This window comes from Astyanax mexicanus, chromosome 13, assembly GCF_023375975.1.
Source record: "Astyanax mexicanus isolate ESR-SI-001 chromosome 13, AstMex3_surface, whole genome shotgun sequence".
Lineage (NCBI taxonomy): Eukaryota > Metazoa > Chordata > Actinopteri > Characiformes > Acestrorhamphidae > Astyanax > Astyanax mexicanus.
In genome coordinates this window covers 51,194,789-51,266,877 of record NC_064420.1, presented here as the reverse complement: position 1 = coordinate 51,266,877, position 72,089 = coordinate 51,194,789, and the positions used below count along the sequence as shown (strand labels likewise).

The 72,089-nt window shown below is 36.5% G+C and overlaps 1 protein-coding gene across 1 annotated transcript; it reads left to right on the top strand.

Moving 5' to 3' along the window:
- The first annotated feature begins 19,000 nt into the window (after positions 1-19,000).
- Positions 19,001-68,872, top strand: cdh26.1 (cadherin 26, tandem duplicate 1). The gene is made up of 19 exons (XM_049462878.1): positions 19,001-19,174; positions 31,237-31,299; positions 35,989-36,084; positions 37,289-37,444; positions 37,673-37,820; positions 42,531-42,715; positions 43,950-44,078; positions 45,863-46,048; positions 47,313-47,593; positions 50,719-50,861; positions 52,085-52,315; positions 54,932-55,153; positions 57,063-57,184; positions 59,466-59,516; positions 61,311-61,361; positions 62,023-62,076; positions 64,981-65,013; positions 65,466-65,537; positions 68,193-68,872. The coding sequence occupies exons 1-19, from the start codon at positions 19,142-19,144 to the stop codon at positions 68,409-68,411; spliced, it is 2,475 nt and encodes an 824-aa protein (XP_049318835.1). The 5' UTR covers positions 19,001-19,141; the 3' UTR covers positions 68,412-68,872.
- Positions 68,873-72,089: the final 3,217 nt, after the last annotated feature.

Sequence of the window (72,089 nt, the reverse complement as noted above, 5' to 3'; positions counted from 1 at the left end):
ACAAACCATCAAACCACCAAACTGAACTGCTTGAATTTTTACACCAGGAGTAAAGCAGCATAAAGTTATCCAAAAGCAGTGTGTAAGACTGGTGGAGGAGGAGAACATGATGCCAAGATGCATGAAAAAAAAACTGTGATTAAAAATCAACCAGGATTATTCCACCAAATATTGATTATTTCTGAACTCTTAAAACTTTATGAATATGAACTTGTTTTCTTTGCATTATTTGAGGTCTGAAAGCTCTGCATCTTTTTTGTTATTTCAGTCATTTCTCATTTTCTGTAAATAAATGCTCTAAATGAGAATATTTTTATTTGTAATTTGGGAGAAATGTTGTCTGTAGTTTATAGAATAAAACAACAATGTTCATTTTACTCAAACATAAACCTATAAATAGTAAAATCAGAGAAGCTGATTCAGAAACTGAAGAGCTCTCTTCATTTTTTACAGAGCTGTAGATATTAGGCAGCGAGTGAACAGTCAGTCAGTTCTCGAAGCTGATGATTGATTGGTGTTGAAGCAGGAAATATGAACGAGTGTATGATTGTGAGACTTTAAGTATGAAGTGGGCGGTTCCTAACAAAAGTTCTGCTCTAAGGGAAGGAGCTGATTGATGATCACTGAGGCTCCGCCCACCTCATAACTCACAGGCCTTAAACAACATAACCTGCTGTAATTTAGCTCGTGTCTCGCTAAAGATAAGACCGAGACGCCGCTCAGGTTCATACCAGAGTTCAGAGTAGTGAATCCTCGTGCAGAATAGTGCAGATATTTACCCAGAGTTCCCTCAGGCTGCCTCAGATAAACTTGTAGATCTCAGATTATGATTAAATGCCTGATTTTATGTTTTAGGCTGTAAAACTCCTTGTTATGCTGTACTGTTCGCTGTACTGTTTAATGTTCACACTAATTTCCTACGGGTTTTAAAATCTATATTTTACTTTAAAAAGTAGCCTAAATACAAATCAGTTTTACATACTTAAATAAAATTATTCTGCAAATTAACTAAGGTAATTTAAGCCTAATAAAAGGAGTAATCAGTCAGAAATGAGAAAAAGTGAGCAAAAGTGAGAAAATGCTACAGTGGTTCAATACCAAAACACCAGAGAAAGTTGTTTACTCCACTCGGGTTGCCAGGCTGAGGACGCTGAACCTACAAAAACGAGTGCAAGACGATATAGATCAATAACTTCTACCACAGCGAACAACGTTATAAACTAGCTCACATGTATTTTATATCACTTTCTCCACAGTTAGCTAGCTAGCTTTATGCACCGCTAGCTGTGTTAGCTTAAGTAAGCCATTGTACTAATAAATACACCCCGTAGATTTGGAGTTATGACTTTGCAGATCCTAGAAATTATAATAATTTACTGCTTAGTTTAGCAGATAACTCAATCAGTGAAAACTGAAAATAAACAGATAAATAGCTAATGCTAGAAACCTTTACCACTACTCACTTTAAATGCAAGAAATCACTTAAGATAAGATAAGATAATATAAGACAAGACATGATAAGATAAGATAAGATAGGACAAGATAAGATAAGACAAGACAAGACAGGACAAGATAAGACAAGGCAAGGCAAGACAAGACAAGACAAGACAAGACAAGATAAGATAAGATAAGATAAGATAGGACAAGACAAGACAAGACAAGATAAGACAAGATAAGATAGGACAAGATAAGATAAGACAAGACAAGAAAAGATAGGACAAGACAAGACAAGACAAGATAAGATAAGATAAGATAAGACAGGACAAGATAAGACAAGGCAAGACAAGGCAAGACAAGACAAGACAAGACAAGATAAGATAAGATAAGATAGGACAAGACAAGACAAGACAAGATAAGACAAGATAAGATAGGACAAGATAAGATAAGACAAGACAAGAAAAGATAGGACAAGACAAGACAAGACAAGATAAGATAAGATAAGATAAGATAATCCCACAATTGGAAAATTTACAATGTTACAGCAGTACAGAGGAAAACACAGAGAAACAGGTCAGGAAAAAATTTAAACAAATAATATTAAAACTATGTATACAAAAAACAATTACAGGAAATATCTAAAGATACTTAAAAAATTATATATAGAAAAGAAATAAAATATATAGATCTAGTGCATAGAGATATGAATTTCTTAACATAAAAAATGACATTCGTGGATAAATAAAATAAAAAATTAGCAGTTCGGCGACTGTCTTGTAGTCCTTCTGGGCTCGAAGTCTTCTCTCTTGTTTTATTCCGTCTCCAGTTATTTGAACTTATTAGGCTGTACAGCAGCTAAGATTTTGCCTAAACCAGCCCGTTGTTGTATTTTTAAACTTGGCAACCTTGAGGAAGGAGTTAGTGTGTGGGAATAATGTACTGCACAGTTCTAGTTAGAAAACACTGCCTTTAGCTCTGCTAACAAAACATTACAGTTCTTGAACTTTGCACATTTCCTTAATATCCGATGACAATGCTGATCATTTATCATTTATCATTTAAGTTATCAGTAAAAGAAATGCCTCAAATCATTTGAGTAAAATCAACTTATCCAGACTTGCAGTGTGGAAAATTCTTATTTTAATGAAATATCTATAAAATAAATTATTTCACCCCAGTATTGTGCATCATTACACACTAAAATCAATGTACTGATTAAAATTACACCTAAATGTTGCAATCCTCTCATTTTTATACCCGAGTGTTCTGAGTGTTTGTGTGTTTAAAACAGTGAACTGAATTTCTATGCATGAATTTAAAGCAAATAAAAGCAGTACTTCCTAAAATAATAAACAGTGTTAAATAGTTAAATAATGTCGCAACTAATTATTAAATGACATTATTAAGACGTTATTAAAAGTTACTACATTTTAATGTATCACTTATTAATTAATTTTACATTTAGTTTTAGTTTAATCCTCTATGCAACAAACCAAAATTATGGATATTGTACCATATCGTACCTTATTTTTTACGTATTTATTTGTTTATTTATTATCTTTAATATAATGTTACATGATATATCTATATCCAATGCAATGAGACGTACGTAAGTGGTTCATAAATAAAAATATGTATATGTGCAAGAATATGCAAAGAATATGATAAGAAGATGATTATATTATCAATAAATTCTTACACTCTTGTTGTAAACTTATTAAAATTGTGTTTTTTTATTTATTTGTAAGATTTTTGTTAATGTTATGTAAATTTTGAGAGTCCCCTTCCTCTAAAATATCTGATTGAAATGATCAGATTTATCAATGGTCTGAATTGAATTCCAAAGCTTTTAAAAAAGTTCCAGAAAAGTATAAAATTCCTGCAATAGAGGGTTAAAACAATTTTGTACTGGTTATTAATGCCTTATTTTGTAATAATGTTATAATTAACTGAGACAGTGGGGTCTATTTTATTAGTCTATAGCGCATTGGTCAATTGCACACTGTGCACTTGATTTAGGGCATAGTGTCAGTGTGTCTTTGCTATCGTAACGACAGGAAAAGTACACCTTAAACTTACAAAAGTCATTTATCATTTATTAATCATGGGTGTGGTTAATTTTGGGCATAATGTGAAATAAACCAATCAGAGAGTCACTATTGCTCATTATCTCCTTTTAGAGTAGAACCAGGTGAGCTCTGACTTTGGCGGATTGCTATTTTAACGGTGCAGCTACCTGGACGTGTCCAACAAACTCTTCTCAGCAGAGGAAACTGAGCTGCTGGTTGACGCTGTGAAGGAGCTCCAGCAGCTCATTTACGGGAACAGCAATGTTATTTTATTTACTATTCTGTTTATTGTTGATGTAAAAGCTAACAACTCTCCTGCACGGCTAAGATATGGTTGCACGGCTCACTGTTGACTGTTGTCAGGGTTTTAATAAGTCAGTGGCGCACCTGTATTTTCTGCCACCAAGCTAGAGAAACACCAAAGCCAGAAATTTACCTGAACACGCTTATCAGTGTAGACACATATATATATCTATATTTCTAAACTCTGACACTATTTTAACAGAACGGGGTGTAAGATAGCAATGATCATGACATTTCACCTTACGTATCATAAATACTGTTAATTAATGTAGTAAATTATTGTAAAGGGTTATTATTGTTTTTATATTATTATAATTATTGTAGGGTTTCTCTTTATCGGTGTTATAAATGTGAGAAATAAAAAAATGAAAGAAAATAAAGAAAATAAAGAGATTTTTTCTGATATGTTCGTGTCCGGACCTGCGCGGCTGTGTGACGGGGTTGAACTGTGAGTGCCCTCGGGGTGATGGATGATCCGGAGGGGGTTTTTTGTGTATCTTGTTGCTGCTTGTTAAACTAAGTGCTCTCTCAGCTCTTGTTTGGTTTGTGTTTCTATAAGTTACAGCTCTATAGTTTCAGCTCTAATCCTCTGAACATACAGAGCTCCACCTCCATCATCTCCACACAATAAACCACTGACGTCCCTCAGAACCCATCAGTCCAGATCTCAGCAGAACCGTAATCCCCAAAAACACAGCCGGTTACGCTTTAAAATAAAGAGAAAACACGCGAGAGCACTCAGAGTGATCACAGTAAATCACCTGCAGGAAGAAAAGAGCTGTGCTCTGGATTTCAGGCTTAGTTTTCTGTAAAGATTTAAAGAGAGATGGATTTATATTTGTGTAATTTGGTGTTTTTAGTGTTTGGACTCGTTCCACAAAATCTACAGCGGATAATCTCAGTCTTAAATCTATTTTTTATATATTATATATACAATTATTTCTAATTTTCCCAGAATTTAGCTAGGCTGATTGACCCACCAATTTATATCAACCATCAATTATTATTCCATTACAACACCAGGAGGGTTCTGATACATCAGCTCACAGATGCAGCATTGTGCTGATCCACATCACCCTAGGAGTGATGAGGGGAAAGAGAGAGCGCCATCTACTGTACTGTACCCACCCAGAGAGAAACGGCAGGGACAACTGTGCTGCTGATGGCAAGCTGCATGACCGGGATTCGGACCCGCGATCTCCCGATCATAGCGGCAGCACTTTAGACCGCTGGACCACTTGGCGCCCGCCTTTAATGTGTTTAATTACATATATTTTACATATATAATGGAACACATAAGGAATCATTTAGTAAATTAAAAGTGAAACAAACCAAAATATTTCTGGGGAGCTGTTTGTTAACTTGTGGTTTCTGAGGCTGGAAACTAGGATAATCTTATCCTGTACAACAGAGGAAACTCTCGCTCCTCCTTTCCTGAGGTGGTCCTGATGAGTGCCAGTTTCATCATCATAATGTTTTTTTTGGTCTTTGCGGTGACTGCACTTGAGTTCTTGCCATAATCTGGATTAGAACATTCCTCAAATATTCACTATTCACTGTATACCTGTAACTCTACCTCTTCACTACTTTACTTTAACTGATGCTCTCAAACACTTTATTAAGAGACAAGAAATTCAAGTAATTAACTCTTGATGAGTTCAGCACAGCTGTTAACTGAAAGCCTGAATTCCAGGAGACTCTACCTCATAAAACTGACTGAGAAAATCCAGCAGAGATGAGTAAAACTGTCTGACAGAATAAAATACTGTTTACTGTTATGTATGTGAACAAACATACAAATAAAGACAATAGACCATATTATTATCACATATTACTGAGGTCATCAACATTAATTGTCTGATAGACTGATAATATAATTATCGTGACAGACTCTATAGATATAAAATACATTAATTACTGTTTTTCATACTTTCAGATTTACTCTGTAAATGAGCTGTTTTTTACAGATATCTGCTATTATCTCTAAGTCTGCTAGTTGTGGATTCTGAGGTTATATCACTGTTCTGAGGGTCAGATTCATAAGTATATAAAGTAAATATATAAACCCTTCTTTGGGAATCTGTGGAAGAATAATAACAGCAGTGTCTGTCAGACTGGAGAGGGGCGGATCCTAATCCCCTGCTCTGAGTTTTACAGGCGTGAAATTCATTCCTAAAATTCTTCAAATAGTGAAGCAGATTACTGACTATACAGAAATGTAATGCGTAAAAATAAACTGAAGCTTCCGGAGGGAATTCCATGAATTTACAAAACATATATTGACATACAGATACCACAGCAACCCTTTGTATGTGCAGACGTCACCGCAGCAACCCCACGTATATGCAGACATCGCCACAGCATCCCCGCACAAGTGGACATTAGTGCAACCTCGTACAACGGACACCAGCGCAACCCTGTATACCACAACAGCATAGCTGCACACGTGCAACGCCACAGCAACCCTGCATACGCAGACAACAGCACAACCCCACACACGCAGATACCAGCACAGCCCTGTATACCACCACAGCAACCCTGTACTCGCAGACAACGCCACAGCAACCCCCAGACATGCTGACACTGACACAGCAACCCACATCCGACCCCGCCACAGCAACCCCGCGCATGTGGACACCAGCGCTACCCTGTATACCACCACAGCAACCCTGTACTCTGGGACAATGGTACAGCAACCCCCACACACGCCGACACTGCCCTGCAACCCCACATACACACCAACACTGCCACAGCAACGCTGCACATGTGAACACCAGTGCAACCTTGTACAACACCACAGCAACCCTGTACTCACAGACAGCGCATGCTGACACTGACACAGCAACCCACAGCCGACATCGTCTATGAACCGATGCCGCCACAGGAACCCATATACACATGTACGCCGCCACATAAACCCCACAGCAACCCTGTGTACATGCTGACACGTCACAGCAACCCTGCGTCCACACAAACACTTCCACAGCAACCCACACAGATGTTTTATCAATTGGTATTGCTAACAATGCTAACCTGGAACATAAACAGCGGTAAGTGTAGTGGTACATTTATATGGATTCACCATAAAACACTGTAATAAACTGCAATAAACTGTAATAAACTGTGGTGAACTGCTAGGAACTTGGTATGTATGGTTTATATATTTTTACAGCTTCCCCTTTGTATCAGTGTTACAGTGACGTCATAAATGACATTTCTGATCCATTACAACATAACTGTGACATCATAATCGTCCAAAAACGAGTCAATCGTCCAGAACAGCCCCAGCGTCTGATCGTACAGAGAGTAATCAGCACTGCGGGGAAGCAGAGTTCTGAGTGAAGCATCCAGGCTGAAGCTGAAGCTCTACCGGAGAAGAGGAGCTCTGAGCTGAGCTGAGCTGAGCTGAGGTTCGGCGGTTATGTGTGAAATGAGGAAACTCCCAGTTCAATTATTATTTATTCCCTCTCACCCTGTCACGCTATCGCCTGTCTCACCTCTTCATTACACCCACACGGCTCAGACACTCCGATTACACATTTAATTATTTAATTCCTTTATTTTTATACAAACATCAGAACCTTATTTTAAAAGACTGAAGCTCTTACTTTATAAAAAAACAAATTATTTTAGTGAAAAACGATGAAACACACCTATAGACTCGTCTGATACATCATTATAAAATCAATAAATCAATTAATGAAACTTTTTTTTCACTCGAGATTACACTGAGGGTGACCCTGCCAACGAGCATTTACAGCATTAAATTGATTGAAAATATTTAATAAGAAATTAATAAAATAATAATAATTAATAATAAGGAATTAAGTAAAAAATTAAAAATTAAAGAAATACTAATTTTAAATCAACATTTAATATATACAAAAAAAAAAAATATATATATATATATATATATATATATAAAACTGAAAGACCATAAAAACAAATTGACACACAAAAAGAATTTAAAAAAGAATTTATAAAACATAAAATTAACAAAAAGAAAATAACAAATTAGTAAAAGTAAAGTAAAATGATAAGAATGATAAAAAAAGATCAAATGAATAATAATAAACTAAGAACATAAGAATGAAAATATAAAACATTGGAACAAAAAAAATAAAAAGTCATAATAAATAAATAAATAAAAAAATAAAATATAAGAAAAAGAAACTCATAAAAAAGCTTATTTAAAACAGTTACAGGCTTACACACTTTGGTGGTTTTTAGAAACTAAAAGTTTAAAATACGATATGACGATACTTATTGTCAAATATGGATATTGTTATTGAATCACAGGAACGTTAAACTCCCTAAGCCCCGCCCCCCAATTAGACTGATTAAAGTAACTGCTTAATTTCTCCACATGGTGGCGCTATAATCAAATCAATAGGGATAATAAACCTGCGGGAAAGAAAATCGCTGGTTAAAACTAAAACAACAATATATTTTGTACTAATTCCTGTTATTTTATTATTTAGGAGTATTTTATATCTAACATAGATCCTGTAAAGTATCGTAGAGAATGTCTAATTGTGATATATTAATATTGTATAATCAAAGTATCGTGATATTATCATTACCTTGTGATTTACACCCCTAGTGAACACATTTTAACTCCTAAAAAAGAATGTACCTGACTGGCTTTAGGCTTGGATGCATCCATGGTAAATGTATAATATGTAGAGTTGTTTTAATCTATTAATCTTCATTAATCTTTATTAATCTTTATTAATCTTTATTTAATAACCAAAAAGTGGTTCTTGACTAAAGAGAGCCTATTGTGACTTGTTATATTTTTAAAAATGGCCTTGTTTTAATTATCTGTAGATGAGCAATCAACTGTGTGCAGCTTGATTTAGGGCAGTGTGTCAGTGTGTCTTTGCTATCGTAACAACGGGAAAAGTACACCTTGCTCAACTCGAAACGCAAAGCTAAAGTCATGTACTAATTCTCTTAATTAATCATGGGTGTAGCTTTAATTTTAATTGTTTTTAAACATGAAATAAACCAATCAGAGTGTCTCTTGCTCATCATTCTCTTTAAGAGTAGATCAGGTGAGCTCTGACTTTGGTGGATTGCTATTGTAACGGTGCAGCTACCTGGACGTGTTCAACAAACTCTTCTCAGCAGAGGAAACTGAGCTGCTGGTTGACGCTGTGAAGGAGCTCCAGCAGCTCATTTACGGGAACAGCAATGTTATTTTATTTACTATTCTGTTTATTGTTGATGTAAAAGTTGGGTTTGTGCTGCTGTGTGTTCATGTGTGTGTAATAAGTGGGGGCGTACGCTCGGCTCGGCACGGCGCCTGTGTTACAGAGATAGCGATGAACGTCTGACTGTTGGCGTCTGTCTAGGTTGTATTCAGTCAGTGGAGCTCCTGTGTTTTCTGTTACCAAGATAAACAAGATAAAACTCCAGAAATGTACCTGAACACACCTCATAACCAGAACACCACGCCCATCAGTGTAGATATATTCAGAAGCTCTGCTGCTGTTTAAACCAGGCAGGAGGAAGGAGTGAGAATAGACTGTTGGTGGGGTTTAAGATAGCGATGAGCATCGTCACCTTTAACCTGAAACTGCTGATGATGTTCTGAATGCCAGGCTGTCAGTTTAACAGTAACTGATACTGGGCCGGTCCCACGGCCACGCCCACTCGGCGCCGTTTCCCACAGTACAGAACATCTCAACCCGAATACACATACCATTCACATCACCCAAAATTATCTTTAATTTCAGGTAATTAAACTCATTACTCTACTCGTTACACAGGAGTGAGTCACACATTCTCCAATCCTACTGTACAGGGGTGGGTTTCCCGAAAGCTTCGTAACGCTAAGAACTTCGTTAACTCGTACTTAAGATTGATCGTTAATTAAAGAGTGTTTCCCAAACCCGTGCGTAACTAAAGTACTACGTAAACTCGCTCGCAGATTAACGAGTTCCCTCACCCAGTCGTTATTTTTAACGAGCTTCTTTAGGGGATCTCGACTTGCAGTTCAGCACCTTAAACACCAGGGACCGCCAATTTTAAGGAAGAAAAATGTTCATTTACGTGGTTGAAGCAATTATATTATATTACTATTAATTATATTATATTATATTATATTATATTACATTACATTACATTATAATATTCCCCGTGTCTGCGGGTGCTCCGGTTTCCTCCCACAGTCCAAAGACCTAATTGGATGTCGGATAAAAATTAAAAACTGACCCTTAGGTGTGAGTGTTTGAGTGAATGTGTCTGTGTGTCTGTCTGTGTCTGTCTGCCCTGCGACGGATTGGCGGCCTTTCCAGGGTGTATAGCCGGCTGGTATAGACTCCAGCCCCCCCGCGACCCTAAAAGGATAAAACGGTTGACGATGAGTGAGTAAGTGAGTGAATGAGTTATATTATATTATGTTATATTATATTATATTATATTGCCATATAATGCCATATATAATGCCAATTTGTCTGTGGCTTGTAGTCTAACTGGGCAAACCCATTATTAAAATCCAGATTCCTGCAGATGATGCTCACGGTCTAAGCAAAGCTGCAAAGTCACCATGTCCGTGTATTCTGTAATCAGGCTGTTACTGTGGCATACACGCAAATATACACAATTCCCACAAGACCGGGAATTACAGCACAACATTATATATTTCCATGCTATTGGGAAAATTCCTGGTACTGTAGGTCCGGTGCAGGGGACGCCTGTGGTGTCTTTAATCACACCTACACGTATTGTAAAGGGTATCGGTGAATGTGCAGGTAATATTTAATATTATTCCTTAATCAGGTGCTTCTAACCAACATTGTGGCCGTTCATCTGGGCAAACTCTGGGGTGTGTCAGCTCGCAAATATATAAATACCAGTCAAAAGTTGGACACGTCTCATTCAATGTTTTTTTTTTTTTTTTTTACATTGTGGATTAATATTAAAACCATGAAAACTATTAATTGACGCATATGGAATTATCTAGTAAACAAAAAGGTGGGCTTAACAATCCCCTGACCTAAACCCAACTGAGATGGTGATTTGGATGAGCATACTCATGTTGGTATAATATATATAACATACGTATATGTATTATTATATTATTTTTATATTTTTTATATATTATATTTTTATATTATTATTAATAATTATAATAATAAATTAATATTACTCGCCAAATTACTATTAATAATATTAGTATAATATATATTAATATAATATATATATATTAGGGGTGTCACGATTCTCTAAATCCTCGATTCGATTTCATTTTCGATTTGAGGGTCACGATTCGATTCGATTCTCGATTTTCTTGTTTTTTTTTTCTTGTTATTATTTTATGCCTCATAAAATTTAAATAATATATTTATTATTATTATTATTATAAATATTATAAATATTATTATTATTATTTATTAAGATATATATGGTAATGCCATCTAGTGACTTTTTTTGGTAGCAACAGTGTGCACTATTAAAACAAGCAGTTTATCAGAGCTGTGTGTGGATGGCTGGTGAAACTGCTCATTACATGAAGCTGCAGTTCTTCATCCAACCACTAGCAGCAGCAGCACAAGCCCCGCTCTCTTCACTCAGTCACTACTTCAGTACAGCCCAGCCACGGGCTACAGAGCTCAGCCAGTCCGTTTTTACTGTTTCTGTAAACAAATAAAGGTTTTAACCCCACTAACCGGATAATACAGCTCACTACAGTTCATCTTTCAGCCCAAGCAGCTAACAGCAGCAGGTTAGAACAGCCGACACGGAGGCACTGCTCGGATTACATTATAAACAGGTCAGTTAGCGCGCTGCTAACCTCAGGATGTTTATAACTACGGAGTTTAGTGGACACACCACGGCCGCCAGGTAAGTCTTTTAAAGGCTACTGAAGACTATTAAAGGCTATTAGAGGTTATTGAAAGCGTTATTGGGGGGCAGAAATCAGTACAGGCTGGTTAGATAAGTGATGTGGTGAAACTGTGGTTAGCGCTGTCACAGTGATGTTTATTAACGTCATTAAAACAGATTTTGTCAGGTATTGTCTTATAAATATTTACACATAACTTATATCTCTCCTGAAAAGCTTTTATTTTAGTCAGAAACACGCTTGTGTTTACTTTATCTGAGAGAAAGATGTTTTTTTAATTCAATGGAAAGCAACAGGTGTAGTCAATTATAAGTTTAAGATTTTTAATCCACCTCACTGTGATCTATAGTCAGTGTTCTCAAGTCACACTGACACACGCATTTCAGCGAGTTCACACGCTCTCACCTGCGCGCACCCACCCCTCCGTTAGATACAGATACAAAACCTGCGCGCCCAACCCCCGCCCCCCCTCCCCCGTTGGACAGATAAAAAACAGTGATCACACTCCCGCCGACACTCAAAACTTGAGAGCCCTGTCTATATTTCTATAAATCCGTTTTCAGTTTCTCCTCCGTGGTTGAAAGGCAGCTGTCTCTCACACAGCAGAACTGAGGGCGGGGCTGCGCTCATGCAGTGGCTATCTCTATTTAAATGAATAGGATGCGCTGTGTTGGTGCCGCGCCATTTGCGTAGCGCGCTGCGCTATTTGCGTAGCGCGCGCGGGAGGGATCGTCGATCCTCTTTTTGACTTCGATACTCGAGACCATGACCTCATTTCGATTCGATTTCGATAAAATATCGAGATCGTGACACCCCTAATATATATATATACATATTAGATTTTTTATTATTTATTTAGTCATATGTATCTTTAGGAGTATTTTATTAATGCCAAAGTAAATCCTTTTGTAATTTAAATTTCAGAATATGTATAATATTGATGATTACAACACATTTCTACGTTTTTAGGGTGTAATAGTGAATAAATACTGCATATTGGCAGTGTTGAATCGATATTTGTGGATCGATTGAGTGCGCTGTTTTGGGGGAGGAGTCAACAAAGACGCTCTTAAACCTCGTTCGTTAATTTCCGCTTTGCGAAGCTCTTTGGGAAACACTCGCAGAACTGGCTCGTTCTTTACTCACGTCATTCGTTAGTTCGTTCGTTATTCGCTAAGATTGATCGTTTTCGGGAAACCCACCCCAGATCAGTAAAATACATTCAATATATATAAAATACATTTCATTCATAGTAAATGAATAGTAAAGTGATCTTTCAGACTGTAATGGAACACATAAGGAATCATGTAGTAACTTAAAAACAGTGTTAAACAAACCAAAATACTCATCAAATATATCAGTTTCTGTGGCAGGTAACTCTGAATAACGTATCCTGTACAACAGAGGAAACTCTCGCTCTTTCTTTCCAATCCTGTGACGGTCCTGATGAGTGCCAGTTTCATCTTTATAATAATAATAATAATAATAATAATACATTTTATTTTTATAGCGCTTTTCAGGATACTCAAAGACGCTTTACATTGCATAAAAAAAAAATAAATAAATAAAACACAATATGAAAATACATAGTAAATAATCAACATCATCATCATCATCATCATCAACATCATCAATACCATACAATAATGTTTTTGATGGTCTTTGTGGCTTCTGCACTTGAGGAAACCTTTTCAAAGATCTTGAAATTCTTTTTTTTTCCAGATTGACTGACCTTCATTTCTATTCTTAAAGTATTTTTTCTTTATTTAGTTGAGTAAATATATATGCAATAATACTGAGCCTTTTCTCTTTGGATACTTGTATATTGTATTTTTTACCATCCGTTTCTTGTGTGTATTTCATGTGTATATTTCTTGTATGTATTTTGTCTGTGTATATTTTGTGTGTGTATATTTCGTGTGTATATTTTATCTATGTATTTCGTGTGTATATTTTGTCTACGTATTTCGTGTGTGTATATCTTGTGTATATTTTGTCTGTGTATTCTGTCTGTGTATTTTGTGTGTATATTTCGTGTGTATATTTTGTCTATGTATTTCATGTGTATATTTTGTCTACGTATTTCGTGTGTGTATATTTCGTGTGTATATTTTGTCTGTGTATTCTGTCTGTGTATTTTGTGTGTATATTTCGTGTGTGTATTTCTTTTGTTTATTTTGTGTGTGCATTTCTTGTGAGTATTTCTTGTACCCTGTTATGATCTATCTATCTAGTTGTTTCTTCTCATAACCTGGATTCGAACATTACTCAAATATTCACTATTCACTGTATACCTGTAACTCTACCTCTTCACTACTTTACTTTAACTGATGCTCTCAAACACTTTATTAAGAGACAAGAAATTCAAGTAATTAACTCTTGATGAGTTCAGCACAGCTGTTAACTGAAAGCCTGAATTCCAGGAGACTCTACCTCATAAAGCTGACTGAGAAAATCCAGCAGAGATGTTCAAAACTGATCATCTAAACAAGAGGAGATACTTTATAGAATCTAAAATATAATAAAACATATTCTGGTATGGTTTGGATGAGTTTAGTATTAATCTACAATACAGAACATTATAAAATAAAGTAAAAACACTGAACCACTCAGAATAAACCCCTCCGTCATTCTGCCCCGCCCAGAGCAGAGCTTTATTATAACAGAGGGAGGAGCTGATGGATTTACCCGGTAGGAGATATATATGTTATTTTATGTTGATTTTAGAGGAATAAAGATCTGTCTTCACCTGTTTTACAGCAGATCTGTGATCAGAACTGTGATCTGTGTGAACTGTCAGTTCAGTTTTTTTACTCGGACTGATGGTCTGATGTTTTCTTTGAGATGATCTCAGGAATAATGTAAAGATCAGAGTGATGAGAGAGGAGCTGCTGATGAAGCACTACTGAGATTAATGTTATTACAGTGATTAACCTCAATCACCACCGATATTCACTACTGTAGAAACAGAGAACAGGGGAAGAGTTTTTATACAAAGCAGAAGAAATCACTACTTTCTTTCACTCTCACTTTCACTCTATCATCACTCTTATCTTCCTCCTGCCTGGTTTAAATAGTAACAGAGCTTTAAACAGGAGTTTTGCTTGTTTATCTTGGTAACAGAAAACACAGGAGCTCCACTGACTGAATACAACCTAGACAGACGCCAACAGTCAGACGTTCATCGCTATCTTGGCAACACGCAGCAGTGCACAAATCTAACTTTTACATCAACAATAAACAGAATAGTAAATAAAATAACATTGCTGTTCCCGTAAATGAGCTGCTGGAGCTCCTTCACAGCATCAACCAGCAGCTCAGTTTCCTCTGCTGAGAAGAGTTTGTTGGACACATCCAGGTAGCTGCACCGTTACAATAGCAATCCGCCAAAGTCAGAGCTCACCTGATCTACTCTTAAAGAGAATGATGAACAAGAGACACTCTGATTGGTTTATTCTTTCACATTACGCCCAAAATTAATTAACCACACCCATCATTAATTAAGAGAATTAGTGACATGACTTTTGCTTTGCTTTTCAAGGCACGCAAGGTATACTTTTCCCGTCGTTACGATAGCAAAGACACACTGGCGTAATATGATGGAATTTATTTGAGGGGGCAATTTCTCATCTAAAATGTTTACACACTAAATTATAATATATTTATGGTTGTTTTTTTTTTAATTTGGTTGGTTAATATGTAGATGATTTAAGTGGATATTAAACCATCCAGGCGCTGTTTGGTTGATAAGCAGTTCAGTTTGGAAGTAAGAAGGCCGGCTATTTAGCTTCTCTTCTCCAGTTAGCGTTAGCTAGCTGGCTAGCGTTGGCTAGCTATCTTAACATGGCTAGGGTTAGCTCTTTAGCTAGCATTGGCTCTTAACGTTAGCTCTTATAAGTAAATAATGCTAGCTATGTTAAGATAGCTAGCTAAATAGCTAATGCTAGCTATGTTATCTTAACTAGCTATCTTAACATGGCTAGCATTAGCTCTTTAGCTAGCATTAGCTCTTAGCGTTAGTTCTTAGAAGTGAATAATGCTAGCTACGTTCAGATAGCTAGCTAAATAGCTAATGCTAGCTATGTTATCTTAACTAGCTATCTTAACATGGCTAGCGTTAGCTCTTTAGCTAGCTATTTTACACATCATGGGAAACACTTTAAAACAAGACTACCTTTATAAAGGGTTTATGAAGGGTTTATAAACAAGTTTAGTAATGGTTATTAAGTAGGTTGCAAATCCTTTAAAACCCATTGATAAGCAGTTAATTAATATATAAACACATAAATAGAAATGGCAACAGTGAGCTGAAAATTATAATAAAATAGCAAAATAATGATTCCACTCTCATTTATACTGTTAAAAATCATATCCTTCTAGATCAGGGGTGTCCAAACTACGGCCCGCGGGACATTTGTGGCCCGTTTCCTTTTTTGGAGCGGCCCACGAGGTATTTTAGAAATAGAATGAAAGTTGTCCCGCTGTTAAGCAGGTTTTATAATGTGAGATTCAAAGTTTGAACGCTAGGTGTCAGAAACGGGCCAAAGAGTCTAAAAGCGGAGAGGGTGCGCATTTCTAGCGCAGAAAAACGGGCCAAAGAATCTAAAAGCGGAGAGAGTGCGCATTTCTAGCGCAGAAAAACGGGCCAAAGAGTCTAAAAGTGGAGAGAGTGCGCATTTCTAGCGCAGAAAAACAGGCCAAAGAGTCTAAAAGCGGAGAGAGTGCGCATTTCTAGCGCAGAAAAACGGGCCAAAGAGTCTAAAAGTGGAGAGAGTGCGCATTTCTAGCGCAGAAAAACAGGCCAAAGAGTCTAAAAGTGGAGAGAGTGCGCATTTCTAGCGCAGAAAAACGGGCCAAAGAATCTAAAAGCGGAGAGAGTGCGCATTTCTAGCGCAGAAAAACAGGCCAAAGAGTCTAAAAGCGGAGAGAGTGCGCATTTCTAGCGCAGAAAAACGGGCCAAAGAGTCTAAAAGTGGAGAGAGTGCGCATTTCTAGCGCAGAAAAACGGGCCAAAGAGTCTAAAAGCGGAGAGAGTGCGCATTTCTAGCGCAAAAAAAACGGGCCAAAGAGTCTAAAAGCGGAGAGAGTGCGCATTTCTAGCGCAGAAAATTGGGGCAAAAGAGTCTAAAAGCGGAGAGAGTGCGCATTTCTAGCGCAGAAAATTGGGGCAAAAGAGTCTAAAAGCGGAAAGAGTGCACATTTCTTGCGCAGAAAAACGGGCCAAGGAATCTAAAAGCGGAGAGAGTGCGCATTTCTTGCGCAGAAAAACGGGCCAAAGAGTCTAAAAGCGGAGAGAGTGCGCATTTCTTGCGCAGAAAAACAGGGCAAAGAGTCTAAAAGTTGCCGTAATTAAGGAGTTAAATATTAAGAGACATCATGAAATGAAACATCAATTTGAAAAATCTTAGTTTACACAACACTGTCAAAGATAAAGATAGTAAATCAAGTAAAATGGTGTGTAAATGAAATAATCAGGAAAAAGTATTATTTAAAGTGGTATATTTCATTATTTGTTTTATTACAGAGTCTGTGGTCCGTGACTTCAAATATATTTCTCCTTCTGGCCCCCAACAAAAAAAGTTTGGACACCCCTATCCTAGATACTGATTTTACTTTGTGTTTTCCATCAATCAGCATTAAACCTGTAATATTAATATATTTATATGTATGTTTTACTATTTACTATAAATTAAATGAGTAAGTTGCCACTGTTGCTTTTTTAATTGATGTGTTTTAACTGATTATCAATGGTTTTTAAGGCATTTACAACCTAATCAATAATAAGTAATAATCTAATTTACAAACCATTTATAAACCATTTATAAACCCTTTATAAACCCTTTATAAAGGTGGTCTTATATTAAAGTGGTGCCGCCTCCTGCTCTGTTCTTCAGAGCTGTATGGAGGACGCTCACACCTGGTCACTGGTGAACGTTGGTGATGTGGTGAAGAACACAGGTCCACTTCCCCTTAAGCCTGATCACACTTCCTTCACAGGTGCTATCACTTTCTTATCCAATCACATACTTCCTCACTGGGGGTCCTTAGTAATCTCTTCTTTACACATTTTACAATGAGCCACAGGACATATATTTATGTTGTATGTTGGTATGTTTTTGTCGCAGGACTTTCTGCACAATCACAGATACAGAAACATTGTACTCTCCATACTCTCCACACCTTCAACCTCCAGCCAGAACACTGAAAAAACCATGAGTAAAATTTACTTAAAAAAATTTTTCACAACTTTCTGCATTTGCTTTTTTTAAGTAAATTTAATTTCAGATAAATTTAAGTAACTTCAACTCGGTTTCAAGACTTAAATAGAGTTACACAGAGTAAATAAGAGAACTGAACTTCAGTCAATCCTTTCTTTTAGTAAACTTTACTTCATTTATTTTTACTGATTCAATCCTTTCTTTTAGTAAACTTCATTTATTTTTACTAATCAATCCTTTCTTTTAGTAAACTTTACTTCATTTATTTTTACTGAATCAATCCTTTCTTTTAGTAAACTTCATTTATTTTTACTAATCAATCCTTTCTTTTAGTAAACTTTACTCATTTATTTTTACTGATTCAATCCTTTCTTTTAGTAAACTTAACTTCATTTATTTTACTGAATCAATCCTTTCTTTTATTAAACTTTACTTCATTTATTTTACTGAATCAATCCTTTCTTTTAGTAAACTTTACTTCATTTATTTTTACTGAATCAATCCTTTCTTTTAGTAAACTTTACTTCATTTATTTTTACTGAATCAATCCTTTCTTTTAGTAAACTTTACTTCATTTATTTTTATTGAATCAATCCTTTCTTTTAGTAAACTTTACTTAATTCACTTGTTTACCTTTTTTCAGAACTACAGTTTTTTACAGGTTTTACAGGTCTAGCGGAACCCATGTTCCTTACTAGTGTTGCATAATGTGTCTTAAAATCCAGTGTGAAAAATACACCATTCTCCATTGGCTCCTGGTACCATATATTTACATACTGTGTGTGTAATAGTGAACCTGGTGAAAATCTTCAGAAGCAGAATTAACGTTCAGTATTTCTGCCGTACCTCACCTGACCGTCCTGTTCCTGCTCACCTGAAACCTGACCCTTAATTAAAGAGAAGAGGAGAAGAGGAGGAGGAGGAGGAAGAGAAGGGGGTGGAGGAGAAGAACGATAGAAGAGGAGTATTTCTCTTTTCTCCAGTAGAGCATGTCAAACAGGCCACTCCCACACCTGTCCCCTCAGGTGTTCTCCACTCTCACATTTACATTACCAACAGAAAGAGAGAGAGAGAGAGAGATAGAGTGAGAGAGCGAGGGGGAGAAAGAGAGTGAGGGAGAGAGACAGCGATAGAGAGAGAGAGAGAGAGAGAGAGAGAGAGAGAGAAACAGAAAGAGGTCGAGAGAGCAGAGGTTGGAATTGATCTTTAAAGATCTGGTTCAGCTGAAGGTTGTGGATTATTGAGTCTCTCGGATCTTCAGGATGAGGATTACCTTCATTTTCCTCCTTCTGACAGTGAGTACAATATATTTACAATATATTTAAGATATATTTACAATTTATTTGTGATATATTTACAATATATTTATCATATATTTACAATATATTTATAATATATGTCCAATGTCTGAAGGATCAGCTCTTAACCACAGCGCTAAATAAAACATTAGAGCGAGTAAAATCCTGTTAAATACAGAGTAAATATATCAGACTGTAAGAAGCTCCACACAGCAAAAACTGATTCTGATTTTCTTAAATTCACTTAGCTGTAGTTTAAATATCACATTTCTCATAGATATTATTATATAAGACTTATTATATATTATTAATGATAAGCTTACTGTTTATTTACTTACTACTAAAAGTGCCTTATTCTATTTTCAGATCATTTTGCTTCTTTTTAAAATTTAACACTTTCAAAAAAATAATTTGTCATAAATAATACTACTATTATTACTGCTTCTCTCCAATAAAACTGCATTTAGATTAATTTATTGGGGTTTTATTTAGTTATTTTGTGATGATATACAGTATAAATAACTGGGTATATACTGTATTTTATATATTTTGTATAATCCTGCCTCCTGGGCAGGTGTATAAACCTGCAGCCGTTCCACTGACTGATAATGATTCATCCTCAGAGAATCTGTTAGATCTAATCAGAAAAACAGACACCAGGATGACACATCAAAGAGCAGAATAACAGATAAATGACAGATAATATCAGTAATACCTGCACACTGCAGGCCTGCACACATACACTTTAAATATATTTAACCAATTAGAGTCTAGACCCATTACTGAACACTGATACTATATACTTAATTGTACTTAAAACATATTAAGAAATGTCTAAGTATGCTGTAAATATACTAACAGGTTTATGTACTTTACGAAAAAATATATTAAAAGTACATTAATATTTTCAAATGTAACAACTGTTACAGCAGGTTACTTAAAATATAATGTATCATGTAACTTTTTAGAAAGTAAGTTAAATTACTACATTGATAAATTATAAAATATATATATTTAGGTATTACATTAATATAACAGTTAAAGTGTATTTGAATGCTCTGTAAATATAATTAGGAAAAGACAAGTACAATAAATTATAGGATACAGTGTTAAATAAAGTAAAGTAAATTTGTAACATGCTAAAAATTGTAATACAGTATATTAAAATATATTTTTACCTAACGAATACACATACACGTTAAATATATTTAACCCATTAGATCCCAGACCCATTACTGAACACTGATACTCTGCCCTGGTTTAAAAAAATATATATATACTTAATTGTAGTTAAAACATGTTTAGAAATGTCTAAGTATGCTGTAAATATACTAACATATTTATGTACTTTGTTAAATATATTAAAAGTACATTAATATTATGCTTTCATCAAATGTAACAACTGTTACAGTAGTTCACTTAAAGTACAATGTGTCATGTAAGTTTTTAGAAAGTAAATTAAATTACTACATTGGTACATTTTAAAAAATATATATTTAGATATTTAATTAATATAACAGTTAAAGTGTATTTCAATGATCTGTAATTATAATTAGAAAAATATAAGTATAAGTATAACTAGAGGATACAGTGTAATTTGTAAGACGCTAAAAATTGTAGTACAGTATATTAAAATATATTTTTATACAAAATGAAGTATACTAGAAGTGTGATTCTTACAAAAGACAGAAACAAGAAGCATGTATATTTGTACTCTAATGTAAATATATCACATGTATTTAACATTAATTCTTAGTACATGTCTAATCTAATATACCTGGTTTATAATAAAGAGTGATACAGTTGTAATACTCTAATAATTAAATGTATTATAATTTTACTGTAAGCATATTTAAAATATGGGGTTACATCATACCTGTCAAGTCTCCCGTTTTGGCCGGGAAACTACCGTATTTTACTCCTCTTTCCCGCCGTCCTCCCGTATTAGTATTTTCCCGTAAATTTCCCGTATTATATTACAATAAAAATATATATATTATTAAGGAGACAGGGCACTGACCGCTCTGTGTCTCTTAACCAATCGTGGAGCCGGTTCAAGGAGAAAGTCCCGCCTTTCAGGAGAAACAGCCAATCAGCTTGCAAGGAGGGTCAGTGTGGGGAAGCCCCGCCCTCCTCGCTGTGAGTTCAGGCAGCTAGTTGGAGCAGCTGATGTTAAAACATACATGCAGCGATTTTTCTAAAAGAAAGGTAACGGTAGTCTAATCATGGAAACTGTGATGAGATTTTTCTGATAGCTGCTTAAAAATACTCCGAAATAAAACACACAGATTAAACCTTTTAAAATAAAAAAAATTACAGCTTGTGACTCAGTTTAACTAGAAATGTGGAGAGAACCGACATTAACTGAACTGATCAGGGGTGGAGTGATCAAAAGGAAGAAGTATTAATTAAAAATTATTAATTGTGTAGGCCCCTTAGGACTAATTTTTACTGATGGAATATATCTGGTCCATGTCCTTTTAGTAAAAGCTCATAATACCATTTTTAGGTCACCAACAGTCATTTTGCAGAATGTTTTAAATCCATTTTAAATCCATTAAATAAATAAAACATATATCATATAAAAGAGTGCATTTATTACAAAAAAGACATGAAATCTTAAATAAAAAAAAAATATATAGAAAAGGGTTTTTAATTTGGCTGTATTAAAAGAATGACATATGTAGGAATGTCCACAACATGTTCAGATTCTGATTATCTAATTGTTGTGTGTAAGTGGTTCACATGTGTTTATTTTAGATTTTTTGTAAACCTGTTTTAAAATGTAAGGGATACTGAACCTTCGTTGGGCTGGTGGGACGACTTTAAGCGGACAGAGGAAAATATCCCTTATTTTTAAATCTAAAACTTGACAGGTATGGGTTACATACATGACGTAGTTTAAATATTACTTAACTATATGTAAAATACTGTAGTTCCATTTTAGTACAGTTAAGTACACTTAGCACAATTTAAGTAAGACTTTTGTTTTATTTTTATACTGTAATTAAATTATAATATGTACTAAAAAAGCTGTTTCATTTTAGCACTCTTTAAATATACTGATTAAAAATTATGTGTCTACACGAACACTTTAGTTCACCATAGCATAATAATGCTTAGTATATTTTAACCTACTTTTATTTCACTAGGGCGAGCCCAATTTAATGCCTGACCGTTAATCCCACCACCTTTCTCGGGTCGAGAAAATAATCTGTGATGTAGGCCGTCTGTTTTAATGCTATTTTTAGTTTATATAAAACTATGGTGTAATAATCACAATATAGTAAAGTAACAAATCAAACTGTGTTTTAAATAAAAGTTGCAGAAGTTAAGAAAATCACACAGCTCTCTCTGCGCAGTGTGTTTTCACACTTAGGATATATGCTTAAAATAAAACATTTGCTTGTGTAGAAAGTATTTTATATTTTTAAACCTTGTTAAATTATATTAGCTTAGAGTTAATGATTGTGCAGTGTAAAGATATTTTGCTGTTTTTTTGTGTTTTTGCACTTTAAGGCTTTATAAAGCTTAATATAAAAAAGTTAGTTTGTTTAGAAGGTATTTTAGATTCTTAAACCATGTAAAAATATATTGGATTAAATTTATTCAGACATCACTCCGGTAGTTTAATTCTAATTTACTGATGTTTAGGCCCGTGGATTATTGTTTGCATAGTTTGTGTTTTAATCTTTTTAAGAGATCTGTTCTTAATAAACATTTTTATGAAATAATAACAGGTCTACGCTTCTTCAGTGTTGCAATGTTAATTTACATCATTCTGTTCACCTAAAAATGATTTTAAAAGCTCAGTTTTAGCGCTTTACTTACTTAAAAAAATGTGGGGTTTAATTCAGCCTCGGGCTCATTATCTCAGCAGTTGATTCACATTTTGTTCTTACTGCGATACTACAGGTCACTTTACTAAATATTTTAATATTAAAATCCTGATATAACATTAATTAAGAGTAACAACTATATAACTTTGAATTTGAACATTTATATGGTTATATGGAAGGTAAAATAATTGTGAAAAGAAAAGTAAAATGAACCCTGTGACCTTTCAAATTTACACCCATGACAATGTTTTTTTTTTGGCATGAAATCCTCAAACCTGGCAACTCGGACTGAGAGAGGAGAAGGTATCTGATTACAGATGCAATACAGGAGCGCAGTACAAAGCAAAATATTAATCATAAAATAAGTGAATAATATTAATAAAATAAACTAAAGTACTATAAATAAAAATGTTGATGTATGTATGAATTCTATCAGTCAGGTATTAAAGAGCAGTAAAGACACTCCACTGAAGTACAGAGTTACACAGGAGTTTCAGTTTAGTTCTCCAGCACCAAGGATCGAGCAACGTTAGCATTAGCCGCTAACCACAGCGCTAAGCACTAGCTCTTTCACCATTCAGAGGTGAATCTATCAGACTGTAGTTTGCATGTTTACCATGTTAAAACAAACAAACCGCCAGCTAATATCACCCTGGCTTACGAAACACTCATGTAATGCTAATGCTGCTGCTCCTAGCCTTAGTGCTGGAGAAACTTCACTGAAACTCACCCTTATATATAAAACATTAGAAATCTAAGCTTACTGTAAATAAACGGTGGTTTACTCACCCAGGAGAGAAATCTGTGTAGATTAACATCCAGCACTCAATTAACTTAAATATAGGAAATATATATATATATATATATATATATATATATATATATATATATATATATATATATATATATATATATATTTTAAAGAATTACAGTTTTGTTTACTTAGGCGCTTCCCCCAGCTTCCCCATTAGAAGAGAAACATGGCGACACCCTTGTTCACTTCAATTTAGAATCCTTACTAATGCCGCTTAATATCGCTTTATAATCCTATGCGCCTTATTTATGAAAACAGACCAGAAAATAGACATTCACTGACTATAATTTGAAAAACAGTAAAATTATTACAGTAATAAAAAAGTAATAAATAAATAAATATGGTAACACTTTATTTTAAGGAACACAAATCAGGCACTTATTAATGTCTTATTATTTGCTTAATAAAGCCTTAATTAGACATTTGTAAATTATTTATTCACTACTTATTAGGCTTTATTCTGTGTTATTAAGTGTTATTGGTGCTTTATTAGTGGTCGGTTATGTGGAAATGATTAATAATGGCTGTATTAGGTCTCATACTTCACAATAAACGGCATGTATTATTGGGAATAATTAGATATATTAATAATTTTATATATTTAGGAATAATTTAGTATATTTGGGAATATTTAGATATATTTTGAACAATTTGGTATATTTAGGAATAATTTTGACAGACTTTGTAGTTCTTTGTAACTAATATCCTTTACAAACAATAATATATGGCAATATATTGGAAAATATATTGCAATATACTAAATAACACAATTTCAGTTAATTAAGTGTAATAAAATGTCCTAAAAAATAACAATATCCAGCCTGTGTGAATGATTCTTATTATACACTTTGTAATTTTATATACTATTTTATATATAACTATTAAAATGTTCTACAGAATCTATTTAGAACCATTAAAGTTTAGCTGTGAAGGTAAAAACAGTGGTTGTAGTGATTGGCAGGCAGTGGTGTTATCCACTGCACCACAACAGTGAGCGATAACATCATGTGGGGGACTGGGGTTCAATTCCCGGTCTGGGTGACTGAATGCTGCTCTACACCAATAAGAGTCCTTGGGCTGGACTCCTAACTACACTACATTAACCCAAATCTGTAATAAAAATAACCTGCAGCTGTAATTAATTGATTACTTTCTTTATTAGTGATTAATCGTAAATATAATTGTCTGATTATTTAGTCGAATACTAAAATAGTGATATGCTGCAGCTGTAGTGTGTACGCTGGTGTAAGTGTATAATACGTGGTTATAGATGGTTAAATGTGGTGATTTGTGTGATGTTGGTGTTTTGATGATGAGGGTTTGGAGTAGCCAGTATGAATTTGACTACAGTTTCCTTTAGTTTTGCATAGAAGCTCAGGTTTATTTCAGATAGAGCTTTAGAAGCTGCTGCACATATACACACACATTACACACACATTACACACACTACTGACGATCACAACTAATAGTTACAGATAAGAAAAATACACAGCAAAAACAGGAGAGTTGAAATTTCAGAGTTAAACAGCTGAGAGTGTAATTTTAACTCTTTCAGTGTTAAATGGTGTTCAGTGTTGGAGTTATTTGTCAGAGTTGAATATTTCAGTGTTAATCCCACTAAACCCAATAAATACTGGCCAACTCCACAGAGATTTAATTAAACTCCGCCCAGTTAAACACGTTATTTGCATAATGGGTGTGTCCCCCAGATCTTAACTTACCATCAGTGTGAAATCTTGCCCACCAGGGCTCCTTCCATTGGGTATTGTGTTATATTTTGTTTAATGGTTGTTTGTCTAGCTAATATGTTGTAGGCTATAAGAGCAAGTTACCATCGTTTGTACAGTAAATTGTGATAAAGTGTTGGTAATGCACTAAGAAATACAATGGAAAATTACACGCTAACCTGTCCTGAATAATAATTCAATAATAAAAAGTCATATTAATATACTAATCTTCTTCTCATTTATCATTTTTTTAACTCTTTTCAGTGTTAGTGTAACAATTTAGGAAGTTAAAGAAATACAAATGTGAGTTAAAAAGGAACTCTGGCAAGGTGTTAAATGTTTAACTATTTTGAAAGTGTTGATTTAACTCCCTGAAAAAGAGTTAAAATTAACTCTGTGGGAGTTAATTTAACACTTGCCTTTTTGCTGTGTACCTGTTTAAAAACTGGTTCATTGTAGATTCAGGAGAGATTAAATTTGTGATAAACAGTTTAACTTAAAATAATAAATAAACACCCACACACATTGTCAGTCCTGATGCTGTTAGTCTGTCTGCTCTGGACTCTGAACTACACAACAAAACTCCACTTCCCAGCATGCACTCACACCAGACTTCCCAGACTCTGCTGATCATGTGACGCTATGGCGTTCTCGCTCCCCCAGTTACTGATTGTTTGCACCTGGTCTGTCAAATACCCCTCAGTTTGCTCTGTTCTCTCACAGAGTATTGAATCTAGTTATCTAGCTCTTCTACAATAAGTTTCCTTTGTTTATTGCTTTTTGTTACCGACTTGTTTTAGTTTCAGACTAGGCCATTTTTTGCTGGATTTATCGCGTATGACCCTGTTTTTGCCTGACTATGCTCTGGTATATTGTTTATATTTGCTGCCATACTGTTACTGACCCTGCCTGTCCCTCACTCCTCCTGTAAGTCTAGCTTCTTTATTAATTAACTGTATGAATCGCAGTCTCCCACACAATGTGGTGGTTAGCTCACCTGCAGTTTAATTCCCGGCCTGGGTAACTGAATGTTGTGCTACACCATTAATACTCCAAACAGAGGACTGGCGCTAAAAGGACTAGCGCTAAATTAATAGCGCTATATTACCATACTTTAATGTGTAGTTTCAGTGCTTTATGGTCAGTTTCTTAATAACAAGCAGAAAATCATATCATATCATACTCAATAATATCGCCAAAATGTTTTAATGTGGTGAAGGATATTATACCCTGAAATATGGTGCCAAATATTACCCATCCTTAATTATTCCATCAGGGTTCTATTTTTTTTTTACTGTTTCTATCAAAAAGAAAAATTCACACTGTTCTCATTATTTCCTATTATATATCTACTAGACTGTACAGTATCATTTATTTTACTTTAATCCTGGATATATGGAGATATTTGGAGTGCATTATTATTATTAGTATCATTGACTTCTGTTACAAATCTGATAAAATTCTTGTATTTTTTAATATCTCAGTTAGGGCCATGGGCGGATCTACCAGGGTGGCATAGGGTGGCAACTGCCACTCTAAAAGAATGCCTTGCCCCTGCTGCCCCCCCCAACAATTAAAAGAAAAGTTATTATGGCCAATCACCGAGCCAATCACCGAGCCAATCACCGAGCGAAACACCGAGCGAATCATCAATGCCAGACTGCAGTAAATATATATAACGAAATAAATTATAATGAAAGCATGGTGCTAGTATAATTGCGTTGCTGATTTTAAGCTTAGATAAATCTTATATATAACTATAACATGTATTGTTTGCTGGGTCCAGTGATGTCAGATCAATAAATATTACCGTAAATATCAGCCTAAATTTATAATCATTTATTGTTGTTTTATCTTCACTCTGGGGGAAGTATTTTTTTAATGCTAAGGGTAATTAAAGTTTAGAACCCTTTTTAGAAAGTTTAGAACACTGCTTCATCATTTTTTAATGTATTTTTAGGTATTTTATGTTTATGTACTGCATTGTTTCTGCTGGATGTTTAAAACATCTGTTCTGATGTTTACAGGCGACGATTTTAGAGTAAACATTTTTAACCTGTTCTGGAGACGCATTCCTCCGTCTGTTTTCGAGTCTGAACAGTTTTTATGAAGGTTAAAGATCACCTGCTCTACGCAAAAACCCCGTAACGCCCACGCCTGAGGGGCTGAGCCCTGTGTTCAGCTGAATGAAGGGATTATTTACTGATGAGCTTCAGCCAATGAATGAACAGCAAATAGGAGGACCTATTAAAACCATTTAAATTACATATAAAATCAGTTAAGCAGCTTTCTGAGAACTTTTGCTTGATGTCTGAGACTGTGCCTACCTGTAATTAACTCTATATAACATTAGAATACTAAACCCAAATAAACATAAAGAATGAAGTCAGTGATCAGTGAGAGTGTCTACCTGTAATTAACTCTATATAACATTAGAATACTAAACCCAAATAAACATAAAGAATAAAGTCAGTGATCAGTGAGAGTGTCTACCTGCAATTATTAACTCTATATAACATTAGAATACTAAACCCAAATAAACATTAATAAAAAGTGAGTGATCGGAGAAAGTGTCTACCTGCAATTAACTCTATATAACCTTAGAATACTAAACCCAAATAAACATAAAGAATAAAGTTATTGATCAGTGAGAGTGTCTACCTGTAATTAACTCTATATAACATTAGACTACTAAACCCAAATAAACATAAAGAATAAAGTTATTGATCAGTGAGAGTGTCTACCTGTAATTAACTCTATATAACATTAGACTACTAAACCCAAATAAACATAAAGAATAAAGTTATTGATCAGTGAGAGTGTCTACCTGTAATTAACTCTATATAACATTAGAATACTAAACCCAAATAAACATAAAGAATAAAGTTATTGATCAGTGAGAGTGTCTACCTGTAATTAACTCTATATAACATTAGAATACTAAACCCAAATAAACATAAAGAATAAAGTTATTGATCAGTGAGAGTGTCTACCTGTAATTAACTCTATATAACATTAGAATACTAAACCCAAATAAACATAAAGAATAAAGTTATTGATCAGTGAGAGTGTCTACCTGTAATTAACTCTATATAACATTAGAATACTAAACTTAACTAAAAAAAACTCTCTCACTGATCAATGACTTTATTAATGTTTATTTGAGTTTAGTATTCTGATGTTATATAAAGTAAATTAAAACTGTAAAACTCTATATACCTGGGGATACTTCCACCTGGAGAGATAAATAAAATTACAGATCATTTTATACAGTCCTGCAGTTCAGTACTACAAACTTTAACACTATAAATCAATCAATTATAGTTTCTATCTTTATTCTTCTAAAGAAACAGGGCAGCAACAGATCTTTACCTGGAAGTACAGGTGTGGAGAATAATGGGGCAGGGTGTGTGAGTGTATACCTGGAGATTTCTGGTATGTAGATAATGACAGGTTTATAGAAAATGTCTGTGAGACTAATTACTGTTAACACCCCCTGCAAACACTCAGACTCTAACCCTGTAGACTGTATATAAACACTAAGATCATCCAGAAAAACACTGCACTGACTTTAGACTTGATAATAAAACACAGTGGATCAACACCAGCAGATGACAGACATGACTCTCCAAACCATCACTGATCATCAGTAAATTTTACATTTCATTTAAAGTAAATCAAGGGATCAGAGTCTGGAGGAAGAGTGGAGAGACACACAGTCCAAACTGCTCGAGGTCTAGTGTGAAGTTTCCACCAATCAGAGATGGTTTGGTAAGACATGTCATCTGCTGGTGTTGATCCACTGTGTTAAAACTTTTATAGAGATGTGGATTTCATTTTCCAGCAGGCTTCTGGCACACTGCCCACACTGCCAAAAGAACCAATTGGTCTTATTATATAATATTCTAATTTTCTGACACTGAAGCTTCATAATCATCAACAATAAAATAAATAAACACTTAAAAAATATCAATCGGTGTTTAATACTTACGCAATAGAGCACAAAATAAACAAAAAAAGTTGTATAAAAGCGAAAGAACACAAGAATAACATCAGGTCTGTGATATCTAATCTAATCTACGACCAAATCACAGCCGTGATGTTATTCATGATAACACACTCCCTCTCGTGTTCTTTTGCTTTTATACAGCAGTTTTTGTTTTTTCTTTACAAAATGAATAACGAAAATAAAAAGAATCTCAAAAATTGATCATGAATATGACTTAACCCCGTCTGTTCTCTTTGTGGTCAATTTGACCCCTTTAAATGTTTAAAGTCTCTAAAAAAAATGGTTTCAATTTCAACGTCTGTTTTATAAAGGCTGTTTTAAATGCATAAAACATGATAAATATAAATATTTTACACACATTTGTGTGTTTTTTATGTTGAGGTCACTATATATACATTCAGTTTCATAATCTTACTCTAATTGTTCCTCCACTTTAGACCCTAACTTAAAAACACAACACGTATAATACTTGTATAATACTAATATAACATGATAATAATGACATAACCACTAATAATTTATCAAATAAACATACAGTTACTGGCAAATAAACTTTTCTAACATGTTTATTTAAACATAATTATAATAATTTTCTGGAGATTTAAATTGCTGGGATTATGTTGACCCAGAGAATAAAGGTAATAGTAAATTTGAGTATAGCAGAGCCTTCCGCCAAAAAGTAGTTCCACAACAAGTGAACGGTAGCTATAAAACGGCGTATGATTTATACGTTACCTTGAAATCAAAAATTAGGAATAAGCAAAGAACTCTGAAATTTAAGGGGTTAATAAACGTGAAATAACACTAAAGCTTTTCATGTGTCTTTATGTTAAAGCTGTGCGTTTGTGAGCATTTCTGCCTGTTTTGCTGGATAGTGCTGGCTAGCTAGCTGTGCCTGGTCAGGTTAGCATACCTTGCTTTAGTTTAGCATTAGCATTAGCTTAGCCTAGCATGGCTGGTTACCGTTCCGGATTTCAGATTGCGGCCGAGGTGACTGATAGATTGTTGAGCCAGCACAGCAGGCTTTGGGCAAGCATACCTTGGCTGGGCGCTAGCCTGTGCTAAGCTAATGCTAATACTACGGATTTAATGTGAGAGGGCCGTGCTGTTATCACAAATTGTGATTGTGACAAACAATCAGATTGTGACTTTGGAACTAACTGTTGTATATATCTACTGTATATAATATATGAGTTTCACATTTTCAACTGAATTACTGAAATAAAATAACATTTTAATGATGTTCTAATTTATGAAATGCACTAATATATATGTATTTGGGTTCTTGAAGGGTTTCCCAATTATTAAGGGGAGATTTCAATCTTTCCACTTTTAACTCGAAAATCATGGGGTAGGGTACATAAGAGAAATGGGATTGGCCCTTAAACTGGTGGGAGAAAAGGGGAGGGTCTATGAAATAGGTAGATGAGTCTGGATGGTCCCTATTGAGCAGAAATTGGTTGCAAATTTGACAAAATAATGGACAATTTTGGCTTAATTTCTATAAAAAGGAAGGGACCTGATCTGCAACGTCTATGTTTTCTTCTCAGTCATTGTTTTAATCCTTTAAATACAGACATATAATTTACAGACTAATCATACAACTATAAATATAAACTATATTATGCATTAAAATCATTTTTATACTGTTTATTCTGTATATTTTACAGCTCTGGTCTGAAAGTGCCCACAGTGAACTAAAGAACCAGGAGACCAACCTCAACCAGGAGCATGTAAGTATTTACTCAAACCCCCACTCAAAACGAGTTAATCTCTCAAACCCCCACTCTATACAAGTTAATCATCTCAAACCCCCACTCTAAACAAGTTAATCATCTCTTAAACCCCCACTCTAAACAAGTTAATCATCTCTTAAACCCCCACTCAAAACGAGTTTATCTCTCAAACCCCCACTCTAAACGAGTTTATCTCTCAAACCCCCACTCTAAACGAGTTAATCATCTCAAACCCCCACTCTAAACAAGTTAATCATCTCTTAAACCCCCACTCTAAACGAGTTTATCTCTCAAACCCCCACTCTAAACGAGTTAATCATCTCAAACCCCCACTCAAAACGAGTTATTCTCTCAAACCCCCACTCTATACAAGTTAATCATCTCAAACCCCCACTCTAAACAAGTTAATCATCTCTTAAACCCCCACTCAAAATGAGTTTATCTCTCAAACCCCCACTCTAAACGAGTTAATCATCTCAAACCCCCACTCTAAACGAGTTAATCATCTCAAACCCCCACTCTAAACGAGTTAATCATCTCTTAAATCCCCACTCTAAACGAGTTAATCATCTCAAACCCCCACTCTAAACAAGTTAATCATCTCTTAAACCCCCACTCTAAACGAGTTTATCTCTCAAACCCCCACTCTAAACGAGTTAATCATCTCAAACCCCCACTCAAAACGAGTTTATCTCTCAAACCCCCACTCTAAACGAGTTAATCATCTCAAACCCCCACTCTAAACAAGTTAATCATCTCTTAAACCCCCACTCTAAACGAGTTAATCATCTCAAACCCCCACTCTAAACGAGTTAATCATCTCAAACCCCCACTCTAAACGAGTTAATCATCTCTTAAATCCCCACTCTAAACGAGTTAATCATCTCAAACCCCCACTCTAAACAAGTTAATCATCTCAAACCCCCACTCAAAACGAGTTTATCTCTCAAACCCCCACTCTAAACGAGTTAATCATCTCAAACCCCCACTCTAAACGAGTTAATCATCTCAAACCCCCACTCTAAACGAGTTAATCATCTCAAACCCCCACTCTAAACAAGTTAATCATCTCAAACCCCCACTCAAAACGAGTTTATCTCTCAAACCCCCACTCTAAACAAGTTAATCATCTCAAACCCCCACTCTAAACGAGTTAATCATCTCAAACCCCCACTCTAAACAAGTTAATCATCTCTTAAACCCCCACTCAAAACGAGTTTATCTCTCAAACCCCCACTCTAAACGAGTTAATCATCTCAAACCCCCACTCTAAACAAGTTAATCATCTCTTAAACCCCCACTCTAAACGAGTTAATCATCTCAAACCCCCACTCTAAACGAGTTAATCATCTCAAACCCCCACTCTAAACGAGTTAATCATCTCTTAAATCCCCACTCTAAACGAGTTAATCATCTCAAACCCCCACTCTAAACAAGTTAATCATCTCAAACCCCCACTCAAAACGAGTTTATCTCTCAAACCCCCACTCTAAACGAGTTAATCATCTCTTAAATCCCCACTCTAAACGAGTTAATCATCTCAAACCCCCACTCTAAACAAGTTAATCATCTCAAACCCCCACTCAAAACGAGTTTATCTCTCAAACCCCCACTCTAAACAAGTTAATCATCTCAAACCCCCACTCTAAACGAGTTAATCATCTCAAACCCCCACTCTAAACAAGTTAATCATCTCTTAAACCCCCACTCTAAACGAGTTAATCATCTCTTAAATCCCCACTCTAAACGAGTTAATCATCTCAAACCCCCACTCTAAACGAGTTAATCATCTCTTAAATCCCCACTCTAAACGAATTAATCTCTCAAACCCCCACTCAAAACGAGTTAATCATCTCAAACCCCCACTCTAAACGAGTTAATCATCTCTCAAACCCCCACTCTAAACGAGTTAATCATCTCTCAAACCCCCACTCTAAACAAGTTAATCATCTCAAACCCCCCACTCTAAACGAGTTAATCATCTCAAACCCCCACTCTAAACGAGTTAATCATCTCTCAAACCCCCACTCTAAACGAGTTAATCATCTCTCAAACCCCCACTCTAAACGAGTTAATCATCTCTCAAACCCCCACTCTAAACAAGTTAATCATCTCAAACCCCCCACTCTAAACGAGTTAATCATCTCAAACCCCCACTCTAAACAAGTTAATCATCTCTCAAACCCCCCACTCTAAACGAGTTAATCATCTCTCAAACCCCCACTCTAAACGAGTTAATCATCTCTCAAACCCCCACTCTAAACGAGTTAATCATCTCTCAAACCCCCCACTCTAAACGAGTTAATCATCTCTCAAACCCCCACTCTAAACGAGTTAATCATCTCTCAAACCCCCACTCTAAACGAGTTAATCATCTCTCAAACCCCCACTCTAAACGAGTTAATCATCTCTCAAACCCCCCACTCTAAACAAGTTAATCATCTCAAACCCCCCACTCTAAACGAGTTAATCATCTCAAACCCCCACTCTAAACGAGTTAATCATCTCTCAAACCCCACTCTAAACAAGTTAATCATCTCTCAAACCCCCCACTCTAAACGAGTTAATCATCTCAAACCCCCCACTCTAAACGAGTTAATCATCTCAAACCCCCACTCTAAACGAGTTAATCATCTCTCAAACCCCCACTCTAAACAAGTTAATCATCTCAAACCCCCCACTCTAAACGAGTTAATCATCTCTCAAACCCCCACTCTAAACGAGTTAATCATCTCAAACCCCCACTCTAAACGAGTTAATCTCTCAAACCCCCCACTCTAAACAAGTTAATCATCTCAAACCCCCACTCTAAACGAGTTAATCATCTCTCAAACCCCCACTCTAAACGAGTTAATCATCTCTCAAACCCCCACTCTAAACGAGTTAATCATCTCTCAAACCCCCACTCTAAACGAGTTAATCATCTCTCAACCCCCCACTCTAAACAAGTTAATCATCTCTCAAACCCCCCACTCTAAACGAGTTAATCATCTCTCAAACCCCCACTCTAAACGAGTTAATCATCTCTCAACCCCCCACTCTAAACGAGTTAATCATCTCTCAAACCCCCACTCTAAACGAGTTAATCATCTCTCAAACCCCCACTCTAAACGAGTTAATCATCTCTCAAACCCCCCACTCTAAACAAGTTAATCATCTCAAACCCCCCACTCTAAACGAGTTAATCATCTCAAACCCCCACTCTAAACGAGTTAATCATCTCTCAAACCCCCACTCTAAACAAGTTAATCATCTCTCAAACCCCCCACTCTAAACGAGTTAATCATCTCTCAAACCCCCACTCTAAACAAGTTAATCATCTCAAACCCCCCACTCTAAACAAGTTAATCATCTCAAACCCCCCACTCTAAACGAGTTAATCATCTCAAACCCCCACTCTAAACGAGTTAATCATCTCTCAAACCCCCACTCTAAACAAGTTAATCATCTCTCAAACCCCCCACTCTAAACGAGTTAATCATCTCTCAAACCCCCACTCTAAACAAGTTAATCATCTCAAACCCCCCACTCTAAACGAGTTAATCATCTCTCAAACCCCCACTCTAAACGAGTTAATCATCTCAAACCCCCACTCAAAACGAGTTCATCATCTCAAACCCCCACTCTAAACAAGTGAATCATCTCAAACCCCCCACTCTAAACGAGTTAATCATCTCTCAAACCCCCACTCTAAACGAGTTAATCATCTCTCAACCCCCCACTCTAAACGAGTTAATCATCTCAAACCCCCCACTCTAAACGAGTTAATCATCTCTCAAACCCCCACTCTAAACGAGTTAATCATCTCTCAAACCCCCACTCTAAACGAGTTAATCATCTCAAACCCCCCACTCTAAACGAGTTAATCATCTCAAACCCCCACTCTAAACGAGTTAATCATCTCTCAAACCCCCACTCTAAACAAGTTAATCATCTCTCAAACCCCCCACTCTAAACGAGTTAATCATCTCTCAAACCCCCACTCTAAACAAGTTAATCATCTCTCAAACCCCCCACTCTAAACGAGTTAATCATCTCTCAAACCCCCACTCTAAACAAGTTAATCATCTCTCAAACCCCCCACTCTAAACGAGTTAATCATCTCAAACCCCCACTCTAAACGAGTTAATCATCTCTCAAACCCCCACTCTAAACAAGTTAATCATCTCTCAAACACCCCACTCTAAACGAGTTAATCATCTCAAACCCCCACTCTAAACGAGTTAATCATCTCTCAAACCCCCACTCTAAACAAGTTAATCATCTCTCAAACCCCCCACTCTAAACAAGTTAATCATCTCAAACCCCCCACTCTAAACGAGTTAATCATCTCTCAAACCCCCACTCTAAACAAGTTAATCATCTCTCAAACCCCCACTCTAAACGAGTTAATCATCTCAAACCCCCACTCAAAACGAGTTCATCATCTCAAACCCCCACTCTAAACAAGTGAATCATCTCAAACCCCCCACTCTAAACGAGTTAATCATCTCTCAACCCCCCACTCTAAACGAGTTAATCATCTCAAACCCCCCACTCTAAACGAGTTAATCATCTCTCAAACCCCCACTCTAAACGAGTTAATCATCTCTCAAACCCCCACTCTAAACGAGTTAATCATCTCTTAAACCCCCACTCTATACGAGTTAAATTTAAACCCCCACTCTGCTGTGTTTGTGTGGTAAGGAGCGAGTGCTGATAAGGACTAAGAGGAGATGGGTTCTGTCTACAATAGAACTGGAGGAGGAGGATCCGGGACCTTTCCCTAAAGAGGCAACAAAGGTACCGAACATCTTTACGGATTAATAACTACAACATCTGAAATACATGTCCGGATTAGAGGAAACTGACTCTATAATCAAGTGGAGAAGTCTCACTCTGTCTTGATATACCTCACTCCACTTTGCTGTACCGCACTCTGCCTCACTTTGCTTGGCTTTACCTCCCTCTACCTCACTATAACTTGCTGAATCTCACTCTGCCTTATTCTTCCTATCTTGCTGTGCCTCACTCTGCCTCACTCTTGCTCACTCTGCCTCACTAACTCACTCTACCTTGCTGTATCTCATTCTGCCTCTCTACTTTGCTCTGCCTCACTTTGCTTGGCTCACTTTGCCTCACTCTAGGTCACTCTGTCTCACTATACCTCGCTCTGCCTCATTCTACTTCACTACGCCTCCTTGTATCTTGATGCCTCGTTCTGCCTCGCTTTATCTCATTATACCTTGCTCTACCTTACTGTACCTTGCTGTGCCTCACTTTGTCTTGCTGGGTCTCACTCTGCCTCACTATAATTTGCTCTGCCTCATTTTGCTTGGCTTTATCTCACTCGCTTTATCTCGCTCCACCTCGCTGTAACTCTTTCTGCCTCTACTTCGCTCTACCCCACTTTGCCTCATTCTACCCTGCTCTACCTTGCTGTATCTCACTCTGCCTCTCTTTGCTTTGCTCTACTTCATTCTACCTCACTGTACCTCACTCTCGCTTACTCTGCCTTCCTTTATCTAGCTGGGTCTCACTCTGCCTCACTTTATTTGGCTTTACGTCACTCTACCTTGCGCTGCCTCATTCTACCTCACCATACCTTGCTGTGCCTCATTCTGCTTAACTCGACCTTGCTCTACCTTACTGTACCAAACTCAATCTCACTCTACCTTGCTCTGCCTCACTTTCGTTGCTCATTCTACCTCACTATACCTTGATCGGCCTCGCTGAATCTCACTCTAGCTTGCTCTGCCTCACTTTGCTTTAATTAGCTTTGCCCCACTCTACATTGCGCTGCCTCACTCTACCTTACTCTAACTTGCTGTGCCTCGTTCTGCTTCACTCTACACTGCTCTGCCTCCCTGTACCTCACTGCCTCACTCTGCAGCATGAAGAGATCTCTATTATTGCAGCCCTCAAATCACGATAATTAAAATATGATTTATTGTATGACTCTATTATTGAGTATTGATTGATTTATTATTGTGTTTATTGTGTTTAGTTGTATAATGATAAGTCAGCAAACTACAAGCTGAAGTTCAGTATCAAAGGTCAGGGTGTGGATGAGGATCCTGTGGGCGTTTTCACCATAAACGACCAGACCGGAGTCGTCTACGTTCACAAACCTATAGACCGCGAGATGTACCCCGTCTTCATGGTGAGCCTGAAACTGATCTCATATTAACCTAAAAAATTATAAAGTATTTATAGAATTACTCATTATTATAAACGTGAAATACAAAGATATTGGATTTCCATTTTTATTTTTTTTCTTAATGTAAATATGTTTGTGATGAATGGACCAATGAAAATGCTTTTAGATAAGTATATATAGTTATAGATATTGCTGGTGATATTTATCGTGTCTCTGTCTCTGTTAATAAAGGTGGAGTTTGATGTGTGGGATCGAGCATCTGACACACTTGTGGATAAAACCTTATCGTTTAATGTGGCGATAAAAGATAAAAACGATAACATTCCTGAGTTCCTCCCTCCATTACTCCAGACCACAGTTCCAGAGAACATTAAAGAAGGTCAGTGATTTAATACAGTATTAATCAAACTGATAAAAATAACCAAAAAATGATCAAAAGTGCAACAGAGATGGTATCAGCGTAGCTGTGATGCTAAGGGAAGTGTTGTACTGATGCTGTGGTAGTGATGCTGAGGGTTCAGTACTGATGCTGAGGGTTCAGTACTGATGCTGTGGTAGTGATGCTGAGGGTTCAGTAGTGATGCTGAGGGTTCAGTATTGATGCTGTGGTAGTGATGCTGACGGTTCAGTAGTGATGCTGAGGGTTCAGTAGGGATGCTGAGGGTTCAGTATTGATGCTGTGGTAGTGATGCTGACGGTTCAGTAGTGATGCTGAGGGTTCAGTAGTGATGCTGAGGGTTCAGTATTGATGCTGTGGTAGTGATGCTGACGGTTCAGTAGTGATGCTGAGGGTTCAGTAGTGATGCTGAGGGTTCAGTAATGATGCTGAGGGTTCAGTACTGATGCTGTGGTAGTGATGCTGAGGGTTCAGTAGTGATGCTGAGGGTTCAGTACTGATGCTGAGGGTTCAGTACTGATGCTGTGGTAGTGATGCTGAGGGTTCAGTAGTGATGCTGAGGCTCAGTAGTGATGCTGAGGGTTCAGTAGTGATGCTGAGGGTTCAGTAGTGATGCTGAGGCTCAGTAGTGATGCTGAGGGTTCAGTAGTGATGCTGAGGGTTCAGTAGTGATGCTGAGGCTCAGTACTGATGCTGAGGGTTCAGTAGTGATGCTGAGGGTTCAGTAGTGATGCTGAGGGTTCAGTAGTGATGCTGAGGATGTGGTATTGTAGTGATGCTGAGGGTTCAGTAGTGATGCTGAGGGTTCAGTAGTGATGCTGAGGGTTCAGTAGTGATAATGCTGAGGGTTCAGTAGGGTTGCTGAGGGTTCAGTAGGGATGCTGAGGGTTCAGTAGTGATGCTGAGGGTTCAGTAGTGATGCTGAGGGTTCAGTAGTGATGCTGCGGGTTCGGTAGTGATGCTGAGGGTTCAGTATTGATAATGCTGAGGGTTCAGTAGTGATGCTGAGGGTTCAGTAGTGATGCTGAGGGTTCAGTAGTGATGCTACGGGTTCGGTAGTGATGCTGAGGGTTCAGTAGTGATGCTGAGGGTTCAGTATTGATAATGCTGAGGGTTCAGTAGTGATGCTGAGGGTTCAGTAGTGATGCTGAGGGTTCAGTAGTGATGCTGAGGGTTCAGTACTGATGCTGTGGTAGTGATGCTGAGGGTTCGGTACTGATGCTGTGGTAGTGATGCTGAGGGTTCAGTAGTGATGCTGAGGCTCAGTAGTGATGCTGAGGGTTCAGTAGTGATGCTGAGGGTTCAGTAGTGATGCTGAGGGTTCAGTAGTGATACTGAGAATGTGGTATTGTAGTGATGCTGAGGATTCAGTAGTGATGCTGAGGGTTCAGTAGTGATGCTGAGGGTTCAGTAGTGATAATGCTGATGGTTCAGTAGTAACGCTGAGGGTTCAGTAGGGATGCTGAGGGTTCAGTAGGGATGCTGAGGGTTCAGTAGTGATGTTGAGGGTGTGGTAGTGATGCTGAGGGTGTGGTAGTGATGCTGAGGGTTCGGTAGTGATGCTGAGGGTTCAGTAGTGATGCTGAGGGTTCAGTAGTGATAATGCTGAGGGTTCAATAGTGATAATGCTGATGGTTCAGTAGTGATGCTGAGGGTTCAGTAGTGATGCTGTGGGTTCAATAGGGATGCTGAGGGTTCAGTAGTGATGCTGTGGTAGTGATGCTGAGGGTTCAGTAGTGATGCTGAGGGTTCAGTACTGATGCTGAGGGTTCAGTACTGATGCTGTGGTAGTGATGCTGAGGGTTCAGTAGTGATGCTGAGGGTTCAGTAGTGATGCTGAAGGATCAGTAGTGATGCTGAGGATGTGGTATTGTAGTGATGCTGAGGGTTCAGTAGTGATGCTGAGGGTTCAGTAGTGATGCTGAGGGTTCAGTACTGATGCTGTGGTAGTGATGCTGAGGGTTCAGTAGTGATGCTGAGGCTCAGTAGTGATGCTGAGGCTCAGTAGTGATGCTGAGGGTTCAGTAGTGATGCTGAGGGTTCAGTAGTGATGCTGAGGGTTCAGTAGTGATGCTGAGGATGTGGTATTGTAGTGATGCTGAGGGTTCAGTAGTGATGCTGAGGGTTCAGTAGTGATAATGCTGAGGGTTCAGTAGGGATGCTGAGGGTTCCGTAGGGATGCTGAGGGTTCAGTAGTGATGCTGAGGGTGTGGTGGTGATGCTGAGGGTGTGGTAGTGATGCTGAGGGTTCAGTAGTGATGCTGAGGGTTCAGTAGTGATAATGCTGAGGGTTCAGTAGTGATAATGCTGATGGTTCAGTAGTGATGCTGATGGTTCAGTAGTGATGCTGAGGGTTCAGTAGTGATGCTGAGGGTTCAGTAGTGATGCTGTGGGTTCAGTAGGGATGCTGAGGGTTCAGTAGGGATGCTGAGGGTTCAGTAGTGATGCTGAGGGTTCAGTACTGATGCTGTGGTAGTGATGCTGAGGGTTCAGTACTGATGCTGAGGGTTCAGTACTGATGCTGAGGGTTCAGTACTGATTCTGTGGTAGTAATGCTGAGGGTTCAGTACTGATGCTGAGGGTTCAGTACTGATGCTGTGGTAGTGATGCTGAGGGTTCAGTACTGATGCTGAGGGTTCAGTAGTGATGCTGAGGGTTCAGTACTGATGCTGTGGTAGTGTTGCTGAGGGTTCAGTAGTGATGCTGAGGCTCAGTAGTGATGCTGAGGGTTCAGTAGTGATGCTGAGGCTCAGTAGTGATGCTGAGGGTTCAGTAGTGATGCTGACGGTTCAGTAGTGATGCTGAAGGATCAGTAGTGATGCTGAGGGTTCAGTACTGATGCTGTGGTAGTGATGCTGAGGGTTCAGTAGTGATGCTGAGGCTCAGTAGTGATGCTGAGGGTTCAGTAGTGATGCTGAGGGTTCAGTAGTGAAGCTGAGGGTTCAGTAGTGATGCTGAGGGTTCAGTAGTGATGCTGAGGCTCAGTAGTGATGCTGAGGGTTCAGTAGTGATGCTGAGGGTTCAGTAGTGAAGCTGAGGGTTCAGTAGTGATGCTGAGGGTTCAGTAGTGATGCTGAGGGTTCAGTAGTGATAATGCTGAGGGTTCAGTAGGGATGCTGAGGGTTCAGTAGGGATGCTGAGGGTTCAGTAGTGATGCTGAGGGTTCAGTAGTGATGCTGAGGGTTCAGTAGTGATCATGCTGAGGGTTCAGTAGTGATGCTGAGGGTTCAGTAGGGATGCTGAGGGTTCAGTAGTGATGCTGAGGGTTCAGTACTGATGCTGTGGTAGTGATGCTGAGGGTTCAGTACTGATGCTGAGGGTTCAGTACTGATGCTGAGGGTTCAGTACTGATTCTGTGGTAGTAATGCTGAGGGTTCAGTACTGATGCTGAGGGTTCAGTACTGATGCTGTGGTAGTGATGCTGAGGGTTCAGTACTGATGCTGAGGGTTCAGTAGTGATGCTGAGGGTTCAGTACTGATGCTGTGGTAGTGTTGCTGAGGGTTCAGTAGTGATGCTGAGGCTCAGTAGTGATGCTGAGGGTTCAGTAGTGATGCTGAGGCTCAGTAGTGATGCTGAGGGTTCAGTAGTGATGCTGACGGTTCAGTAGTGATGCTGAAGGATCAGTAGTGATGCTGAGGGTTCAGTACTGATGCTGTGGTAGTGATGCTGAGGGTTCAGTAGTGATGCTGAGGCTCAGTAGTGATGCTGAGGGTTCAGTAGTGATGCTGAGGGTTCAGTAGTGATGCTGAGGATGTGGTATTGTAGTGAAGCTGAGGGTTCAGTAGTGATGCTGAGGGTTCAGTAGTGATGCTGAGGGTTCAGTAGTGATAATGCTGAGGGTTCAGTAGGGATGCTGAGGGTTCAGTAGGGATGCTGAGGGTTCAGTAGTGATGCTGAGGGTTCAGTAGTGATGCTGAGGGTTCAGTAGTGATGCTGAGGGTTAAGTAGTGATCATGCTGAGGGTTCAGTAGTGATAATGCTGATGGTTCAGTAGGGATGCTGAGGGTTCAGCAGTGATGCTGAGGGTTCAGTAGTGATAATGCTGAGGGTTCAGTAGTGATAATGCTGATGGTTCAGTAGTGATGCTGAAGGTTCAGTAGTGATGCTGAGGGTTCAGTAGTGATGCTCAAGGTTCAGTAGTGATGCTGAGGGTTCAGTAGTGATGCTGAGGGTTTGGAAGTGATGCTGAGGGTTCAGTAGGGATGCTGAGGGTTTGGAAGTGATGCTGAGGGTTCAGTAGGGATGCTGAGGGTTTGGAAGTGATGCTGAGGGTTCCGTAGGGATGCTGAGGGTTCAGTAGGGATGCTGAGGGTTCAGTTGTGAAGCTGAGGGTACAGTAGGCATGCTGAGGGTTCAGTAGTGATGCTGAAGGTTCAGTAGTGATGCTGAGGGTTCAGTAGTGATGCTGAGGGTTCAGTAGTGATGCTGAGGGTTTGGAAGTGATGCTGAGGGTTCAGTAGTGATGCTGAGGGTTCAGTAGTGATGCTGAGGGTTCAGTAGTGATGCTGAAGGTTCGGTAGAGATGCAAGAGAATATTTATGTAACCACTGTGATGAAATAATTGTTTTTTTTTTACTATTGTTAGTGGTATAATGTATTTTATTAATTTAAAGATTATTGACACTTTTAATTCTAGTAATTTAAGAACTGTTTTAGAGCTTTCTCTCTCTTTTTGTGTGTAATTGTAACAGGAGTGCTGCCGATCTCGCTCCAGGCGAAGGATAAAGATGAGAAAGGGAACGATAACTCACGCCTCACCATGAGAATTATCTCCCAGGAGCCCAAAACTCCGATTTTCTCCCTCAAATCCATCTCCCGCAGCACCGACGACAGCATGGTCTCCCAGCTCGTCCTCTCCGGCTGCTTCGACTACAGCGTGAGCAGCATTTACTTACTGTAACCTGTAGAAAACTGTAAATATCTCTTTAATCTAATCTAAATATATCTTAAATATTGTATAAACAGTACAGTACATCCTGATGAGTGCCAGTTCCATCATCATAACATTTCTGATGTTTTTTTGTTTTTTTTTTGCGACAGCCTGTCACAAGAATTACATTACATCTACTTGCCGTACAATAAATGGATACTACCTCGATAATATTTGATAATCCAGATATCAGATGTCTATTTTTTTATGTTTTTATTTGTGTTTGTTCTTATAATATTAAAAATATATTTTCCAATCGATGATTTAATTAATTTAATTTATATTTTAGTTGTCTTTAAAAGAGTATAATCTCTTTGTTATGCTATTCAGTTATCATTATGCCAGTAAGACTAAAGTTTTGACCCTAAAACGCTAGTTTCGATCATCAGATACAAGTACCAATGTTGGTACTGTATCGATAATATTTACAGCTGCGTTGTGAGTAACCAGAGCTGCAAAGGATACATCAGCTGCGTCCTTCAATTCAGAATGAATGTCAGCTGGGTTTATAAATGCTTTACGCTGTTCTTTTCTCATTATGTCAGTATGTTGCAATTAATGGTCTTAACATGACAGTAATATTGTTTATCACAATAATTTCTGGGACAATATATCGTCCACAATAAATTAATATCATGACAGGCCTACTTGAGGATACTTTCTCAAAGTTCTTGGAATTCTTTTTTTTTTCAGATTGACTGACAATTTCTTTTACTTAGTTGACTTACCTCAACTTACTTTACTCAAATATTCACTATTCACTGTATACCTGTAACTCTACCTCTTCACTACTTTACTTTAACTGATGCTCTCAAACACTTTATTAAGAGACAAGAAATTCAAGTAATTAACTCTTGATGAGTTCAGCACAGCTGTTAACTGAAAGCCTGAATTCCAGGAGACTCTACCTCATAAAACTGACTGAGAAAATCCAGCAGAGATGTTTTTTCTTCATACTTTGGATGAGTTTAGTATTAATCTACAATACAGAACATTTTAAAATAATTAAAAAACACTGCATTACATTTTTTCCCCAACGTCTGACTGATACTGTATATATGTCTATATATTTCTACTACATAAATCTGAGTGTAAATGAACAGTACTCTGTGTATTAGTGTAAATACAGCTGATAAACTGTGTGTAACTGTGTTAACCCTGTATCTCCTGTGTGTTTCAGAAAGCTAATATGTATAAACTGCTGGTTGAAGCTCAGGATCAGGGAACTCCATCACTTTCCTCCACCTGCACCGTCCTCATCAACATCACCGACTCCAACACACACCCGCCCCAGTTCACCGCTGCTAAAGTACGTCTAATTAACCCCCTCACTAACGAGCAGCAACTAATTTACATACTAATTACTGACTGGTTACTGTTAGATCGTAAGTCATGTTGGATTGGAAATGATAAGACATGAACTCTTGCATGGCATGAACTTTTATTTCTCTTTGCTATTTGGGCTACTTGGCACCTGATTAGAGAGAAAAAAAATAGAGATTTTTACATGATGTAGTTTCTGAGAAAAATTATGTCCACAAATGAGGACTTTAGTTTTATATTTCCATAGAACACAATGAAGTCGTAATTAATAATAAGATCTATTTTTTGCCTAAATGCAAAACAAAAGTAGAAACAATAACTGTGCCACTTTAAGCAATACGGCTCAAACATTTCCTGTATTTATTTTTCATTTAAATTTCTGAACCAAAACAAAACACTAACATGTTAAACTCTTCTGCCACCACTAGGGGACAGTATAATGGTTTCATAAGAGGACACCAGGCCCTTGTAGAGTGAAATTTATTGTTGTGGTCTCTAACACGCTAGTATAGATCAGATACAAGTACCAAAGTTGGTACTGTATCGATAATATCTATAGCTGCGTTGTGAGTAACCAGAGCTGCAAAGGATACATCAGCTGCGGCCTTCAATTCAGATTGAATGTCAGCTGGGTTTTTTGTCTTTAAATGAGTACAACTGCTTTACGCTGTTCTATTATCAGTATGTCAGTTGCAATTAATGGTCTTCCAGGAGTATAATGGAATATAATGGCCTCATAAGGGGACACCAGGCCCTTATAGAGCAAAATTTAGTGTTGTGATCTAAACAACCCAAAATGTGACGTCCACGTACATAAATATGTATTGAAATATTTTGTATATAATTCAGCAAACAACGCATTAAATATGCATGTTTATCAATGTTGATTTATGGCCGGTTAGCACAGACTACCTATAGATCCATCTGTACCTTTCATCCATCACACTTCATTTTCCTCCAAATTGTCGAAACAGAGTTACTGTGCTGAAGACTCTCAGATGCTCTCACACCCAACACACACACACACCCAACACACACACCCAACCACACACAACATACAGTAGGGGTGGGCGATATGACCCTGAAATAATATCACTATATTTTATGGTATTTTTGCGATAACGATTCTCTTGGCGATGTGACAAAACACGGAATTACAAAAAAAAAAAAAAAAAAAATCAAGAATACACAACTGCAACCAAATGAAATTAAATTGTTATACATTAAATTATTGATTTGGCACAAAAATACAAAAGTTTTATCTGAGTTGCAACAGCAGTCAATGATCCAGAATGTCATGATCCTAAAGATGCACTCCAAATGTCTCCATATATCCAGAATTAAAGTAAAATCTACTTTATATAGTAGATATATAATGGGAAATGAGAACAGCGTGATTTTTTCTTTTGCTAAAAACAGAAAAAAAATTAATTCTGGTGTGATAATTAGGGTGGGTAATATGGCACCATATTTCAGGATAAAATATCGCTCACGATATAAAAAAAAATGTTGGCGATATTATCGCTACACATATTTTCTCCAACACACAACCACACACACACACACCCAACACAATCAAACATATCCCCAACACATAACCACACACACAGTGTAAATGCATTTATGAATTCTGTAATATATGTAATAAATAACAGATGTCCCATCACTGAGCCCTGCAGTACTCCCATTCTCCATTATTACATTATTACATTGTTACCAATACTAATTACCTGATTAACTACATTAATCACCATTCTCTCCACCCCTCAGTTCAACACTCAGGTTCTGGAGATGGAGACGAATAAAGAGATTTTACGTCTGCCAGTAACAGACGGAGACACGCCCAACACTCCCGCCTCCAGAGCCCGATACACCATCCTGAAGGGCAACGAGGACGACAACTACAAGATCGAGACCGACCCCAAGACCAACGAGGGGGTTTTAACAGTCATTAAGGTATGATTCAGCTGAGTTTAATTAACTCATTAGCATTGTTGCTAAAGCTACGTGCTTTATTACGAATAATTTAACCTCCTGTGCAACATGGATATGATATAAACTCATATAAACTCATATAAACTTGTATACACTTAAGCAGCTTCTTCCTGAAGTTAGTGTGGGATTGTAATTATAGTATTTTTTTATATTTTAGTAGCCGACTAATTTGCTATTTATTTTTTCGATTAGTCGATCAGTCAAAATTATTTTTTGCTTCCCCTTTATTACATATAAAATGAGTACGGCTTTTGCCTTGTCCCTTACCTGGTGTGTTTATACATCGTATACTGCACTAAATCACAAATTAGCACTGGATATATGGAGATAAATGGTGTGCATTATTAGTATTGTGCAGTAGTGTATTCTTAGAAAAAAACAAATCAGTGTTTTGCCATATCGGCAAGAGTATCGTTATCGGAAAAATATCATGAAATATCGTGATATTTTAGAACCATATCACCTACCCCTATTGACAAATTTCCATAGTCTGCGTTGACGATCACATCTATTAATCATTTAAATAAAACATGTTTGCTCGGTTAAAGAGCAACTATAAAAACAGAAGAGAATAAAATAGTTTTATTTATTTTAGTCAAATTGTGCATGTTTACAAACTAAAAAAGAGTGATGTCACAACACCAAAATTATGACTTTCTATATGATACCTGTCTAAAAACAATAGAAAATCGATTTCATAAAAGCATTTTAGGAAAAGCATAATAATCTTATGGATTTCCTTTGATAGTTAACTTTGATGGCTGAAAATCTCTGAAAACATAGAAAAAAAGTCAGTGATGTCATCAGCCCCGCCCCCATGTGTGCTCCTGTTTGCAATCAAAGTTCATTGTTTGGTGTTTTGATTCACTCGATCACTAAAAAGCAGAAGAAACCAGAAAATAAGTCATTTAAAAGCTGTGAGACATTTAAACTGTAACAAATGTTATTTTGTGATTTATCATGTGATCTTGGAACTTGGGAACACGATGGGTTGAGTGTAAAGTGCAGAGTTGACTCATTTATTGAATCGGATCAGGAATCGAGTGCATATTCGAATTAATGATTCAAAACTCGTGTGATAGTGGGTTGATATCAGGCTGGATGCAGCTGTGTTGTTTAATAAGATGTGTGTAGAGTATAATATAGTTTAGTTATTTTTTAAAAATAAAAACCCTTTGAACTGATGTTCTGTTCTCTGTATATTTGGTTTTATATTTTTTCTCAGGGGAAGGACTTTGAGAGAACGACGCTGACGGAGTTGGAGATCGAGGTGGAGAATGAGGAACCTCTGTTTTTATGTATTAATGGAAAACCGGCGACTCCAGATCAGCTGACCGCCTTCAAACCCAACACCACTAAAGTCGCTGTTAAAGTGATCGACGTGAACGACGCACCGACGTTCGTAACCAGGCTGCAGACGGTGTACAGAAAAGAAGAAACCAACCCGGGAGACCTGCTGTACGAACCGGTCGTCAAAGACGTGGATTCAGACGTTAATAAAATCAGGTGCGTATTAAATACCTGGATTACACCTGTATGAGGAAAAATACAGCTCAACTCACCGGTGGGTAATGCTGGGAGGTATGAAAAGCCAAAAATGTATATCACAGTATTTTTCAAGATTCTAAAGGTTTCATAGTATTTTATTTTACTTTATTTAAGTTTTTTTATTTAATTTTTTTATTTATTGCATGACTGGGCTTTAATATAGGTGTGTGAGTTTCTGTACTGTTAGTTGTACATGTAGTATAAAACACTAAGATTTTAAATTAAGGCTTTGATTACTAGTGGGTTTACTTTATCCCACAAAATATATACACAATATATGAATTTATAATATTTTTATCATGAAAACAGCTGAAGAACATAAATAACAGACCTTAAGACGAGATACGCTAACAACTTTAACACGACTTCCTTTACTAAACGAAATATTTTATTAAATAGTTCCATAAAAACAGTATAAACAAACCTAAAATACTCAACGTTTAAGTATTTAAAGAGATATTTCTCGAAAGCTTGATTGCACAAGTTTAATATCAATTTAAAATATGTTATAATTGAAACCATTAGAGGAATTAACGTACTAAAATAATGTACAGCCACAAAATACAGACAGAATTCCCTTCTTTCTCCAGTTAACAAATACATTCAATTTAAGCTACAGTATTAATATATTTAAACAGGTCTATAGTTACTGAAGCTCTTAACGTTTATTTGCACCTCGTATCCATAGTTTTAGGAAATTTTATCTCTTGTGCTGAATAAATGATTCTGTACTCATACAGTGCGGAACAGCAGCAGGAGCTTCTCAGATAAAGTGCTGTTATTATTTTTCTCCAGGCAGGACAGATCTGAGTTACCGTGACTCCAGTATGTTAGCTTGTTATGCTAACTGCTTAGCGTTAGCTGTATCTGTAGCTATGGCTGTGACCGAAATGGCTCCCTACTCCCTCATTAGTGTTGCGCTATGTAGGGAGATACTAATAAGTTCACTAATTAGTGGTAAAACTGGAGTGAATTCGGACACTAACTCATCATTATCATGCGCCAGCACCGGTCACATAAACACACACAGGTGAGAGAGGGGCTGAGCCGTGTTTAAAACTCCATAAACACACTGAACTCTGAACTCTGAATTAAAGATAGTGAAGCTCTGAGCTGATCATTAAGTTATTTATCTGTTAGTAATATTTACACTGTTTAAAAAATGATCCTCACATTACTGAACTACATGAAGAAAACCTTAAAAATAGCAGCGTACACCGGCTCGCACTGTTGCCAGATTGGGTGGTTTCATGCCAAATGTCGAGTTGTATCGGAAATTGTCTGGAGGAAACGCTGTGATTGACAGGTGAACAAAACTACCAAGTGTAAAGAGTTTTACTCGGCGGTGTTATAGTTAGACATCTAACCCTGCAGAGACAGAGCTTTTAGCCCTGATGATGGAAAGGGTACTCATCAGTGTTATAGTTAGATATCTAACCCTGCAGAGACAGAGCTTTTAGTCCTGCTGATGGAAAGGGTATTCATCAGTGTTATAGTTAGATATCTAACCCTGCAGAGACAGAGCTTTTAGTCCTGCTGATGGAAAGGGTACTCATCAGTGTTATAGTTAGATATCTAACCCTGCAGAGACAGAGCTTTTAGTCCTGCTGATGGAAAGGGTACTCATCAGTGTTATAGTTAGATATCTAACCCTGCAGAGACAGAGCTTTTAGTCCTGCTGATGGAAAGGGTACTCATCAGTGTTATAGTTAGATATCTAACCCTGCAGAGAGAGAGTTTTAGTCCTGATGATGGAAAGGGTACTCATCAGTGTTATAGTTAGATATCTAACCCTGCAGAGACCGAGCTTTTAGTCCTGCTGATGGAAAGGGTACTCATCAGTGTTATAGTTAGATATCTAACCCTGCAGAGACAGAGCTTTTAGTCCTGCTGATGGAAATTTGAAGCTGTGTTTATGTTCGTTATTATATGTGAGTAAGTTATTTCTGTCTTTCATTGCTTGCGAGGTTGTTTTTATGTACTGTATTTACGTTTTTGTTTTGTGTGTCCAATAATACAAGGCACAAAACACAATAAAAATATGCAGATAAACAAACAAACAATTTTTGTAATCAGTGATATTTAAGATATTTATTATATTTTAGTTTAATTTAATTATCATGTTGAAATAAACCCTGTAATATTGTTAATATGATGAACATCAGCTGTTTGGGTGGTTTTCTCAGTAATTTTGTGGATTTGAAACACGTTTTACCCAGTGAATTGGTTTTATCTGAATCCCACTGTAACAATCTGGCAACCCTGGTGGCTCGCTGTCCGCTTCGTTTCTTCGGCTGTCTGTTGCTTAGTAGCGAGACCCGCAAAGCATTTTGGGACACATTCAGCTCGCTTAGTAAGCAGCGAAGTTTACTATAAATCATGATGCATTATGGGAGTTTTTAGTGCCCTCAAAATCACGTACGAATGCCCCCTTATGATTCGCACACTCAAAGAAAAATGGCTGACATACTCAATAGTGCCCTAACTAGCAAATAGGCAGCCATTTCGGTCACAGCCTATATCTGCTTCTTTGACGGTGCTGTTCTACACAGCGCTCCACAGCGCCTCTAGTGGTATGGGAGTATGTGAAAAATGCATACTGGTTTTAATTTCCCCTCCGGTATACCACCCAGCACTACCTGTGGGTGTGGCCTAGCAGGTTTAGCATTTGTAGCCTTAGGTTGTGTTTAAATACGTATGGAGATATTAGAGTATTAAGAGATATGCTGCATTCAGGATCACAAAGTTTCCAATGAGGTTCGTGTATTTTTTTTTTAAAAAGACAATGCTAAACCACACGCTGCACATATTATAAAGACGTGAATGTGGGGGGTAGAACAGGGTACAGGTATGGATTAAATAATAAACACCTGAAAACACATAAAACCCTGGGTTTCCTCAACGCCTAAATGTATTTTAAATGACAGGAGAAGGAATTGAAATTGCGAAGGTTAAAACCTTAAATATATCTTGGGTTCACACTGACTGCAATCACATTAAAATCAAAGTAAATGTAAGAAATTCTTGTTTTTTTTCCTATACAGTCTGATTGTATAATTGTGTGTATTGTTGTGTTTTTGAAGGTATGAGATAGTAGATGATCCGGCTAAGTGGATAAAAGTGGACCCTAAAACGGGGAAGGTGACGTCGGTGAAGAAGATGGACCGAGAATCTCCGTACGTCAAAAACGGAACCTATACGGTTCTGATCCGAGCTATAGATGATGGTACGACTCTTTTCTCTCTTTGTATTCGCAGCTATAAAGTGTTTTTAATCATCAAAATTAGGGGTGTAAGAAAATATTAATATATATTGAAGTATCATTATATTTTATTTTGCAATACTGTATCAATTTTCAAAAATACAGTATCAATATTTAATCATTAGCATGAGTTTAAGATTGGTGTCAGAAGTGGTTCATGTTGTGTTGTAATTAATCCGTGACCACTAGAGGGCAGTGTTGTACTCGGAAGTTAGATCCATCCTCTGTTCTGACTGGATAAAAAAAGTAAACTCTTCTTTTATTCAAATTTTATAAATGTGTTTTTTTATAGTATACCAATTTGAAACAATATATCCTGCTGTTTACAGTATTGCAATATATTGTGATATCATTTTTGCCAATACAAAAATTCGAAATGGACTTTTCTGAAATCCAGGCATGATTTTCAGTTATTTATTGGGTTAGATTTAACACATTTAAAATCTGAAATCAGCGCTACTCTTTATCTGGCAATATATTTAAAACTCAAATCAGATGCTGATGAATCAGAACTGAAGATCTGGTGCTTTTTTCTGAGTGTTGTTGTTGTGATGCTGCACTGATTGGCGGCTGTAGAGAAAGAGGCGGAGTCTTACATATATCTTACATATATCCAAGGAGGCATGCGGCATTCCTTATCCTGGGGGTGAGTTTATATGAGTGAGGATTGAGAATAGAAAAAGTCATTTTAAATTTAAAAATACATTATTACCAAAACCTTACCTTACCTTATGCATATTCACCCACTATCAGACCTCTCTCCAGCTCCCAGTGTCTCAGAAAATTAGAATATTATATAAGATCAATTTTGGTACTTTTGGCAGTGTGGGCAGTGTGCCAAATCCTGCTGGAAAATGAAAGACACACAGTACAAGCTGCTCGAGGTCTAGTGTGAAGTTTCCACCAATCAGTGATGGTTTGGAGATGAGGATTTCATTTTCCAGCAGGATTTGGCACACTGCCCACACTGACAAAAGTACCAATTGGTCTTATTATATAATATTCTAATTTTCTGAGACACTGATTTTCTGTTTTTTTTTTTTTATATAAAATCCTCAACAATAAAATAAATAAACACTTAAAATACATCTATATAATATATGACTAAAAACAAAACTGATTTACTAAAATAAAGTAACTTTTTTTACTGATGATCTAATGCTTTGTTCACTGTGTTTGTTGTGTAGGGGAGCCTCCTGCTACAGGTACAGGTACTCTGGTGGTTCACCTGGGGGATATTAATGATAACACCCCCCGGCTGTCGTCTAACGGCTTGGTGATGTGTGGGAATAAGGCGGATCGGGTGGAGGTGAAGGCGGTGGATGATGATGCTCCTCCGTTTGGAGGACCGTTCAGCTTCTCGGTGGGCAGTGAGGATAAAGATCTGCTGAACATGTGGAGGTTCGACCCGAGCACAGGTGAGCTCAGAGGAAACTACAGGGTTAATACTGATTTATTACTGTCTGTTTTCACCACCAATATAAGAATAATCACCCGTTTGGCCAATCGTACATTTATTTTTATATTAAATACCGATCATTAAACACTTAGGAGTCAACTAAACCCTAAACCAGGGGTGTCCAAACTTTTTTTGTTGGGGGCCAGAAGGAGAAATATATGTGAAGTCACGGGCCACAGACTCTATAATAAAACAAATAATGAAATATACCACTTTAAATAATACTTTTATCCTGATTATTTAATTTACACACCATTTTACTTGACTTACTATCTTTATCTTTGACAGTGTTGTGTAAACTAAAATTTTTCAAATTGATGTTTCATTTCATGATGTCTCTTAATAATAAACTCCTTAATTACGCCAACTTTCAGACTCTTTGGCCCGTTTTTCTGCGCTACAACTGCGCACTCTCTCCGCTTTTAGACTCTTTGGCCCGTTTTTCTGCGCTAGAAACACGCACTCTCTCCGTTTTTAGACTCTTTGGCCCGTATTTCTGCGCTACAACTGCGCACTCTCTCTGCTTTTAGACTCTTTGGCCCGTTTTTCTGCGCTAGAAACACGCACTCTCTCCGTTTTTAGACTCTTTGGCCCGTATTTCTGCGCTACAACTGCGCACTCTCTCTGCTTTTAGACTCTTTGGCCCGTTTTTCTGCGCTAGAAATGCGCACTCTCCGCTTTTAGACTCTTTGGCCCGTTTTTCTGCGCTACAACTGCTCACTCTCTCTGCTTTTAGACTCTTTGGCCCATTTTTCGCCGCTAGAAATGCGCACTCTCTCCGCTTTTACACTCTTTGGCCCGTTTTTCTGTGCTACAACTGAGCACTCTCTCTGCTTTTAGACTCTTTGGCCCGTTTTTCTGCGCTAAAACTGAGCCCCCTCTCCGCTTTTAGACTATTTGGCCCGTTTTTCTGCGCTACAAATGTGCACACACTCTCCGCTTTAAGACTCTTTGGCCCGTTTTTTTGCGCTAGAAATGCGCACTCTCTCCGCTTTTACACTCTTTGGCCCGTTTTTCTGCGCTACAACTGCGCACTCTCTCTGTTTTTAGACTCTTTGGCCCGTTTTTCTGCGCTAGAAATGCACACTCTCTCCGCTTTTAGACTCTTTGGCCCGTTTTTCTGCGCTAACACTGCGCCCCCTCTCCGCTTTTAGACTCTTTGGCCTGTTTCTAACACCTAGCGTTCAAACTTTGAATCTCACATTATAAAAACCTGCTTAACAGCGGGCCAACTTTCATTCTATTTCTAAAATACCTCGCGGACCGCTCCAAAAAAGGAAACGGGCCTCAAAGTTTGGACACCCCTGCCCTAAACCATACTTTTTCATTAATAGCTGAACCGCTCAGTAGGGGTGGGCGATATGGCCCTAAAATAATATCACAATATTTCATGGTACTTTTTGCGGTAGCGATACTCTTGGCGATATGAGAAAACACTGAATTAAAAATAATATTTCAAGAATAAAATCACTACTGCAATGTAAACATTTCCTAACCTTTAAAAAATGCTTTTATTGTGGTAATTTCTGCCTCTGCAGCTCCACTCAGGTTCAACTGTGCTATAGGTGAAGATGATGTTTCCATGTACTTTGGTACACAGACACATCATCACAATATGCAAATCAGTCAATAAATAATCCTGCCCCCCTGCTGACGTCCAATCATCTGTGTCTCACCACTATGAGAGGCACAATCTCTATGAGAGCCAATCAGCTCTCCCTCCTGTCCCGCCCCTAAACCCATACATCACCCAGTGCCCCTCCCAAGCAACCACTCCCATTTTTTTTAATCATTTTTCAAATTGGAGCTGAGGGTGGAGTCAGATAAAATCTGAAGGTTTAGTTACCCGATTATGAAGAAGACTGCCAGCTATACTATTGGTTTTAGAAGATGCTAATCGCTATCTTACACCCCGCCAACAGTCTATGTATTTTCCCTCCTTCCTCCTGCCTGGTTTAAACAGCAGCAGATCTTCTGAATATATCTACACTGATGGGCGTGGTGTTCTGGAAATGAGGTGTGTTCAGGTACATTTCTGGAGTTTTATCTTGTTTATCTTGGTAACAGAAAACACAGGAGCTCCACTGACTGAATACAACCTAGACAGACGCCAACAGTCAGACGTTCATCGCTATCTCGGTAACACAGGCGCCGTGCCGAGCCGAGCGTACGCCCCCACTTATTACACACACATGAACACACAGCAGCACAAACCCAACTTTTACATCAACAATAAACAGAATAGTAAATAAAATAACATTGCTGTTCCCGTAAATGAGCTGCTGGAGCTCCTTCACAGCGTCAACCAGCAGCTCAGTTTCCTCTGCTGAGAAGAGTTTGTTGAACACGTCCAGGTAGCTGCACCGTTACAATAGCAATCTGCCAAAGTCAGGGTGAAGTGACACTCTGATTGGTTTATTTCAGTACATGAATCAGTACATGACTCTTGCTCGTTTTGAGCCGTGCAAGGTGTACTTTTCCGGTCGTTACGATAGCAAAGACACACTGACGTGCTCTAAATCATGCTGTTGATGGTGTATAAAATGTAAATCTGTATTATGTTGTTGTGTTTCAGGGCTGCAGACGTCTCTGATCAGTGTGAAGAGTTTACCGTATGGGAACTACACGGTTCCTCTAAGGATCGAGGATCAGCAGGGACAGGTGGGACAGGACGTCCTGAAAGTGGTGGTCTGTGACTGTGGGGATCAGGACACGTGTCGGGGTCTGCTGCCTCGAATCTTCAACCTGCACGGAGCTGCTATCGGCATCCTGCTGGGGACGCTGCTGCTAATAGCTCGTGAGTCTTTATTTAAAACGTTTTGCTCGTATAGTGAGATGTGTTACTTGTAGAGCTGCAATTACGATTATTTAATATTGTTAATCAGATTATAAAATACAGTTGCAAGAAAAAAGTATGTGATTTTTTGGGGGGATTATACTTGGATTTCTGCATAATTTGGTCATTAAATGTCTTTCTGATCTTCATCTACGTCACAACAATAGACAAACACAGTCTGCTTTAAACTAAAACCACACAAAACATTATATGTTTACATGTTTTTTTATTGAACACAACATGTTAATGACTTTAAGAGCTAATTGGAGGCAGGATGTGATGAGATGTGATTGGATGTGTTGGTTAAAGCTGTCCTGCCCTATAAAAACACAAAAAACACACCAGTTTTTTATAGTTTGCTGTTCTTAAGAAGCATTGCTTGAAGTGAATCATGCCTCACTCAAAAGATCAAGCTCTCAGAAGACCTACGTTCAAGAATTGTTGACTTAAAGCATGAAGCTGGAAAGGGTTACAAAAGTATCTCTAAAAGCCTTGATGTTCATGTGTCCACGGTAAGACAGACGCACTACAAATGGAAAAAGGAGAAAGTTCAGACCTATTGACACTCTCCCTAGGTGTGGTAAAGTCCTGTAAAGATGACTGTAAGAGCACAGCACAGAATGAGGAATCAATGAGGTGAGGAAGAATCCTAGAGTGTCAGCTGAAGACTGAATACAGAAATCTCTGGCACATGCTGATATTTTTGTTGACAAATTAATAAATACAATCAGGAAAACTAGATTAAACAAGAATAGAGTTGATGGGAGGATACCACAGAGGAAGACACTGCTGTTAAAAAAAAAAAAAAAGTTGCAAAAAAAGAGCACCTGAATGTTCCACTACAGCACTACTAGCTAAATATACTGTGGACAGATGAAATCAAAATTGAGTTGTTTGGAAGGAAAACACACAACGCTATGTGTGGAGAAAAGTAAAAGCACAGCACACCATTACCATCAAAACCTCATCCCAACTGTGAAACATGGTGGAGGGAGCATCATGGTTTGGGGCTGCTTTGCTTTGCTGTCTCAGGGTCTGGAAGGATTTTGCCGTCATCAACGTAAAAATTAATGAATGAATCCCACGTTTACCAAGAGTTTCAGTTTTACAGGAAAACTTAAGACCATCTGTCCCCCAACTGAAGCTCAACAGAGGACGGATGATGCAACAGGACAACGACCCAAAACATAGAATTAAATCAACAACCGAACGACTTCAACAGAAGAAAATAAATAAATACTCCTTCTGTAGAGTCCTGACCTCCTGAACCCAACTGAGATGCTGCAGCATCATGACCTCAAGAGAGAGATTCACACCAGATATCCCATAATATTATAGCTGAACTGAAACAGTTTAGTGAAGAGGAATGATCCAGAATTCCTCCTGACCGTTCTGCAGGTCTGATCTGCAGCTACAGGAAACCATTATTAAACGTTTATTAACCAGTTATTAAATCCAAAGATTCACATAGTTTTATTTACTCCCTTACTGTGAATATCAACACGTTGTTTTCAATAAAACTGTGTAAATATATAATTTTATTGTGTGGTTTTAGTTTAAGCAGACTGTGTTTGTCTATTGTTTAGATGTGATTTAGATGAAGATCAGAACACATTTAATGACCAATTTATGCAGAAATCAAAGTTTGTCCAAATTTATGTAACTGTAGATTATTTAGTAATAATCAGATTTGATCAGTATTTGATTGGGATATTAAAGCTACAGGAGGTGTTTTGTTGGGGCATGATGGGAATATGAGGAAGGTAAAACATTCCTCTCCTCTGACTGATGAAGATCAGATCTGTAATTATCTTTTATTAGCTTTTATATCTCTGTAATGTATTTTGCGTATATGTTTTATATATTTCAGTGCTGCTCTGCTGCTGTTTTTTCTGCGAGTACAAGGCCAAACAGTTCACCCTGAACCTTCAGGACGAGGGAAACCAGACCCTCATCAACTACAACGAGGAGGGGGGAGGAGCTCTCGCCAAGGTGTTTAGTTATTTTAATTATTTTTAATATATTGTCTTTCCCTCTGACCTTTTTACATTATTTTTTCTGTTTGTTTGTTTGTTTTCTTTTTTCTTATTTCTTTCTTTCTCTTTTATCTTACTGCCATTTTTTTCCTCTCTTAGGTATGCTTTTGTTCTCTTAATCTCTCCCCCTTTTTGCTGGTTATTTTATATGCACAGTGACCACTGAAATAAAAAAAATGAAGCTTAATTGGTCCGCCAATTAGCAATTGATTATTCTACTGAAAATGTACATTTATAAGGTTATTCCTGTTACAGATTTGGGTTAATGTAGAGTTGGGAGTCCAGCCCAAGGACTCTTATTGGTGTAGAGCATCATTCAGTCACCCAGACCAGGAATTGAACCCCAGTCTCCCCACACAATGTGGTGGTTAGCTCACTGGCAGGTAGTGGTGTTATCTACCGCGCCATTCCTTCAATTAATCGAACAATCAGATAAAACATATATTTTTGTTTGGTTGAAGAGCAATTATAAATACACAAGATAGAAAATAAAAGACTTTCAATAAAGAACGATACTGAAACACCAGAAAGTAAAGGAATAAAAGAATCAGATACAAAGGAAATATATATTTTAATATAAGTTAATTAATATATATTTCCCTAAATTTCCTTCGGGATAAATAAAGTATCTATCTATCTATCTATCTATCTATCTATCTATCTATCTATCTATCTATCTATCTATCTATCTATCTATCTATCTATCTATCTATCTATCTATCTATCTATCTATCTATCTATCTATCTATCTATCTATCTATCTATCTATCTATCTATCTATCTACATATATTTGATGTATTCTACCAGATATTGATCAGTTACAAATTATTTAAGAAAACTAATGCTGTGTTTTTTTTTTAAGGAACACCGATCACCTACCATTATTAAACATATTAGTGTTTACATAAAAAATTAACATGAGAATTACGTTGCTAGGTGGTTGCTATGGTGTTGCTAGGTGGTTGCTGTGGTGTTGCTAGGTGGTTGCTGTAGTGTTGCTAGGCGGTTGCTGTGGTGTTGCTAGGCGGTTGATGTGGTGTTGTTAGGTGGTTGCTGTGGCATTGCTAGGTGGTTGCTGTGGCTTTGCTAGGTGGTTGCTGTGGCTTTGCTAGGTGGTTGCTGTGGTGTTGGTAGATAGTTGCTGTGGTGTTGGCAGATGGTTGCTGTGGCGTTGCTAGATGGTTGCTGTGGTGTTGCTAGATGGTTGCTGTGTCGTTGCTAGATGGTTGCTGTGGCGTTGCTAGATGGTTGCTGTGGCGTTGCTAGATGGTTGCTGTGGCGTTGCTAGATGGTTGCTGTGGCGTTGCTAGGTGGTGGCTGTGGCATTACTAGGTGGTTGCTGTGGCACTGCTAGGTGTTTGCTGTGGCATTGCTAGGTGGTTGCTGTGGCGTTGCTAGATGGCTGCTGTGGCATTGCTAGATGTTTGCTGTGGCGTTGCTAAATGGTTGCTGTGGCACTGCTAGGTGGTGGCTGTGGCATTACTAGATGGCTGCTGTGGCATTGCTAGATGGTTGCTGTGGCATTGCTAGATGTTTGCTGTGGCATTGGTAGATGGCTGCTGTGGCATTGCTAGATGTTTGCTGTGGCGTTGCTAGGTGGCTGCTGTGGCACTGCTAGGTGGTGGCTGTGGCATTACTAGATGGCTGCTGTGGCATTGCTAGATGGTTGCTGTGGCATTGCTAGATGTTTGCTGTGGCGTTGGTAGATGGTTGCTGTGGCATTGCTAGATGTTTGCTGTGGCGTTGCTAGGTGGTTGCTGTGGCGTTGCTAGGTGGTTGCTATGGTCTTGAAAGACAGTTGCTGTGAGGAAAGGTATTTCCCGCTGTCTAGGGATTCCCCCCCTAAAAAGTGGTCCTACAAACTATTAAAAATGTCTGTTTTACAAAAACTGTACCAAGTATAGCTCCAAAAATCACAAGCTATGTAAGTCACTACAGTTCCTACCACCCTGAGAAATGATGCATTTCCACAATTAAAAGCTGTGAGAGGACTAGCTTTTAAAATAAACCAAATAGAAGAAGAATAAGAATATTCTGAGTAAAAGTAAGTACACCATAATATACATTTTTGGTCATACGACCAGCACTATTTCCTTACCTAAATGAATAACTCTATACTCTTTCCCTGCCCCATCTTATTATCTATCTATAATCTTTAATAAACTCTCTTTATATCCTCTCTATAAACTCTTATTATCTCTTATTCTAACCCATCCTCACTTCTCTCCTCCCATAGGCTGAACCCCAGCTCCACTCCCGCACCAGCACTAACGGTGGAGCCCTGCAGGTGTGTACTGCTCTTTATTATCACGTTTTCTCAGGAACTTCTCTGTAGCTCAGGGTGAGGTGAGGCTGACGGTTGAGGAACTTGGCAGGAGATTAAGGCCTGTAAGAACAATCTCCCCCTGTGGCTCAGAACGAGAAAAATCCTGAAGTATTTACATTACTGCGGCTTTACATTCCACAAACAGGTTCTCACGCTAACATCAACATCTAACACACCTACAGCACACGTTTCACTACGGATCACCCTGATACAGCGGGATACAGCACACGAGCAGTGATTACAATAACCAGCACCAGTTCACCAATCGTTCACAAGCTTTACTGATAATAAACAATATTAAATAATACTAATAAATGCATTATTATTAGCATTATTAGTATCATGACACTCTGGATCATTTACTTCTGTTACAAATCTGATAAAATTCTTGTATTTTTTATTTCTCAGTTAGGGGTGTGCCTTATCATATCTTTTGCAGTAATAAAATGTAATTTTCATTTTGTTGCAGTAGTGTATTCTTGAAATATATATATATATATATATATATATATATATATATATATATATATTTAATAATAGTTTCAAAACATTTATACACCATTCTTACCTATAAATGTTAGATGTTAACCCCTTTCACACCTGAATTATGTGCCAGTGTTGGGGAAAAAAAGAAAAATATATAATAATAATAGTAATAATAATAATAATAATAATAATAATAATGTTGTTTTCTGTCTGCAATGCACAAAAAGTCTGTAAAATATAAGACAAAAAGACTCTATATATAATATAAAAACCTACATTATCATGAAACCCAATTATAACTAAAATAAGTAATTTTTTATTGTCTATTAGATTGGAAGCCTATGCTTAACATTTTTCGATTTGATATTGACCTTTTTATTCACAAGCCATCTTTAAACACTAAAATAAGCATAGAAGTTTTCTAAATTACATACAATTAGTACAAATTAGGTCTTTTAATTTTCCTCTTTGGCTTTGGTTCTGTTTTTTTTATATTTTTTATATATTTTTTATATTGGCTTATAATTATACTTTTTCTTTGACTTGTTTAAAGTTTATTCTGATTAAAAACATTATTAATATTGATAAAATAAGAAAATACATAATGTCATGGACGAATGGACGAAGGGTCTAAATTTTGTGATTTAGGCGATTGAAGGCCCTCTCTGGTGAGAATGGGTAATTGCACAGAAATTCATGCGGAAGAATCCTTTTAAACTGGGCGGGTGTGATGCGGTCTCCTTTCAGAGCGGATGAATCCGATTCCAGGTTATGTTCAGTCAGAGAGAGAGAGAGAGAGAGAGAGAGAGAGAGAGAGTGCTCAGTCAGAATCTTCACTCCTTCGTTTCTTTGGTTTTACTATGAGTGAATGAGCTACTGAGCTCTGAGTTTCCTCTTCTGAAGTCTCCATTGCTCCACCAGCCGCTCGCGTTCAGTAAAACTGAGCCGGATCCTCTTTTAGAGGCTGTACGTGTGACGTAAGTACGTAAAGACGGGTGACGTGGCCAGAAGAAGAAGAACTCACGCGAAAAGTGACTCGACACCCCAGTTCATAGAATGAATATATTATTAGGATTAGCAGGGATGGTGGTTCAGCACACTGATACCATTAAACACAATATTTTATCCATATTCTTCTCCACTCAGAAATACTTCTGCTTTCAGATTAGAAACTAAATAATACAGACTGACACTTGTCCAGTGTCTAATCAAACCACAAATCTGATTTATCTTATTTATATTATAATTATTTGCATGTTGTTTCCACAGCTCACAGATTTCTCCCAGAAAAGAGCCTCAATGCAGAGCGCAGCAGGAGCCGTGAGTTTACCTCATATCGTTTAATCTAAATATTACCATTTATACTAATATACAGCTCTGTATAAAAATGAAGAGAGCACTTCAGTTTCTGAATCAGTTTCTCTGATTTTGCTATTTATAGGTTTATGTTTGAGTAAAATGAACATTGTTGTTTTATTCTATAAACTACAGACAACATTTCTCCCAAATTACAAATAAAAATATTCTCATTTAGAGCATTTATTTACAGAAAATGAGAAATGGCTGAAATAACAAAAAAGATGCAGAGCTTTCAGACCTCAAATAATGCAAAGAAAACAAGTTCATATTCATAAAGTTTTAAGAGTTCAGAAATAATCAATATTTGGTGGAATAACCCTGGTTTTTAATCACAGTTTTTTTCATGCATCTTGGCATCATGTTCTCCTCCACCAGTCTTACACACTGCTTTTGGATAACTTTATGCTGCTTTACTCCTGGTGTAAAAATTCAAGCAGTTCAGTTTAGTGGTTTGATGGCTTGTGATCATCCATCTTCCTCTTGATTATATTCCAGAGGTTTTTAATTTGGTTAAATCAAAGAAACTCATCATTTTTAAGTGGCTTCTTATTTTTTTCGAGAGCTGTATATTTGTATATTTAATGTAGTAATGCTAAATGTTCTGTATATTCTGATCTTATAGATGTCTTTAGCGGGTCTTCAGATGGCGGAGAACAGTGGAACTATGATGAGCCAGGTAAATATATATTTATCATATCTACATTTACATAAAGGCAAAATCCTTACGTCAATTTGTACCTCAGGCAAAATATCAGCCAATCAGCACCCAGAAAACATAAAATCAGACAATCAGTACTCAGTAGCCAGAACATAAGCCAATCAGAGCTCTGTAGACAGAAATCTGTTCAATCAGTAGTCAGTACTCTGACATACAACAGCCAATCAGAACTCAGCAGCCTGAACATACACCAATCAGTAGACAGAATTCCATCCAATCAGTACTTAGCAGTCTGTACATCAGCTAATTAGCATGGAGTAGGCAGAATTCCATCCAATCAGCATAAAGAAAACTGAATGTCAGGTATTCAGTACACATTAGCCAGAACATCAACCACGTCAAAAAAAAGTTTAGCTTTCGCTTTCTTACGTAAATAAAATTCCTCCTTACCAATAACTGAACATCACATTAGCATTAGTGTTTTCACTTCAGAGGAATGTGTCGTGTAGATTACAAACCCTGGCTTTGAACCCTGGCTACAATTGGATGAATTGGGACATCTTACTGCACAAAACCAATTGAACAAGAAAAAATTTTGGATAAAAAAAAGAATTTATATCAAAACAGCACAAACATACATGCAATTAAACAGCCACCAGCAACACACTGACACACTGATACAAGAAAATTAGAAGATCAGTACCGTTTCATTTTCATTGCCTTTTCTTAAACGCACCTTCAGATTACACAAACAAACAAACAAACAGGATCATCAGATCAGCGGGCACAGCGGCCTGAATATCATTAAATAACTCACCCTTATATCAGCAGAGCTTCAGTGGAATCCAGCTCCATCCTCTTGTTCTTTAGAGTGAAGAGAAGTGAGGAGGTTGATGGCAGGTCATCAGCTGATCCTTCCATTTTAAACTCATCAGCTGCTCTTCCTCAATAGAAATCAAGGTCAAATCTTCTTGTTCAGAGAGATTGATCTCTCGTGGCAGTGAGCAGGATGTAGTTTCTATAAAAACAATCATTAAAAACAATCATAAAAACAGTTTCTATTCAGAGGAGCAGCAGAACAACTCAGCAATGACCTGCTGATTCAATCACAGATTAAATACAATGTTAATAATATTTATTATTATATAACTTAACCAACACTGAACTAAACACTTATTTTGAGGTTATTTTGTAAAAATGCTGTTTTCTGTTTGTAATGCACAGAAAAGAAGAATTCCCAAAAATATATATAGCAAATAAATCCAATTAACTAAAATATTTACTAGAAGCTTGTGTATAATATATAATATTATATATTGAGCTTTTTATTTCCTAATCCATTCCTAAACAGTAAAAAAATATGATTAAAATCATGTGTGTTCTAAATCACATTACATTAGTAAAAATTAGATTTTACTTTGCCCCAATGGCTCTAGTACTACTGTTTTCTCAGTGCAGTGGGCGGGGCCAAGCTACTGTTTAATTGGTTTATAAACGTATTCATTGGCTGATTCATGTTTTATATATGATAAAAAAATACAAGATATTTATTGGTTTAAGGGTGAAGACATGATGTACGGATTTCTGGTACAACTGAAATTATGTAAAGGATAGTTACTAGAAACTAACTAGTGTAACTAAGAACTTAGTAGAGACTATAATACACAAATTTACACAAACACACACCTGATGAAATTAAACCTTAAAACACACCTGGTGGAACTGAGCTCCTTGTAAAGTCGTAGCTGGTTAAAAGACACGCCGTATTTCCCCATGAAAACTGAAAGAACAGTGTTGGTCCAGACTGTAGATCCAGTAGCATCGGAACGCGAGCTTTTTGCGGTGAATGAAGCGTTGGAAATCTGCGATAGTCGGCGGTCAATCACAACGCCGCTGTGGAGCTCCATGTGCCGCGCGCCACGCAACGCAAACGTCTCTTTAAACTCCACGGCCACGCGGAGACCAAAACAAAGTCTCGGAAGCGATGAACAGACCCGAATAAACTTCCCAAACCACTAAATCCACCAGAAACACCCACTTTCAGCTCCAAAAAACGCAAACCCAAACTGCCGCAGCTCCAGCGGTAACGCTTCTGCTCGTCGGTTCAGCTGGTTATCCAGGTGTATCGCGGGTAATTTCGGGAGTTACAGTACCTCTCAGAAGCTTTAGTTTGCAGTTTTTTCACCAATTTAAGCTCCAGTGCAGGTCCTCCTTTACCAATTAATTCCAACTCCTGCAACAGTATCCTTCACTTTAGCGGCACCGCGAACTGGGGCTTCAACGTCACCCCAACAACCTATTCCTAAGTGTTTGCAGGGTTGCCAGGTCCATCAAACCCAATTTTGTGGGAAAACCTGGCAATTCTAACTGTTTTTCAAGCTTCAGGTGCCACAGTGGCCCAAAATTTCTATAAATTTAGCATGAAATTTAGCAAGGCACGCCCACAGAGAGGGAAGATTTCATTGGTCAATTTGTCAATCTGTCATAACCTGTTGTTTAAATAAATTTTTAGAGAAAATCCTTAAAAATTGTATAATATTCATATAATATTTGTATAATAGTTTATTTGCACTCAGACATTTAAATTCACTAATTTCTGTTTCTGTAGATATGAGTAGGGGGCGGGCTAAGAGCTGCATGGAGACAGCAGTTTCTTCTTCAGTTTAAAGATCAGATCCCGCATTTAGAAAAATTAACACAAATACAAAAATTATGCAATAAATCCCTCTGGGAGAAAAGCACAGCGCCCCCTTGCTGCTAAATATGTAACTACATCTCACAGCCTTAAGAGACATTGGGTAAAACTTTTAAACAGGTAAAATTAACACATACAGTCGTGTTAAGAAGTGTTATAAAGTGTTATAAAGTTCTGTATTATAGTGAATAAACTATTTTGTGTGTGTGTGTTTTGTATTGTAACAGGGTTGGGGTACAGTCAGGAACAGCACATTCAGGGTAAGATCATCAGTTTGCTGTTATCTTATATATTTTTTATAATTTATTAATTTATAATAGGGTATTTGAAGTAAAAACAAGGCTGGAGCGTGTAAATTTATTTATGATTTAGTACAGTTATACAGAAATAGGTTTCTTTATGAAACAATGATTATATATTTATTAATAATTATATTATTAATAAATATATTATCAAATTAAATCCTCAGGCTAAATAGTTAATCTTTCTTGCTTTGAGATTATTGTAGCAATATTATTAGATTAAATCAACAATTAGCGTGTATTTACTTGTAATAAGTAGCAATTTCCATTGCTATTTACCAGCATTTTTTACAATGTAGTTTTACAATATACTAATATATTATATATTATTATATATTTTTTAAAATACTCAAAATTACTTTTTTCTGTTTTGTAATTTGTGTTTATAAGTGTTATATTTTATGTTGTAGAGCGGAAGCAGCAGATTCTCCAGGTCTTTCAGCTACATGTCAGACTGGAACATAGAGGATCATCTTCAACGGGTCAGAAACTCACATTTACTATAATCTCTATGCACTAAAAATAATTTATATATATATACAGCTCTGTAAAAATAAAGAGAGCACTTCAGTTTCTGAATCAGTTTCTCTGATTCTGCTATTTATAGGTTATATAATCAATATTTGGTGGAATAATCCTGGTTTTTAATCACAGTTTTAATTTCATGCATCTTGGCATCATGTTCTCCTCCACCAGTCTTACACACTGCTTTTGGATAACTTTATGCTGCTTTACTCCTGGTGCAAAAATTCAAGCAGTTCAGTTTGGTGGTTTGATGGTTTGTGATCATCCATCTTCCTCTTGATTATATTCCAGAGGTTTTTAATTTGATAAAATCAGAGAAACTCATTATTTTTAAGTGGACTCTTATTTTTTCCAGAACTGTACATATATATATATATATATATATATATATATATATATATATATATATATATATATATATATATATATATATATATATATATATATATTTGCACAGTGATGCAATCTTTATATTTTGGGAAGGGGCAGATAAGATATTTCTGTGCATTTATGTTTCAAAAAAGCTCTAATAAAGCTCCAAAACTCTAAATAGCAACAAATAAAATTAGAGAAATGACTAAATTACTAATATTTATTATTAAAACACAGTGTTAAATAACTACTGCTTAATATTTAGCTCAAATTGTAAATTCTGTATGTACACATGGTAAAGCAGTGTTACAGATAGACCCTGGTATAAACATGCTGACAAATCAGAACACACACCCACAGCTCTCGTCCAATCAGAGTGCAGGGACTGGCCCACTGTGCTGAACTGGGGGGAGGAGCTTAGAGATGCAGAGCAGCTCTTTTACTCCACCTGCTGGAGGCAGAGAGAACTACAGCAGGTCCTGAATAAACACACCTGTCCTGTAGTTTAATACAGGGCTGTAATCCTGTCTGAATTTCTGAAATGCAGCTCCACAACATTCCTATAGACTCTTACAGTATCACCCCTCCACCTGTCTGTCTGTCTGTCTGTCTGTTAACAGAGTCTATCTATACATCTGTCTGTCTATCTGTATAATAAATAGTCTTTATATAGACTCATACATGGTTTACTCTCAGAAATAGTTTTTTTAAGCGTGTGCATCTTAATTTCTGTGTATTTATATTTAAAACTAGAAACATATATTGATAGTGAGACGGTGGAAATCTCATTAACAACAAATAAATAAGAGAAATGAGAGAAATAAGAGAGCCAGGAGGTAACATAGACACAGAGACCCCCAGAAACACTGGAATTAACAAAGTCTATCTGTGTAATAATCTTTGTATACCCTCATGCATGGTTTACTTTAGAACTCAGGAAATGGGTGTAACACAACTGTAGATGCATGAATTAATGTGATATATATTTATAATATTTATTGTAATAGAAAGTATTTCAATAACAGTACCCTGGTGGAAAAACATTTAAAACATATTGAGAAATGTCTATGTATGCTGTAAATATACATAAATAACAGATTTATGTACTTACTAAAATATATATAAAAAGTACATTAATATTAAGCTTTCATTAAATGTTTGAAGGTAAACTAGTGTAAAAGTAAAAAAGTGCAATATAGTGTATTTAAGTGTATTTAACACTTTTAGTTTAATATACTGTAATTCAATATACTTCTAAAGTACTTAGTTACAAATATACTTTTGTACATTTTTAGCAAAGTGTGTTAAAAACAGCTGTTACAGTATTTCACTTAAAGTGCTGTGTATCATTTAACTTTTTAGAAAGTGAATTAAATTACTGCTACTAATTAAAAAAAAATAAAGCAAATTTGTAACATGCTTAAATTTGTAGTACAGTATATTAAAATATATTTTTATACTCGTATTATTATTATTATTACTATACTAGAAGTGTGCTACTTACTAAACATATTTGTACTCTAATGTACATATATTTAACATCAATTCTGGTGTATAATAATAAATAGTGATACAGTTGTAATACTATAATAATAATTAAATATATTATAATTTTACTGTAAGCATATTTAAAATATAGGGGTTACATACATAAAGTAGTTTAAACGTTTAAATGTTACTTAACTATATTTAAAATACTGTAGTTCCATTTTAGTACAGTTAAGAACACTTAACACAATTTTTAAAGTAAGACTTTTGTACTATTTTTATACTGTAATTAAAGTATAATAAGTATAAAAAAATTGTTCCATTTTAGATATTCCTCTTTAAATATACTGAGTAATAATGACGTGGCCACAAGAGCACTTTAGTACTTCAGTGCACTATAGCATAATAATGCTTAGCATACTTTAATCTACTTTTATTCACTAGGGGTTATAAAGGGGCTTCTGTGTTTTCTGCTGCCAAGATAGCAATATTCTTTAGTGTAGATATATTCAGAAGCTCTGCTGCTGTTTAAACCAGGCAGGAGGAAAATAGGAGTGAAAATAGACTGTTGGTTGGCGGGGTGTAAGATAGCGGTGAGCATCACTACGCACTTTACGCAGGGTGTAAAATAGGGTTAACATGATTGTAGTTTAAATTTTTGAAGGATAAATGGGAGAAATGCAGATTTTAGTGAGTTTATTTCTGCTTTTTCCTGTAATAATGACTCTTTTCTTGGTGTTTTGTCTCTGCAGAAGCTGTATGAACTCGGGGAGGATCAGCTGGACTTCCCGCAGCACCGTCCCCGCGAGTACGCGGACGAGGGCACAGACAGTAAGTGTCCGTCTCTGGACCGGCTGTCCTTCAGCGGAGACGAGGACAACCTGGACTTCATCAACAACCTCGGACCCAAGTTCCAGACTCTGGACGGGATCTGCAGGAAAACGCTGGAGGAGAAGAAGCTGAAGACCTGAGGAGGAGGACGGAGGGAAACACGGACACTGGAGTTACACATTTTTATCCATTTTTTAATTTTTTGGATTTTTTTAAAATGGATTTTGGACAAATGAGAAAAAAAAGAAAAAGTAATGGGATAATTTGTGCAGATGATGAAAGATGAATATAGCGTGATACACGTGGATCACATCACCGTCACATCTTTTCTCAGCATGTCACCTGAGTACTGATTACACCTACTACAGCCCTGACTGAGCTAGAGCTCTAAAACTACTATAGAGGTTAAAAAAACTATATTACATAAACTATATTTAGATGGCATAAAAAAAAAAAAAAAATATATATATATATATATATATATATATATATATATAAATAATATTTAATATTTAATGGTGTACACTAGTTCGGAAATCAAGTTTTGTTCTGATGTAAAATTTGCTGTTGAAAAAAAAGTTTCGCCTTGTCTTTGTCGAAAACAAATGTTGTGTGTAGGAATGTGCATAGTTGGCATTATTAAGGAAAATACATTAACTTTAATAAATTAAAAAATTATGTTAAATTGGTAACACTGCAATTAGAGTAACAGTATTTAATAATAAATATCATTATTTAGACAAATAATGTTTTAACTAATTAGTAATTGATAATAGTTAGGACATTATTAAACAATAATACATTTTAATGTGTAATAATGCTGTAAATATTAATTAATTGATATATTAATTATAGCATTTTGATAATGTGTGTATAAATAATTAGCTGATTTATTCTGTAGTAAGTATTGGTCATTAGTGTACCTGTACTGTAAAGTGTTAAAATTACATTTAATAGGTAAAAGGTTAATATGTTTGTTTATTTGAACTGAATTATGAAAGTATTTCGGTTAATATGTTAGCTTTGGTAATGTGAGAAGTTAGCACTGAGACATTAAATAAGTTCATCTTAATAGAGATTATATATTAACATACATAATGTGAATAAATTGGAATTAATTGGATTACACCTACTACAGCCCTGACTGAGCTAGAGCTCTAAAACTACTATAGAGGTTAAAAAAACTATATTACATAAACTATATTTAGATGGCATAAAAAAAAAAAATATATATATATATATATATATATATATATATATATATATATAAATAATATTTAATATTTAATGGTGTACACTAGTTCGGAAATCAAGTTTTGTTCTGATGTAAAATTTGCTGTTGAAAAAAAAGTTTCGCCTTGTCTTTGTCGAAAACAAATATTTTACATTAATATTATTCTTAACAACTACATTTTGCTTTAAAAAGCTAGAAAAAAGTTAATTTAACTTATTTCACACTAACTACACCATCATTCAGTATCTAGCATCATAACAGAAATCAGTCAGTTCTGTAATTTTATTGATCTGCTTTTTACTTTTTTTTTTATTTTACATAATAATTAAAAAAAATATATCTATATATATTGTTTTCCACAGCACATTTTACCACCTCGCAATTTTAATTCAAATGATGAATTACACCATTTCACTTTTTTATAAATGCATTAAATGCCATGTAAATATAATTAAAATATACAAAATTCAGATTCAGATATTTCTCTCACCTTTCAAGCTCCATATATATATTTTATTTTTATTTTTATATATTATAAACATATATAGTTTTTTATATATTCACAACGCTGTGCTCTGAAGGCGATGATCAGTACTGAGGACCCGCCACTCGTATCTGATGATGGATTAATGATGAGTTGGAGTTGATATGAACTGGGTGAACTGGGTGAGTACTGGGTTTATAAGCGTATCAAAAATAAATACATTAATTCACTTTATTAAAGGGGCACTTAACCCCCTCATTTTATCTGAGCTAAAAAATGCAAAAAAATGTCAGATATAGTTTGGGAGGGGCACTGGGTGATGTATGGGTTTAGGGGCGGGGCAAGAGTGAGAGCTGATTGGGCAGAGCAGTGCAATAAAAGCATTTTTTAAAGGTTTCATTAATTCAAAGGAACACATTTCAGCTATTAAAAGATTAAAAATATATATGATTTAGGGTTTTAGTGCCTCTTTAAAATAAACAAATTGTGAATAAAGTCAATAAAAATGCATTATTATAATTATCATTATTAATAAAGGGGTTCATTAACTTTAAACCTAGTTTGATGCATTAATACAGATATCATTAATTATAATTAGATTAATTAAGTTAATTGAACTCTGCAAACTGGCAGAAACTTTATGAACACACGCAGTAATAAAGTGAATAATATAAGTTAAATAAATATTAAGTTAATTCTTCCTTTAGTAATGTGTCACTTTTATAAGAATTCATATTTTGACTTTAATCAAGTGAATAAATTAGTGTTAATAAAATTAGTCTGATAAAATGAATAGAGTTAATATATCCACTCTTATATGTTGTTAATGTGTTAATATTAATATGCTGATTTCAGTAGAATTTTTATCTTAATTTCAATAAAGTTAAAAATATATATATTTATATATATATATATATTTTTTTTTTTTAACTTTATTGAAATTAAGATAAAAATTAAGATAAAAAAAAATATATATATATATTATACATATATATTAATTAAATTATGTTGTGTGTAGGAATGTGCATAATTGGCATTATTCAGGAAAATACATTAACTTTAATAAATTAAAAAATTATGTTAAATTAGACTGCAATTAGAGTAACAGTATTTAATAATAAATATCATTATTTAGACAAATAATGTTTTAACTAATTAGTAATTGATAATAGTTAGGACATTATTAAACAATACTACATTTTAATGTGTAATAATGCTGTAAATATTAATTAATTGATATATTAATTATAGCATTTTGATAATGTGTGTATAAATAATTAGCTGATTTATTCTGTAGTAAGTATTGGTCATTAGTGTACCTGTATTGTAAAGTGTTAAAATTACATTTAATAGGTAAAAGGTTAATATGTTTGTTTATTTGAACTGAATTATGAAAGTATTTCGGTTAATATGTTAGCTTTGGTAATGTGAGAAGTTAGCACTGAGACATTAAATAAGTTCATCTTAATAGAGATTATATATTAACATACATAATGTGAATAAATTGGAATTAATACAATTAATTTAGTAGGTTTAATAAAGGGAATTAAAACGATTTCATAAAGCTGTGCACAATTAAAGTTAATGAACCCCTGCATTAATAGTAGTCATGAATTAGTAGTGTTAGCATTTATATAGTCAAGCGTTATTAATGTTTAGGTTCATTTAACTTTATTAATGTATATATACAGCTCTGTAAAAAAGAAGAGAGTACTTCAGTTTCTGAATCCGTTTCTCTGATTTTGCTATTTATAGGTTTATGTTTGAGTAAAATGAACATTGTTGTTTTATTCTATAAACTACAGACAACATTTCTCCCAAATTCCAAATAAAAATATTCTCATTTAGAGCATTTATTTACAGAAAATGAGAAATGGCTGAAATAACAAAAAAGATGCAGAGCTTTCAGACCTCAAATAATGCAAAGAAAACAAGTTCATATTCATAAAGTTTTAAGAGTTCAGAAATAATCAATATTTGGTGGAATAATCCTGGTTGGTTTTTAATCACAGTTTTCATCAACATGCATCTTGGCATCATGTTCTCCTCCACCAGTCTTACACACTGCTTTTGGATAACTTTATGCTGCTTTACTCCTGG

Bases quoted from the DNA above. Each gene is read 5' to 3' on its own strand.
- cdh26.1 (XM_049462878.1), top strand. From the start codon at position 19,142: ATGAGGATTACCTTCATTTTCCTCCTTCTGACA. The intron at 36,085-37,288 runs GTACCGAACATC...TATTGTGTTTAG, and splicing joins TCCCTAAAGAGGCAACAAAG to TTGTATAATGATAAGTCAGC. The intron at 52,316-54,931 runs GTGAGCTCAGAG...GTTGTGTTTCAG, and splicing joins GAGGTTCGACCCGAGCACAG to GGCTGCAGACGTCTCTGATC.